Source organism: Bufo gargarizans, chromosome 7 (genome assembly GCF_014858855.1).
Source record: "Bufo gargarizans isolate SCDJY-AF-19 chromosome 7, ASM1485885v1, whole genome shotgun sequence".
NCBI lineage: Eukaryota > Metazoa > Chordata > Amphibia > Anura > Bufonidae > Bufo > Bufo gargarizans.
This window is the reverse complement of record NC_058086.1, coordinates 149,492,841-149,564,929: the sequence shown is the minus strand read 5'-3', so window position 1 is coordinate 149,564,929 and position 72,089 is coordinate 149,492,841. Positions and strand designations below refer to the sequence as shown.

Below are 72,089 nucleotides of genomic sequence, written 5' to 3'. Positions count from 1 at the left end.
CACAATATGGTGCAATTGAAAACGGATCCGCCTCCCATTGACTTTTAGTGTAAGTCAAAACGGATCTGTTTGCATTTTCATAATGCAAACGGATCCGTTCTGAACGGATACAAGCGTTTGCATTATCAGTGCGGATCCATCTGTGCAGATACCAGAGGCATCCGCACCTAACGCGAGTGTGAAAGTAGCCTAAAGGGGTTGTCTAGTATGTCAAAGATATGATTGCTTTCTTCCAGGAACAGTGTCACATTTGTCCATGAGGTTTGGCTAGTATGGCAGCTCAGTTCTATTGAACCGAATGGGGTTGAGCTGCAATACTACAAACAACCTATAAACAGGTGTGGCACCTATAAACAGGTGTGGCATTTTCTAACGATAATTAGTTTTCCCTTAGTCCTAACAGTAGCACAGCGGAATTTTTATGAGCCCAAGAACCGCTAACAAAGCTTTACACCCCTACAAAAGGAGAGGACACCCCCCGCCCACTGTGTCTATAGCAAGAATAACTTACTAGGGTGGGAAATTTGTGTGCTGCTGTTAGGACTAGGGGAAAACTAATTATCGTTAGAAATTAACGATTCCCTTACATCCTACCAGCAGCACAGATAGGGAGATAGCAAGAAGAACCCCTAGGGAGGGCCCTCATGCCTGGAAGAGCTAAGGATAGCCTGCCCAAAGGCCGAAAACTCCACTACCCTGGCGTCTAGTCTGTAGTGGGAGATGAAAGTGGATTCAGAGCTCCAGGAGGCAGCTTTACAAATCATCTCCAGAGGAAGGAGACTTCTTTCAGCAAAGGAAGTAGAGTCAGCCCTTGTGGAATGGGCCTTCAAAAACTCTGGAGGATCCAAAGCCTGAGAAACAAAAGATTCTCTGATGGCCTCCTTAATCCAGCGACTAATCGACGCTTTGGACGCCTTGTGGCCTTTAGACTTACTGGCAAACAGGATAAAGAGATTCTCATCTATCCTGTACTCCTTGGACCACATAGATCTGGAGGCATCTCGAGATATCCAACGGATGCTTGACAGGATCCCTGGACGAATTTTCATCAATACCCACTGTATCATGGAAAAGGGAGGGAAGATGTAAGCCAGCCTGAACCTCCACGGTATCGACAGAGCATCTATCGCCAGGGGGTTGTCCTCCCTGTAAAGGAAGCAGAACCTCTCCACCTTGGCATTGAACCTTGTTGCCATGAGATCTGCCTCTGGCAAACCCCACCTTAGGATTATCTGCCTGAATATCTCCGGATGTAGGGACCATTCAATTGTCGGCAGACTGTGACTCAGACGATCCGTGATTATATTGCAGGAACCACGGATGTGGATGGCAGACAGGTGGGAAAAGTTCAACTCTGCCCACCGAAGAATTACCCCGATCTCTGAATGGAGGGGTAGAGATCTTGTGCCTCCCTGCTTGTTGATGTACAGGACTGCAGTCATGTTGTCTGACTGTACTCTCACTGCCAAGCCCCGGATTCGGGGGGGCAAAGTAAAGGAGGGCTAGCTGGATGGCTCAAATCTTGCGGAGATTGGAGGAAAGTAGCCACTCCTGAGGAGACCAAGTCCCTTTGACAGGGGAACCGTCTAGGTGAGCGCCCCAGCCTACTTGGGACGCATCTGTAGTCAATATGACCCAGGATGTCTGGGTTATAGACTCCCCCCCCCCCCCCCCCGGGAGATGGAGCCACCATCTCAGGGAGGTTCGAGTCTGACAAGACATGGAACACAGGGAATTTAGCCCGGCGGAGCTGCCATCCCATTTGGCAAGGACCTCCGATTGTAGAGGGCGGAGGTGCCACAAAGCCCAAGGGACTGCCTCCGCAGCCGCTGACATGAGCCCCAACATCTTCATGAGAGTCCTGATGGAAACTTGACGAGGAACAGATAGGAACCTTGCCAGGTCCAGAATCCGAGTTCTTCTTTCTGGAGTCAACTGGAGGGACATCCCAACGGATTCTACTATGAAGCCTAGATAGGTTACTGAAGTCGACGGGCAGAAAAGAGATAGCCACATGAAGATGGTGGGTAAGAACTGGAACCGAGGAGGCTTTTAGGAGCCAATCGTCCAGGTAAGGAATAACGGTCAGCCCTTGAAGCCTCAAAGCTGCCACCACCGAAACCACCACTTTTGTAAAGGTGATAGGAGCAGAGGAAATCCCGAAGGGTAAGGCAACAAATTGAAGGTGCCTGAGGACCCCCAAGACCTGGACCGCGATCCTGAGATACCTCTGGGAGGCAGAATGGATGGGGATGTGAAGATACACATCCTTGAGGTCCAGGGTAGCCATCACGTCTCCGGGGTTGAGAATGTGGATCACTGACCTGATAGTTTCCATACAAAACTTTGCCTTCCTTATAAATCGATCGAAAAATCTCAAATCGATAATCATCCGGAGGTCTCCAGATTTCTTGGGAACTAGAAAAAACGGAGAATAGATCCCTAAACCCCGCTCTCCTGCCGGAACCTCCTTAAGAGCGCCCTTGAGGATATAGTCCTGGATATAGGCCTCCAGAATCGCCTGCCTGGCGGGCGGTAGGCGATCATTGACGACAAATCTGACCGGGGGAGGCGACTTGAGATTTATTAAGTAGCCCTCAGAAATTACCTTTAGGACCCAAGGGTCCGGAATCTCCTGAGCCCAGACATCCTTGAACTGGGCGAGACGCCCCCGACAGGCACGAGGGGACAAGGAATAGGAAAATCGTCCGGAAGGATGGCAGGAGTAGCGGGGGTTAACCAAGAGCCCCTGCGAGAGGCTTAGCCTCCTTAGCTCCTCTGCGAAGGCGCTTTGAAAATTTTCGCTGTGCCCCCCAGTCTCTACGCAATCTATTTTGTGCTTGTTGGCCGGATCTACCGCCACGCTCTTGTCTGCCCCGTCTGCTGTGTTGATGTCTTTTTGCAACATACTACCTCTGAACTCTCCACCCTTCGCTCAGTCCCACCCAGATTCAATTGCAGCAAGGAAGAGAGACTGGTCATCAAAACCCTTGAGACAGACAAGAATATTATAATAAAACCTTTGGACAAGGGAGGCAACGTTGTTGTTATGGATACATCATCATACAGAGAAATGTGTCTTGATATCTTAAGGGACCAAACTGGTTATGAGATTCTCCCCACTAATCCCACCAGTAGGTTACAGAGGATACTAAGACACATTTTAGAGCAAGCCAAAACCGCTAATCTGATTAGTAGTGATGAATTTGATTTTCTTTACCCACATCATCCAGTAACAGACACTTTTTACTGCTTGCTGAAGGTTCACAAGGGGACCTCCCCCACAAGGGACAACCGATCATTTCGGGGGTGGGCAGCCTGTCACAAAATTGTGGGATCTATGTAGACAAAGTGCTGTGCCCCTTTGTATTGGCATTGCCCTCCTATGTGAGAGACACAAGTGACCTGTTAGGTAAACTTGAAGACATCTGTGTAGAACCACATTGGTTCCTGGCCTCCATTGACCTGGAGGCTCTCTACTCCTCTATTCCACACAAGAGGGGTCTAGAGGCGACTAGTCACTTTCTTAAAACGAGGGGGCGACAATTTATGTTGCATAATGCCTTTATTTTTGAGCTTTTGGACTTCATCCTTTCAAGCAATTTTTTTCTTTTTGACAATCGGATTTACCACCAGCTCAGGGCCACTGCCATGGGCAGTTCTTGCGCGCCATCATATGCAAATTTGCTCCTCGGCTGGTGGGAAGAATCCGTTGTCTTTAATGAACCATTACGGTGGTTTGTGGACTACATTGCTCTCTGGTCCCGCTATATTGATGACATTTTTTGTTGTGGAGCGGGCCAGAGAGCAAATTTGACAGACTTGTCTCCGAGCTGAATGTTGACAATTTGAATCTGAGATTCACCTCAGTCATTGTTAAGGATCGTCTCCCATTTTTGGATGTTGTCATCTTTAGAGACGACAAGGGTGGTTTATGTACGTTTATCTACCGGAAACCTACTTCTACTAATTCCCTCCTTAGGTGGGACAGCTGTCACCCTGTCCCTCTTAGGAGAGGGATACCCACCGGTCAATATCTTAGACTGAAGCGAAATTGTTCAGAGGAAACTGACTTCAAGTGTCAGGCTAGGGAGTTGAGGAATAGGTTTCAGGAGAGGGGGTATCCCAATAAGACCCTTAGACTGGCCTATCAAAAAACACAAGCACGTACACGCACAGAACTGCTTCATCCCATGATCAGTGCAGTGCATGAATCACGGGACACTGTTTGGGTTATAGGCACATACGATGCAGCGGCATCCCAGGTCAGGAGGATCCTGGCACGCTACTGGGACACCCTATTGATGGACCCAGATTTGGCAGAGGTCCTCAATCCTTCCGTCTCAGTAACCTTTAGGAGGGGCCGCAACTTAAAGAATAGGCTGGTACATAGCCACTTTACCCCCCCAGAGAGATCCCGTCCATGGTTGGACGTGCCAGTGACAGGTTGTTATAGATGCGGCCATTGCAGCTTCTGTAGCTACCTATCACAAGGGAAAACTTTTAGGGGCGAACCTAATGGCACGATCTATCATGTACGGGATTTTATAAATTGCTGCACAACTGGCGTAGTCTACTTAATAACTTGCATCTGTGGACTGCGCTACATTGGAAAGACCTTCAGAGAACTGCGCAAGCGCATGGGCGAACACATAATGGCCGCATCTCATCAATTAGCTTCATGGCTATTGAACATGTCAACAAATCCCTACATGGTGGAAACTGGGACAGGCATATTCTTCAAAAAGAATGCTGGTGGACCTTTACTTTAAATACGATTACCCCCTATGGCCTCAATGAGCAATTGAATTTCGGTTGCTTCTTGGGATCATCATTGTTCTTGCCAGCCCTGTGGTACTTTATCCTGCCAATTAATACTTCCTTTTATTTTGGTCTGCTTGGAGGGACACTTTATATATATTTCTGTATCCCTCAGCACACATGGAGGAGGTCGTTTGAGAGTTATGGTTTTCTATGGCGGGTGAGAGGTTTTTCCTCCTCCTTTCCCCCTCCCCTATTTGTTTAAATTGATACCAGGTTTAAGCCCTTCCTGTGGTCATGTCTTTACCAGTATGACCCCTACTGGTCATACTGGTAAAGACATGACCACAGGAAGGGCTTAAACCTGGTATCAATTTAAACAGCCCGGAGAAGAGGGGAGGTAAGAAAGGGAAAAGCCCCGAAACCTAGTAAAGTGGGGCTAGAGAAAAAAAATACAAAAATATCCAAAGTAGGCGGAAAGAAACCGCCAAACACAAAAAGCACTCACACCAGAAAAACAGAGGGGAACGACCAGTCCACCTGTCCGGAGGGCAGAAAAGAACACAGTGGGCTGGGAGGTGTCTCCTCCTTTTGTGGGGGTGTAAAGCTTTGTTATTGGTTCTTGGGCTCATTAAAATTCTGCCGGTCCTACCAGTCCACGGGGGGGGGGTAGTTAACCCCATCAGTGCTGCTGGTAGGACTAAGGGAACCATGTTTTCTAAAGCTGGAGAACCCCCATGTAAAAAGGCTTTCCGGTACTTACATATTGATGACCTATCCTCAAGGTAGATCATCAATATCATATTGGTGGGGGCCAATATCTAGCACTATCCTCAATCACCTCTTCGGAGAAGTGCACAAAACAAACCAAAAGCAGAAGGCTTTCCTTCCACTGTGGAGTGACCATGATGGCATACAGCAGCTCACCTCCTATTCTGAGAGCTGAGCTGTAGTGTTGATCACGAATATTCGAATTGTGAATTTTTATCGCGAATATCGGCACTTCAAGAATTTGCGAATATTTTGAATATAGTGATATATATTTGCAATTTAGAATATTCGAGAATATTCGAGCTTCTAGCTTGTAGGCCAATGAGAAGGCTGCAATATGATTGCGAATTTTTATAATGCGAATTTTCATAATGCAAATTTTCGTAATGAGAATCAATGAGTTCAACTCAAAAACTAATATAGAGAAATTTTGCTAATATAGTGCTATAATCTTTGTCTAATATTTGTAATTTTTTCTCATCTGAGAAAATCATTTGTTCAAAAACTATAAAATAAAAAAGATTATAGCACTATATTAGCTAAATTGTAAGTTGTAATTTTTTTCCCATCTGAACTTCAGATGAGAAAAAAATTACAAATATTAGACAAAGAAGATTATAACACTATATTAGCTAAATTGCTCTATATTAGTTTTTTTCAAATATTCGCTATATTGCTATATATTCTTGTTTTAGAATATTGCAAATATTTTATTAAATATTTTTTTAAAAATCTGTACAGTTGTTCCACTTTCGCATACTCCTCCCCGTAAAGCGTCCCCGTCACCATGGGAACACCTGGGGGTTAGAATATACCATCGGATCTAAGTTGATCTCATTGATTCGCATTAGAAAAATTTGCATTACGAAAATTCGCAATCAACACTACTCCTAAAGTCAAAGATATTGCAGCCTTCTCATTGGCCCACAAGCTAGAAGCAGGGAGAGATCATGTGTACTGATTAAAAAAAAAAATCTCAAATATTCAAAATTATGAATATTTATCACTACATTATAAATATTCACGAATTCTCGAATATTTGCATATTACACGATCATTACCTTGCCGATTTTCCGAGTAAAAAATTTAGAACTTTTCGAATTAGCGAATATTCTACTAATATTCTACAAAATATTCGCGAAATATCGCGATTTTTAATATGACCCCTGCCGCTCATCACTATTGAGCTGTAGTACACCAGTACCAGAGCCTACAAGTGGATGATGCAATCTGCTTCCGGCTCCATCCACTGTATATTTTCTTGCCACAGGTGGCTTACCCTGACTAGCTAATTGGTAAGGGGGCTAGGTGTCAGCCCCTACCAATCTGATACTGATGACTAGTTATAAGTGAAGTTTACAAAACTTAGATTTGGCTGTTTCCCCAAATGTCACAAAAAATTCACCTTGTGACGAATGACTTCATCACGCAGCGCATTTCTTTGTAAGTAGCGGACGCAATGACGGGGAACAGCGATTGCACCACCCCCATCATTGAACCCCTTAGATTGCAGCATCTGGGATTAAAAATGAGGGCTTTCAGGGGTTAAACCATTAAAAAAAAGAATACCTTATCTATTTGAGCACTGAGAAGCCCCTGCGGCCATCTTGATTCAAGATCACACGCAAAATCTCACGTGGGGCATGATGACGTCATCATGCTGGCCAGCATCTCGTGACGCACACGAGATTTCAGTGCAGGATCTTCAAAAGCTCTTCGAGCAGAGTATGAATTTTTTTTTTTTGTACCACCATGTCAGGGAAAACTGATTCGTTACCACGAAGCATGAGGAAATTCAGCTTCGTGGTGGTCAAATTTTTCCTGAAATTCGGATCGAAGTCCACTTCAGATACATCAATTCGCTCAACCCTACTGATGACCTATCTAAAAGAACCAGATAACACCATTAACCTCTTGCTGACCTGTTCCATTATCAACTGGTGGTTGGCTGAGGGAGTCTGGATTAGCCAAAGGGGTGGAGCTTAACTATTTTGTACTAATACATGGTAGAGTAAGGAGGAAGAGGATGATATGGCTGATCTGGAACACATAGAGAAGATTTTTTTTATGTACAATATCTGAGTTTTAATTGTACTATTAGGTGAAATACAATCACTTTTTTTTGCATTTTTCTATGTTTAGAAATCCTGCTGCTTATCTGTTTATTTCAGGATGGTGCTCTGCCGGGTCTTGTATTGTCATTTGGAGTCTGATATTCTTTATATCTTTTAACAGTTTTCTTTCTGAACAAAAGAAGTGTTTATATGACAAATTTGCCACTTTTATATATTTACTCTCTGTTTTTTTTATCTATACGGCATGATAGCTTTTATAAAACGTACTATTATATTGCAGTTACTTAGTGTTACGGACATGAACAAGAAGGTGACGTCCATAATATATGAACCATATGGCTTCTGTTTTTCTAAGTGAACAATGTTATCTGATTTAGACATATCAGTACTAGTAGTAGACAATCAAATAAACATCCTAGCCCTGTCAATTCTAATTTTGCACAGTACGTCTATTTCCCACCATCTGATTTTTGGCAAAAAAATATATGCATATCCAGTACCAGATGTTTTCTTTAGAAAATGTTCTTTGATCATTGGTACAAGATGGAACAAAGGGTCACGAAAGAACACATCCAAATAAGGTACACAGGAAAATGGAGCAACTGTAAACTTGAGACTGGCAGTGTTCCCCGTGTGTCAGTGTGGTGCAGATGAAATGTATTGTAAAGACACTTCAATTACAACATCCAGAACTTTACATTTAACCCCTCTTTTGATGGTGGACAATGTAGGTTGTCAGTCTGCGGCAACATATTTTTGGTGTCACTACAGTTAGGTCCAGTTCACATTTCAGTTATTTGGTTAGTTATTTCCATCAGTTATTGCAAGCCAAAACCAGTAGTTAACAGAGCAGGTATAATGGAAAGTATTTTTGACTGGCACCTGGTTTTGGCTCACAATAACTGATGGAAATAACTGACCAAATAAATGAAGTGTGAACTAGAGATGGCCTTGCTGTTCGCCAGGCGGTCGTTTCACGGTGAACTTTGCACGTTCGCGATTGGCCGAACATGCGAACATATGGCGATGTCTGCCAGCGCCAAATACTTTGCATTACGCCGAACATTGACCCATGACACATCCATCAGGTGGGACAGGACAGCCAATTGAGATGTTTCAGCACATGGACACACCCCCACTATATAAAAGAACCCGATCTGGCAGTTATTTTACATTTTGTGTTTTGCCAGTGTAGGGAGAGGTTGCGGTGTGGGGCAGGGACAGGCTGTTAGGAACATCAAACGCTAGCTAATAGGGCCACAAAAGTCATTTTAAGAACTGGTATAAGTGTGCTATCGATAGGTGCGGACCACAAGTGCAGGATCTGCCCCCCCTGTATAGATGCACAACTGCATATAGGGTTAAGCACTTCCTGCTTTTTAATACAACACCAATCTGTAGTTTGTATATTGAATTTTTTGGAGGTGTAGAAACTCCTAGTCTGAATGTGCCTGTATTTCCATCCACAGGCATTATTCTGGTGCACATGTGAGGCCCGGGCTATATCAGCCAGTCTTGGGTGGGGCTCAGAGCTCTCTCCCTCCTCCCATTGTATGCATTGTCACATGCTGGAGGTTACTGGGAGACTGACTGTGAGTCGGACCTTGTGCTCCTGTAATTTGCTCACTGGCTCCTGGTATTGCCCATACGGCCCAGGTAGGTCTAGCGTTAGGTCCCGAGCTACTTGAGAAACCTTGCCGTGGTGCTCAGGCTCAGACATGTCCTCCAAGCAGGATCTGTTGGCTAATCTCTCAATTTTACACCAGTACGAGGGTTAGTAAGACCACAGAGTGCACCTGTCTTTGTTTTTGTTATATTATTTTTACTGTTTTATCACATCCACACATTTGCTATCCTGTGTAGGATGTCCATTGTGCATATATATATATATATATTGCATTTGTATTGTGCAGCAGTTGTGTGCGGTTCTGCTTCAATACCGCAGCTATATAGAAGGACAAACGCTATTGGAACAACTAATTGCAACAGTTGTGATATACCTATTGCCCCCAAAAAACTGATTAAGGGGTGTGATATACCTACTTCCACAAAATACTGATTGAGGGCTGCGATATACCTGTTGCCTCAAATAAACAGGGTGGTGTGATATAACTGTTGTGGCAAAAAAAATAATTGAGGGGTGTGATATACCTGCTTCCACAAAATACTGATTATGGGGTTCGATATACCTGCTTCCACCAAACATTGATTGAGGGCTGCGATATACCTGCTTCCACAAATACTGCTCTTCTCTAGGGACTTAGGCACAGGGTAATTTAGAAAATTACAGGCACAGGAAGAGGCAGACCATTCTGCAGGGGTGGTAGGGGTTGGGCAGGTGCACCAGGCAGGGGCCTAAGTGGGAAGTTGGAGAAGGCGCGTGCAATTACTTCAAAGGGCGCCCCAGAGTTGGTTGAGTTGCTTACTCAGCCTTCCGCTTCTGCACCCTCCTCATCCTCTGTATCTGCACCCTCCTCACTCTCTGCTGTGTGCACCCCCAAATACACCACCAACACCATAGCGTCTCCACTCGAGTCAGAGGAATTATTTTCCCATCCATTCACAGACCTTACCGAAGCACATCTTGACATCGGATGAGGAAGAGGAGATAGCAACGGCCGCCACCCAGCGGTCTGACAACAGTACCCAGATCAGCTCAAGGAGGAAGGTCCCCACTGTTGCTGCCTACTCCGAGATCTCACATGTCAGTGGTGGTGAAGGTGACGATGATGACGTGTCGATGGACGTCATGTGGGTACCCACAAGAGAGGAAGAGAAGGGGAGTTCAATGGGAGAGACAGAGCAGCAGAGAGGGAGGAGAAGCAGGCAGAGCTTGCAGGGCACAGAAGGCAAAAAGCAGACTGCAAATGTATCTGGAGCGAGCCATCCACCATGCACAGTCACTTCTGGCGCTCTCAGGACGCCGGCACATGGCTCCGCAGTGTGGGCTTTTTTTAACGAGTCAGCTGCTGACAATAGTGTTGCCATCTGCAGCCTGTGCTGTCAACGCATAAATCGCTGTAAGCCCAACACCCACCTAGGGACGACCGCCTTAAGAAGGCACCTGGCCTCCCATCACTGAGCCAAGTGGGAGCAACGCTGTCAGAACCCACAAAGCCACACTCCGGTGCTCCATGTCCTGCCTCTTCTCCTTCTCCTCCCATTTATTCTCCACTCCACCTTCCACCGTGCCGTAGTCGCGTTCATCTGGCAGAAGGAAGTCTTCCGTGGCCCAAATGTTTGAGCATAAAAAGTTGATGATGCCGGATAACCCTCTTGCCCAACGGCTGACCACTTGCTTGTCAGAACTGCTAGCCCGCCAACTACTGCCATATAAACTGGTGGACTCTGAGGCCTTTAGAAAATTTGTGGCCATTGGCACACTACAATGGAAGGTCCTCAGAAGGAAATATTTCTCCTTCTGAGGACCACTGGGTGAACCTCCTACTCCATCCTCCATCACCTCCTCGGCTGACTCCTCCTTTTCCACTGCTACTGCCTCTTCCGCTGCGCCCCCAGAACCTATTCGACGTCCAGGTGAGACATTGCCATGCTGTTCTGCGGCTGTTGGGCCTGGAAGCCAAGAGCCACACCAGTCCTGCACTGCTTTCAGCTCTGCGGTCACAGGTTGATCAGTGGCTAACCCCGCTCAATTTGACAGTTGGTAAAGTGATGTGCAACAACAGTGCAAATCTGCTGAGGGCGCGGAAACAGGGCAAAATGACACACGTGCCATGCATGGCACACATCCTGAACTTAGTCGTGCAGCGATTCGTTGCCAAATACCTCAGGGTCCAGGACGTCTTGCGGAACACCAGGAAAATCTCTGCCTATTTTAGAAGATCTTACACAGCCATGGCTCGCCTTGCTGACGTTCAGCGGCAACACCACTTGCCCGTCAGACGTCTGATTTGTGACTGCCCGACGCGCTGGAACTCCACCTTGTATGTGCTTGATTGGCTGCTCCAGCAGCAACGTGCCATTAACAACTACCTGTACGAACTCTGCAGCAGAACAGGTTCTGCAGAGCTTGGTTTCTTTTCATTGCGCCAGTGGCTGCTCATGCGCGACACATGCAGACTTCTGCGGCCATTTGATGAGATCACCAAACTGGTGAGTTGCAGCCATGGTGTCATCAGTGACATCATACCTTATGCCTTCTTTCTAGAGCGTGCATTGCGTTGTGTCATTGATCAAGCCATCGAGGAGCAGGAGCTGGAGATTAGGAAGTCGCAATGTTGAATGAATTCCCAGGGGGGGCTAATCCATCTGAGACAAGTCAGCAGGAGTCTGAAGAGGGGTCAGAGGAGGATGGTGGCTGGAGGGAGGAGGAGGAGGAACAAAAAGAGCAGGGTTTGAGGGGGACTTTTAACTTTTCGGGGATCCATGGTGTTGTCCGTGGCTGGGGGGAGGAGACCGAGGATGACATTCTCCTGGATGATGAGCAGGTCTCAGGGCGCTCCACTGCTTCCAATTAGAGCAAATGGGGGCCTTCATGCTCTAGTGTTTGAAGATGGACCCCCGTATAAAAAGCATAAAGGGCAAAGACCAGTACTGGGTGGAAACACACTTAGACCCCCGGCACAAACAGGAGGATATGTTACCAGCATCACAGAGGGATCGCAGAATTCAGCATTTGCAGGCCTTGCTGAGAGAGATGCTGCATTCTGCTGTTGCAGGCGCTGGCAGAGGAATTTCCACCCACGGCAAAACAGGTGCAGGTACCAATCCTACCGCGGCTGCAAGAAGAGGGTAGTTTGAAGATGTGTCGGTCACTTCGGATATGAGATCATTCTTGCAGCCAACCCATCGACAGCCGGCCTCCGGATCCAGCCTCAGGGAACTCCTAGACCAACAGGTGTCCAACTACATCGGGTTAACGGCTGATGTGGACGCTCTGAGAAGAAAGGAACCCCTGGACTACTGGGTGGGCAGGCTTTACCTGTGGCCAGAGCTGGCACAATTTGCCATCAAACTCTTGGCTTGCCCCTCGTCGAGTGTCCTGTCCAAAAGGACGTTCAGCGCAGCAGGGAGGATTGTGACCAATAAGCGCACTTGCCTAGCTCACCACAGTGTGGACTTCCTTACGTTTCTAAAAATGAATGAGGCATGGATCTCGGAGGAATTCAACACCTGTTAAAATTTTTAGTCAGTGACCGCCTAATGTACCTCCAGCCGCAAAATTACAAGTTATTTTCTGTCAGTTGAATGCCTAATTATTGGGGCCTGTACTCCAGTGGCCTACTGTAAAATTTTTATCCAGTGACTGCCTAATGTGCCTCGAGCCACATCATCACAAGTTCTTTTCTGTCAGGTGAATGTCAAATTTTTAAAGCCTTTACTCCCATGGCCTAAAATAAATTTTTTCTAGGCTCCAGCAGGGCACATTTTTGAGAGTTTCCCTTTAAGACACATAAAATTGGCCCCTGATTAAAATACATATTTTTTGTGGGAATTTTTGCCAATGATGCCAATGATCCCACTGTCCATATTGTGGGACTATTTATGCACTTCTAGTAAGTATTTGGTCGCTGCAAATATGACCTGAAGGATTTTCCGGTTTGCCTGCTATTAAAGTCAATGGGGCCCACTGCGTACGCCCAGTTCGCGAACATTTGATCGCGAACACGCATTTGCGAACCATCCCAGCCGATGTTCGTCCATCACTAGTGTGAACTCAGTCTAAGGCCTCATGCACACGAAAGTTGTTTGGGTCCGCACTTCCGTGTGCTGTCCGCATCCGTTGGTCCGTTCCATGGCCCCGCAAAAGAATAGAACATGTCCTATTCTTGTCCATTTTGTCTATTATGGGTGGCCTGTTCCAATCCACAAATTATGAAATGCACATTTACATTTACAGACTGCAAAACACGGCGTAGTCTAGGAGTGCTCTTGCTCTCAGGACCAACTATTGCTAACTAGGGTTGAGCGAATCCAAACTGTAAAGTTTGGGTTTGTACCGAACTTTAGGATTTTTGGACCCCGAATCCGAACTTTTCAGTAAAAGTTTGTTTTCTGTGTTCAGCGAGTTAATGGCACTATTTGAAAGGCTGCAGAGCAGCCAATCAACAAGCGTTTAACTTGTGTGCCCTTAGAAGCCATCACAGCCATGCCTACTAATAGCATGGCTGTTATTGGCCAGTGCAGCATGTGACCCAGCCTCTATATAAGCTAGAGTCACATACCGCTGCACTCTGCTCTGATTAGTTTAGGGATAGGACAACATGGATATGGACTCAAGCACAGAGGGTGAGAAACCATCGACTCCTATGTCTAATGTATGCAAGACTGCAGCCAAGGACAAAAAAGATAAAGTGAAGTCTCAAAGGAAGCAGCTGTTGCTGGGTGATTCAATCATAAGAAGTGTGGAGCTTAAAGAAAATGGTTTTGTGAGATGTCTCCCTGGGGCTACTGCTAGAAGAGATAGAAGACGTATTATTAATATTGTTAAGCAAGCAAAGCAGGAAGGGGACGTGGATGTTCTTGTCCATCTAGGGACAAATGACCTGGCTTGCAATGAAGTGTCAGAGGTGAAAAAATCTTTTATCACACTTGGTAATGACGTACAGGATTTTGCATCCACCATTTCATTTTCTGAAGTTCTGCCTGTGCATAATGTTCAGAATGATAGGCAGAGGCGCATAAAGGAGTTCAACATATGGCTTGGTAAATGGTGTCAAGAGCAAGGATTTGGCTTTGTTTCTCATGATAGCTCTACTTGGAATAGAAAGGAACTGTACAAAAAGATGGTTTGCATCTTTCTCTCAAAGGAACAAATGCACTTAGTGAACAACTCCAAGAATTTGCGAAAGAGTATTTAAACTAGGAAGGGGGGGGGGCAAAAGAGTGAAAATAAAAGAGTCCAATTGGCCCCCGAAACAATGCCAGAACAGGTCAGAAGCACAGAGGTTAAGAAATGATAAGCTCAGAGTCCTGTCTACAAATGCTCGCAGTTTAGGTAAAAAAATCTATGAACTTGGGTCAATAATGGCATCTGAGAATGTAGATTTAGTGGCTGTTACGGAGACATGGTTTAATGAAAGAAATGACTGGGACATAACCATACCAGGGTACTCTTTATACAGAAGAGACAGAGAAGGCAAGAAAGGAGGAGGAGTGGCCCTGTATGTGAAAGATAGCATTAAATCTAACCTAATACAAGTTGGTGAGGCCAACATAGAGTCAGTTTGGGTTACGTTGCAGTTTGCTAATCATGCAGTAACTCGTGTAGGTGTGATATATAGACCACCTGGTCAAGTTAAAGAACTAGATGATCTACTAGTTGAAGAAATATCTAAAATGACAATGAAAGGAGAAGTTATCATTATGGGAGATTTCAATCTTCCAGATATAAACTGGAAAACCAAAATAGCAAGTTCTACCAGGAGTACAGATATTCTAAATTCCCTACTGGGGTTATCCCTACAACAAATGGTTGAGGAGCCAACCCGGAGGGAGGCCATTTTGGATTTGGTATTCACAAATGGGGATTCGGTATATGATGTCATTGTAGGCGAAACCTTGGGATCTAGTGATCACCAGTCAGTGTGGTTTAATATAAGAACTGTGAAAGAGTCCCACCACACAAAAACAAAAGTTTTAGATTTTAGAAAAACAGACTTTTCAAAAATGAAATTAGTCATAAACGAGTCCTTATCAGACTGGAACGGATTACATGGAGTCCAGGAGAAATGGGACTACTTAAAAGGTGCATTATTGAAGGCAACAGAAAATTGCATTAGACTTGTCAGTAAAAGCAAAAAAAGGAAAAGACCACTGTGGTACTCAGCAGAAGTGGCCCAAATCATTAAAAATAAAAAGCTAGCATTTTGTAATTATAAAAAAAAACAGAGCATTGAAGATAAAGAAATCTACAAGATTAGGCAGAAAGAGGCCAAGCAAGTTATAAGAACTTCTAAAGCGCAGGCAGAAGAAAAACTAGCTCAGTCTATGAAAAAACAGGATAAGACATTCTTCAGATATATAAATGAAAAAAGGAAATTAAAACAAGGAATAACTAAATTAAAAACAAAGGACGGAAGGTATGTAGAAGAGAATAAAGGGCTAGCCGACTGCCTTAATGAATACTTCTGTTCAGTTTTTACAAAAGAAAAAGAAGAAGAAGGACCTCCACTAGAAAGGATGACTAATAAATCGTTTGATGCATGTGTCTTTACAGAGGAAGAGGTTCTAAGTTTGCTGTCTAAAGTGAAGACAAATAAGTCACAGGGGCCTGATGAGATACACCCAAAATTATTAAAAGAGCTTAGTGGTGAGCTGGCAAAACCGTTAACAGATTTATTTAACCAATCATTAGTAACAGGAGTCGTCCCGGAAGATTGGAAATTGGCAAATGTCGTGCCCATTCACAAGAAAGGTAGTAGGGAGGAATCGAGCAACTATAGACCAGTGAGTCTGACATCAATAGTAGGCAAATTAATGGAAACCCTATTAAAGGATACGATTGTGGAACATCTAAAATCCCATGGATTGCAAAATGAAAAACAACATGGGTTTACTTCAGGGAGATCATGTCAAACAAATCTCATCGATTTTTTTGACTGGGTGACTAAAATAATAGACGGTGGAGGTGCAGTAGACATCGCATATCTAGATTTTAGTAAGGCTTTTGACACTGTCCCACATAGAAGACTTATCAATAAACTGCAGTCATTGAGCATGGACTCCCATATTGTTGAGTGGATTAGGCAGTGGCTGAGTGACAGACAACAGAGGGTTGTAGTCAATGGAGAACATTCAAAACAAGGTCATGTTACCAGTGGGGTTCCACAGGGATCTGTACTGGGACCAATTTTGTTTAATATCTTCATAAGTGATATTGCAAAAGGCCTCGATGGTAAGGTTTGTCTTTTTGCTGATGACACAAAGATATGTAACAGGGTTGATGTTCCTGGAGGCAAACGCCAAATGGAAAAGGATTTAGGAAAACTAGAAGAATGGTCAGAACTCTGGCAACTGAAATTTATTGTGGATAAGTGCAAGATAATGCACCTGGGGCGTAAAAACCCAAGGGCAGAATATAGAATATTTGACACAGTCCTGACCTCAGTATCTGAGGAAAGGGATTTAGGAGTAATTATTTCAGAAGACTTAAAGGTGGGAAGACAATGTAATAGAGCAGCACGAAATGCCAGCAGAATGCTTGGATGTATAGGGAGAGGTATAAGCAGTAGAAAGAGTGAAGTGCTTATGCCGCTGTACAGAACACTGGTGAGACCTCACTTGGAGTATTGTGCGCAGTACTGGAGGCCATATCTCCAGAAGGATATAGATTACTCTAGAGAGAGTTCAGAGAAGAGCTACTAAACTAGTACATGGATTGCAGGATAAAACTAACCAGGAAAGGTTAAAGGACCTTAATATGTATAGCTTGGAAGAAAGAAGAGACAGAGGGGATATGATAGAAACTTTTAAATACATAAAGGGAATCAACTCGGTAAAGGAGGAGAGCATATTTAAAAGAAGAAAAACTACCACAAGAGGACACAGTTTTAAATTAGAGGGGCAAAGGTTTAAAAGTAATATAAGGAAGTATTACTTTACTGAGAGAGTAGTGGATGCATGGAATAGCCTTCCTGCAGAAGTGGTAGCTGCAAATACAGTGAAGGAGTTTAAGCATGCATGGGATAGGCATAAGGCTATCCTTCATATAAGATAGGGCCAGGGACTATTCATAGGATTCAGATATATTGGGCAGACTAGATGGGCCAAATGGTTCTTATCTGCCGACACATTCTATGTTTCTATGTTTCTATGATGCTGTGAGGGAGAGAATAGGAAATAATCTTTAATCAGAAGTGCTTGTTAACTACGCAATCTACATAGACTTTGTTTTGTGGGTGCAGTGCACAATATTTTTACCCTGCCCTGAGCCCAGTGACACAGAAAAATAACTTTAATCCGTCTGTTAGTTAGGCGGACGTTTTATGCAAGTTCAGTGCACCAGCACAGCATATGTGCGTTTGTGACAGTCAAATACAAGATTGAAATACTGCAATTATATTCTGGGTTTAAATAAATCACCCATTTTTTTTTGCAAGACCCTACATCTGGGGCATTTGCAGCATTTGTCAGTATGAAATACAAGCTTGAAATACTGCAATAATTTTCTGGGTTTAAATAAAACACCAATTTTTGGCAATATCCTACATCTGGGGCCTCTGCTGCATTTGTCAGTGTGAAATACAAGCTTGAAATACTGCAATTATATTCTGGGTTTAAAAAAACACCTGTCATGCTGGACAGGATACAAGATACAACAGAAATCCAAAAACAAGTGTCTAGGCCAGAAGCTGGGGCTAAAGGTCACCTCCTAACAAATCCCTACCAGCTCTCCCTAGACTTCTGTGCCCACGTTCAGACCCTAGAAGTGGGAATAAACGTGCCCCCGTGCCTAAGGCTGAAGATTCCCTAAAATCCCTAAGATGGCGACAGGGGGAAAGAGACAGCTTACTTCCTCAGACCTGGAGGAGGCAGGCGTCTCTCTAACAGCCTAGACAGAACACACAAAAGAAAACAAAACCAACTTATCTTGTCATAGAGCAGATACAGCAAATCCTTCTTCTCTTCTCTTCCCTTCCTTCCTTCCTTCCTTCCACTGAGCAAGATAGAAGCTAAAACCCGCACAGGACACTGGGAAGGGGCGTAATTTAAGCTCATACAAACGACCCCACCCAGTGCACCTGAAGGGATGCGGATTCAGCTCAACTCCAAAACAAACTACACACGTGCTGCTAATCTGGCGGACCTCCGCACATAACCTGAGCAGGGCATGACAACACCAATTTTTTGCAATACCCTACATCTGGGGCCTTTGCTGCATTTTTCAGTGTTAAATACAAGTTTGAAATACTGCAATAATATTCTGTTATTAAAAATACACCCATTTGGGGCAAAATACTAAATTTGCGGCCTTTGCTGCATCTGTCAGTGTGAAATACACGTGTTAGATACTGCTGTTATAGTCTTTTATTTTAAAATAACACCCATTTTTGGGCAAAATATTACATTTGCAGCATTTGCTGCATCTGTCAGTGTGAAATACAAGCTTGAAATACTGCAATAATATTCTAGGTTTAAAAAAACACCAATTTTTTGGCAATCTGGGGCCTTTGCAGCATTTGTCAGTGTGAAATAGAAGCTTGAAATACTGCAATAATATTCTTGGTTTAAAAAAAACACAAATTTTGGGCGAAATACTAAATTTGCGGCCTTTGCTGCATCTGTCAGTGTGAAATACACACGTTAGATAGATACTGCTGTTATATTCTGTTATTATAAAACACCCATTTTGGGCAAGATCCTAAATTTGCGGAGAATGAGGAGAGTGTCAAATATGGGATGTGGCCCAGGTTGTGGTGCTGCTGGTGGAGCTCCTGTTGCAGGGAGAGGACGTGTTCGATCTGTGCCAGCTACACGCACAAGTGAAACACCTTCCTCAGGTGCGAGTAGGCGACAGAACCTTCAGCGGTATTTGGTCGGGCCTAATGCGGCTCTACGAATGTTGAGGCCAGAACAAGTACAGGCGATAGTAGATTGGGTTGCTGACAGTGCCTCCAGTTCCTTTACATTGTCTCCAATCCAGTCTCTTGTTGAAAGATCAGAGTCGGCACCTGCAGCCGATGTCCATCAGTCTTTCACCTCACCCCTCTGCAAATCAGCCAAGCAGTCTGAGCCCCAAGTCATGCAGCAGTCTTTTCAGCTTTTTGATGACTCCCAGGATGAGTTTCAAGATGAGTACATGGGAGGACCACCGCAGCACGTCTCGGATTATGACGAAACCCAGGTGCCAACTGCTGTGACTTTCTGCAGTGTGCAGACTGACAAGGAGGGCAGGGGGGAAGACTGGGTGGAAGATGATGTGGAGGACGATGGGGAACTCGACCCCACATAGAAACAAGGTCATGCGAGTGACCTGTGTAGTTCGGAGGAAGAGACGGTGGTTGCACAGAGCCACCAGCACAACAGAAGAGGGAGCAGGGTGCAAAAGCGGAGTGGCCGTCCCCTAGACAGTACGCCTGCTACTGCCCAACGCAGCAATGGACCGAGCACACCAAAGCCAGCTCCAAAGAGTTCCCTGGTGTGGCAGTTCTTTAGACAATGTGCTAACGACAAGACGCTGTGCAATCGGAGCCTGAAGCGAGGCATAAACGTTCTCAACCTGAGCACAACCTACATGACCAGGCATCTAAGAACAAAACACGAGCTGCAGTGGAGTAGACACCTCAAAAAACAAGAAAGGTCTCTGGCTCCTCCTGCTTCATTTTCTGCTGCAGTCTCGGCCTCTTCATCCACCTCTGGAGTGACAGTGGCACATGCCACCTCGCAAACACCACCACCTGGGTCACCAAGCATCTCCACAATGTCCCACGGAGGCGTTCAGCTCTCCATCTCCCAAACAGTGGAGCGGAAGAGGAAGTACCCCCCCTACCCACCCGCGATCCCTGGCCCTGAATACCAGCATTTAATAATTACTGGCCTTTGAAATTCTGTCATTCCGTCTGGTGGAGACTGAGAATTTTAAAAGCCTTATGGTGATGGCTGTCCCACTGTATGTCGTGCCTAGCCACCAGTACTTTTCCAGTCGAGCCATCCCTTCCCTGCACAACCAAGTGGGGGACAAAATCAGGTGTGCACTGTACAACGCCATCTGTGGCAAGGTCCACCTAACTAAGGATACGTGGACCAGTAAGCACGGTCAGGGACGTTATATCTCCCTAACAGCACACTGGGTAAATGCAGTGGCGAATGGGCCAGAGGCGGATAGCAGTTTGGCACATGTCCTTCCACCACCGAGGATTGCAGGGCACTTCAGTTTGCCTCCTGTTGCTTCCTCCTCCTCTACCTCCTCCTCATCCAGTCAGCGTAACACCTTCACCACCAACTTCAGCACAGCCAGGTGTAAATGACAGCAGTTTTAAAACATATCTGTTTGGGGACAAACCCCACACCGCTCAGGAGCTCTGGACAGGCCTGGTAGTGTGCAATAATGGGCAAAATCTCGTAGCAGCTCTGGTAGTAGCCGGTTTGACGCACATCCCTTGCCTGGTGCATGTACTGAATTTGGTGGTGCAGAGGTTCCTTAAAAATTACCCTGATATGTCAGAGCTGCTGCAGAAAGTGCGGGCCGTCTGTGCGCAGTTTCGGCGTGCTCACCCTGCTGCTGCTCACCTGTCAGCGCTGCAGCGTAACTTCAGCCTTCCCGCTCACTGCCTCATATGCGACGTGCCCACAAGGTGGAACTCCACCTTGCACTTGCTGGACAGACTGTGCGAGGTAGTTTCAGCTGCAGCACGCACGGGTGAGTCGCTCAGCAGAACAGCACCACTTCACCACCAATGAGTGGGCCTCCATGCGAGACCTGTGGGCCTTGTTATGCTGTTTCGAGTACTCCACCATCATGGCCAGTGTCGATGACGCCGTTCTCAGCGTTACTATCCCACTTCTATGCCTCCTTGAAAAAACGCTTCGGGCGATGATGGAAGAGGATGTGGCACAGGAAGAGGAGGAGGAAGAGGGATCATTTCATAGGGTTTCAGGCCAGTCATTCACAAGTGGCTCCGAGGGTGGGTTCCTGCACTAACAGAGGCCAGGTACACAATTGTCCAGCCAGGGCACAGTTCTGGAGGATGACGAGGTGGAGGATGAGGAGGAGGAACAATGTTCATAGCAGGGTGGCACCCATACCAGCTCATGGCCATCACTGCTGCGTGGTTGGGGGGATACAGAGGACACAGACAATACACCTCCCACAGAGGACAGCAATTACATGCTGCAGTGTCTTCGCAACGACAGCCGAGTTGGCTACATTCTAACTTGTGCTGATTACTGGGTGGCCACGCTGCTGGATCCCCGTTACAAGGACAACGTACCATCCTTAATTCCATCACTGGAGCGTGATCGCAAGCTGCACGAGTACAAGCGCATGCTGGTAGACGCGCTGCTGGTGGCATTCCCGCCTGACAGCGGGGGCAGAGTGGAAGCACAAGGCAAAGGCAGAGGAGGAGGAAGAGGTTGCCAAAGCAAATGGGGCACCACCAGCATTTCAGCAACATGGTGGAGCAATATGTGTGCACACTCCTACATGTACTAAATGTTGGGTCTGCCCCCTTCAACTTCTGGGTCTCCAAATTGGGCACATGGCCTGAGCTTACCCTTTACGCCTTGGAGGTGCTGGCCTGCCCTGCAGCCGGTGTATTGTCTGAACGTGTGTTTAGCACGGCAGGGGGCGTTATCACAGACAAGCGCAGCCGCCTGTCCACAGCCAATGTGGACAAGCTCACGTTCATTAAAATGAACCAGGCATGGATCCCACAGGACTTGTCTGTACCTTGTGCAGAATAGACAGGGGCGGACTGACCGGTCGGGCACTTCGGACATGGTCCCTCCCCGCCCTCCAACCAATCAAAGGCAGCCAGCAGTCCAGCACTGACTCACAGCACAGGGGAGTCGTGCAGGGACTCAGAGAATCGTCCCTCAGAGAATCGTCCCTCAGAGAATCGTATCACCGTCTGAGTCCCTGCCAGGCTTCCTGCTCTGCGGCTCCCTGTCTCCCGACAAGTCCGCCCGGGGGGTGGTATAGTATTGCATGTAGCAGAGCTGTGTGTGTGTACAGGGTGCTTGCAGCAATGTAGCAGAGCTGTGTGTGTACAGGGTGCTTGTAGCAATGTAGCAGAGCTGTGTGTACAGGGTGCTTGCAGCAATGTAGCAGTGCTGTGTGTGTGTACAGGGTTCTTGTAGCAATGTAGCAGTGCTGTGTGTGTGTACAGGGTTCTTGTAGCAATGTAGCAGAGCTGTGTGTGTACAGGGTGCTTGCAGCAATGTAGCAGAGCTGTGTGTGTACAGGGTGCTTGCAGCAATGTAGCAGAGCTATGTGTGTACAGGGTGCTTGCAGCAATGTAGCAGAGCTGTGTGTGTACAGGGTGCTTGCAGCAATGTAGCAGAGCAGGAAGCCTGGCAGGGACTCGGTGACAGGATTATTTTAACTCAAAGAATCAAATGAGTCTCTGACTCATTTGATTTTTTTAACTAATAAACTCTTAGACCATTATCTAAATCCCTGCAATAACTATACAGTGCAATTACATCAGTCTGCTCCACTGCAGCAGAGCTGTGTTTGCCAGGAGCGAGTCCCTCCAGACCTCCGGTTCACTTGAGAGCCGACTCAGCAAGTGAACCGAAGATTCGATGAGCTGAGCATGCGCATTGATCTTCAGTTCACTTGCTTCTGCCGGCTCAGGAAGTGAACCGAAGATCCGATTCATGAAAAAGATCCGAACTTCCCATCTCTAAAACTCAGTAGCAGGCCGGGCGGCAGCGCAACTCACTGGCGTCACGCGCCTGCTCCTCCTACTTCATTCATAAAGTGGGAGGAGCAGGCGCGTGACGTCAGTGAGTTGCGCTGCCGCCCGGCCTGCTACTGAGTTTGTGAGTGCAGAGAGGGAGAGGATCGCAGGGGATTTCAAGTTGTTCACATAGGAATATTAGTATTACAGTGAGCGGGGCCCGGTGTAATAGACAGTGACTGCATCGGGCCCCGCTGCCATTACAACACCAGATGCCGATGTTCCATTAAGGCCTCATGCACACGACCGTTGTGTGCATCCGTGGCCGTTGTGCCGTTTTCAGTTTTTTTTCGCGGACCCATTGACTTTTTGCAGCCGAGACAGTGATCCGTGTATCCTGTCCGTCAAAAAAATATGACCTGTCCTATTTTTTTGACAGACAACGGTTCACGGACCCATTCAAGTCAATGGGTCCGTGAAAGAACACGGATGCACACAAGATTGGCATCCGTGTCCGTGATCCGTGGCCGTAGGTTACTTTCATACAGACGGATCCAAAGATCCGTCTGCATAAAAGCTTTTTCAGATCTAAGTTTTCACTTCGTGAAAACTCAGATCCGACAGTATATTCTAACACAGAGGCGTTCCCATGGTGATGGGGACGCTTCTAGTTAGAATACACTACAAACTGTGTACATGACTGCCCCCTGCTGCCTGGCAGCACCCGATCTCTTACAGGGGACCGTGATCCTACAATTAACCCCTTCAGGTGCGGCACCTGAAGGGGTTAATTGTAATATCATATCCCCCTGTAAGAGCTCAGGGCTGCCAGGCAGCAGGAGGCAGACCCCCCCCCCCTCCCCAGTTTGAATATCATTGTTGGCCAGTGCGGCCACCCCCCTCTATTGTAATAATAGGTTGGTGGCCAGTGTGCGGCCCCCCGGCCCCCCCTTCCTCCCTCTATTGTAATAAGTTTTTGGTGGCACAGTGTGCACCCCCCATCGCCCCCCCCCCTTCCTCCCTCTATTGTAATAAATTGTTGGTGGCACAGTGTGCGCCCCCCATCGGCCCCCCCTCCCTCTATAGCATTAACAACATTGGTGGCCAGTGTGCGGCCTCCCATCTCCCCCCCGATCATTGGTGGCAGCAGAGTTCCGATCGGAGTCCCGGTTTAATCGCTGTGGCTCCGATCGGTAACCATGGCAACCAGGACGCTACTGCAGTCCTGGTTGCCATGGTTACTTAGCAATAGTACAATAGTAGAAGATTCATAGTTACCTGCTGGCTGCTGCAATGTTCGTGTCCGGCCGGGAGCTCCACCTACTGGTAAGTGACAGGTCTGTGCAGCGCATTGCTAAATGAACTGTCACTTACCAGTAGGTGGAGCTCCTGGCCGGTCACGAACATCGCAGCAGCCAGCAGGTAAGTGTGAATCTTCTACTATCGTACTATTGCTAAGTAACCATGGCAACCAGGGCTGCAGTAGCTTCCTGGTTGCCATGGTTACCGATCGGAGCCCCAGCGATTAAACTGGGACTCTGATCGGAACTCCGCTGCTTCCAATGATCGGGGGGGTGAGATGGGAGGCCGCACACTGGCCACCAATGTTGTTAATGCTATAGAGGGAGGGGCAGCCGATGGGGGGCGCACACTGTGCCACCAACGATTTATTACAATAGAGGGAGGAAGGGGGGGTCGATGGGGGGCACACACTGTGCCACCAATGATTTATTACAATAGAGGGAGGAAGGGGGGGCGATGGGGGGCGCACACTGTGCCACCAACGATTTATTACAATAGAGGGAGGGAGGGGGGGGCCACACTGGCCACCAATGATATTCAAACTGGGGAGGGGGGGGGTCTGCCCCCTGCTGCCTGGCAGCCCTGATCTCTTACAGGGGGATATGATAGTACAATTAACCCCTTCAGGTGCGGCACCTGAGGAGTTAATTGTGCTGATCACGGCCCCCTGTAAGAGATCGGGTGCTGCCAGGCCGCAGGGGGCAGTCATGTACACAGTTTGTAGTATATTCTAACTAGAAGCGTCCCCATCACCATGGGAACGCCTCTGTGTTATAATATACTGTCGGAAATGAGTTTTCACGCTCTAACTCATATCCGACAGTATATTCTAACATAGAGGCTTCAAGTTAAAATATACCATCGGATTGGAGAAAACTCCGATCCGATGGTATAAAAGGGACTCCAGACTTTACATTGAAAGTCAATGGGGACAGATCCGTTTGAAATGGCACCATATTGTGTCAACGTCAAACGGTTCCGTCCCCATTGACTTGCATTGTAATTGTGGGCGCACGGGAATGAGTTGAGTCACTTTGGTGGGCAATCCCGTCCTGCAGCGCGTGATCCCGCAGGACCTGCCGCTGTAGTTCACGGGTCTCGCGGGATCACGCGCCACAGGATGGGATTGCGCACCGAAGTGACTGAACTCATGCCCACGTAGCCCACAAGTAGCGGATCGGTGGAACAAGTACAAGGTGGGTGGGGGGATGATCTGTGGGGTTGCCCAGACAGCTAGGCCCTTCACAGTAGTTATTAACCCCTTTCAGCAGTCCCACATTCACTGAAGGGGAGACTGCTGAAAGGGATTAATAACTACTGTGAAGGGCCCCCCCCCCCCTTTCACAGTAGTTATGCCCAGATATGTGCCCCCTTCACAGTAGTTATGCCCAGATATGTGCCCCCTTCACAGTAGTTATGCCCACACTGCTTCTAACAGAGGCTCACTAATGGACGCTGAGATTAGATCACCCCATACGAGAGCATTGAATCAATGCTTTCCTATGGGGAAAAATTTGACCCTGGAGGTCATCATGCAGGGTGTGAGGACGTCCAGCGTCAGATACCAGACCAAAGGTCTGTTTTAATCCAGGAAGCCCTCAGGTGGCTGCCACCCACTAGACGCTGACTTATTGCTGGAACGAAAACAATGCAGTTTCTCTAGAACATTGCAGCTCGATTTGCAAAAGGGACACTGTACCCAGACCACTTCAATGAGCTGAAGTGGTCTGGGTGCCTTTTGTGTCACTTTAACTTTGAAATCTTATTAAAGATTGTGTAGGGTGTTGGGCTGGAGGCGGGACAAGGGTGGGGCTTGCAGCAGAACATGGGTGGGGCCTGTAAGGGGGCCCTTGATTTATTTTGCCCGGGGGCCCTGAGGGTTTTCAGTCCGCCCCTGAGAATAGACATGTATACCGGCCTTACCCAGCTATTTGTAATACTACAGCGCAATTGCTCATTGTTGTATTTTTTTGATTTCCCACTCTTTTGGGGTGTACCCTAATTTAGAAAAAATAAAATAAATAAATAAAACTAAAAACCAGTGTTGGCTACCTCGTCCTTCTCCACCGCCGCTTCCACCTACACTGCTACATCCACCGCCTCCTCAACCCTCATACTCCATATGGACCTTCACCTCATACATTAACATTTTTATATTTTTTTGTACATATTTTATTTTATGTAATTTCACTAATTTGTATGTTACATTTTAAGGGTGAAATTCACATATTTTTGGCTGTGATATACCCCTGCTCTACCTAGTAGACAGGTAAATACATTTCACTAATTTGTCTGTTATATTGTCGGGTGAAATTCACCAATTTTTAGCTGTGATATACCCCTGCTCTACCTAGTGGACAAGGAAATACATTTCACTAATTCGTCTGTTACATTCTTGAGTGACATTTTACAATTTTTGCCATGAATAAACCCCTGCTCTGCATAGGTGACAGGGACTGAAACTTTTTAAAAATAGTCTGTTCCATTGGTGGGTGACATTAACCCATTTTTAGCCATGAAAAACCCCTGCTCTGCATAAGTGACTGGGAATTTAATCTCAAAAATTCATCTTTAATTGAAGCGCGTCCCCTCCTTTTTTATTCGATGCTTCAACTTTAACAACTTGTCCCACATTTCCGCTCGATCACATTGGAGCCATTGACCTCCCTTGGATGTGGTATTTCTTTCTCACGCTCCCCCTCCGGCATGGAACCCTGATTCACCGTTAACCGTGATCAACATGGTAGGCACAGAAAACAACTTTGAAAGTTGATAGAGAAGATATCCAAATGGATCGTGGACGTGTGATCAGGCAGAAGTTATCTAGAGTCAACAAAGTGGCAGTAGGGCCTCTTCTGTCTAACAATTCCAAATTCAAAATACCCCAGTGACATTCCCTATAATTTTTTATTAATCATTACAATAACAGAGCATCATAAGAGTCCTGTATTGTTATTTATCGTCACTACCTCCCCGAGTCGGCTTTGGCTTCAATAATTTCCGCTCGATCACATTCAATTTCATACATTGACCTCCCTTGGATGTGGTCTCGCTTTCTCACGCTCCCTCTCCGGCCTGGAACCCTGATTCCCCGCTAACCCTGATCAACATGGTAGGCGCAGAAAAGAACATCAAAAGTTGATAGAGCAGACATCCAATTGGATCGTGGACATCACGTTGACGTGCAACATGGTGGAGCAGTAAGTGTGCACACACCTACACGTACTGACTGATGGGTCTGCCCCCATCAACTTCTGGGTCTCCAAATTGGGCATATAGCCTGAGCTTTCCCTTTACGCCTTGGAGGTGCTGGCCTGCCCTGCAGCCAGTGTATTGTCTGAATGTTTGTTTAGCACAGCTGGAGGGGCTTATCACAGGTTATATTTCACAATGTTTTGGGGTGTACCCTAATTTAAACAAAAAATAAAATTAAAATTAAAACCAAAAACCATTGTTGGCTACCTGCTCCTCCACCGCTGCTTCCACCTCCACCTCCACATCCACTGCCTCCTTAACTTCCTACTCCATATGGGCCTCGTCCTCTTAGATCAAGATAAATATTTTTTATTTGTATGTATTTTATGTTATTTTAATTGATTTCCCTGCCCACATTTGATTGCAGAGCACTTGCCATGCTCTTAACCACATTTTGCTTCTACAGGGAGTGCAGAATTATTAGGCACGTTGTATTTTTGAGGATTAATTTTATTATTGAACAACAACCATGTTCTCAATGAACCCAAAAAACTCATTAATATCAAAGCTGAATATTTTTGGAAGTAGTTTTTAGTTTGTTTTTAGTTTTAGCTATTTTAGGGGGATATCTGTGTGTGCAGGTGACTATTACTGTGCATAATTATTAGGCAACTTAACAAAAAACAAATATATACCCATTTCAATTATTTATTTTTACCAGTGAAACCAATATAACATTTCAACATTCACAAATATACATTTCTGACATTCAAAAACAAAACAAAAACAAATCAGTGACCAATATAGCCACCTTTCTTTGCAAGGACACTCAAAAGCCTGCCATCCATGGATTCTGTCAGTGTTTTGATCTGTTCACCATCAACATTGCGTGCAGCAGCAACCACAGCCTCCCAGACACTGTTCAGAGAGGTGTACTGTTTTCCCTCCTTGTAAATCTCACATTTGATGATGGACCACAGGTTCTCAATGGGGTTCAGATTCAGGTGAACAAGGAGGCCATGTCATTAGATTTTCTTCTTTTATACCCTTTCTTGCCAGCCACGCTGTGGAGTACTTGGACGCGTGTGATGGAGCATTGTCCTGCATGAAAATCATGTTTTTCTTGAAGGATGCAGACTTCTTCCTGTACCACTGCTTGAAGAAGGTGTCTTCCAGAAACTGGCAGTAGGACTGGGAGTTGAGCTTGACTCCATCCTCAACCCAAAAAGGCCCCACAAGCTCATCTTTGATGATACCAGCCCAAACCAGTACTCCACCTCCACCTTGCTGGCGTCTGAGTCGGACTGGAGCTCTCTGCCCTTTACCAATCCAGCCACGGGCCCATCCATCTGGCCCATCAAGACTCACTCTCATTTCATCAGTCCATAAAACCTTAGAAAAATCAGTCTTGAGATATTTCTTGGCCCAGTCTTGACGTTTCAGCTTGTGTGTCTTGTTCAGTGGTGGTCGTCTTTCAGCCTTTCTTACCTTGGCCATGTCTCTGAGTATTGCACACCTTGTGCTTTTGGGCACTCCAGTGATGTTGCAGCTCTGAAATATGGCCAAACTGGTAGCAAGTGGCATCTTGGCAGCTGCACGCTTGACTTTTCTCAGTTCATGGGCAGTTATTTTGCGCCTTGGTTTTTCCACACGCTTATTGCGACCCTGTTGACTATTTTGAATGAAACGCTTGATTGTTCGATGATCACGCTTCAGAAGCTTTGCAATTTTAAGAGTGCTGCATCCCTCTGCAAGATATCTCACTATTTTTGACTTTTCTGAGCCTGTCAAGTCCTTCTTTTGACCCATTTTGACAAAGGAAAGGAAGTTGCCTAATAATTATGCACACCTGATATAGGGTGTTGATGTCATTAGACCACACCCCTTCTCATTACAGAGATGCACATCACCTAATATGCTTAATTGGTAGTAGGCTTTCGAGCCTATACAGCTTGGAGTAAGACAACATGCATAAAGAGGATGATGTGGTCAAAATGTTCATTTGCCTAATAATTCTGCACTCCCTGTATTTGCATCCCTCTAGCCCTTTCCATGACTTTTTTAGAGCCATTTTAGTGCTCCAAAGTTTGCTTCCCCATTGACTTCAATGGGGTTCAGGTTTTTTGTGAAGTTCGGCCAAACCCGTCGAACCCGAACATCCAGGTGTCCGCTCAACTCTATTGCTAACAGCTTTGTATTTTTTAGACTGCTGTATAGCTAGGATCAGAAGAAGCTCCAATTCTGGCTTTTAACCGTTTTCTGCAGTCCATGGCATAATCAAAATGGACTCCCCCCCTACAATTGGGTCACTAGGGAAAACCTTTTTTTTAAAGTTTAAAGTTTCAAAATAGAAACCTCATAAAAGGATTTTTAAAATAAATGCTATAAATAATGTCAAAATAAAACAAAATCTGACAATAAAGAAAATTCTCCATTAACTTAATATAAAACACGTTATTGTACACACACTAAAACACATGCTACACATATTATGTATTCACATGACGGTGCAAACCTGAAGAATTAATTCATCATGTTGCTTTGTGTGAAACATGAACAATGTAAAAACCAAAAAAATTTGCAAAAATCCCTTAATATAGATTGTACCATTTTATAAATATCCCCAAACAGCACTAAAAATATAAATTTTCCTACATACGAGGCCTTAGACAATCATGCCAATGAAAAAATAAAAAGTTATGGCTGCGGAAACGCAGAGGCAAAAATGAAAAGGTTCTTCCAGGACTTGTCATTTAAGGTCCATTCACACGTCGGTGTTTTGCGATTCTCAAATTGTGGATCCGTAAAACACAGATACCGGACATGTGCGGTCCGCATTTTGCAGACCTCACATGGCCAGCCCTATGATAGAAATGTCTATTCTATTCTGTCTATATTTTGCGGGGACGCGGAACGTAACTACGGTGTGCTGTCCGCATCTTTTGCGCCATTGAAATGAATGTGGACCAAGAACTACGGACGTGTGAATGGACCCCAACAGTAGAGATGAGCAAAGTATTGGAAAATTCGATTGGGCCGCTTTGCGAAATTTTCCCCCAAAATTTGCTTTGTGACTAATTACTTTCGTCACGAAGCACATTTCTTTGCAAGTAGTGGGTGCAATGATCGCGCCGCTCCCCGTCATTGTACCCCTCAGATGCTATATTCATACAGGATCATGGCATCTGATATACATAACATGGTGCAAATTAAAAAATAATAAAAAATACTTACCTGTTCTATTTGCTCATGACGGGCTGACCATTCGTCAAGGGTTAACAGCCAACCAAAACTCAATATTTATTACCCCGATTCTGCGGTTTACAGAAACACCCCATATGTGATTGTAAACTGTTGTAAAGGCACACGGCAGGGCGCAGAAGAAAAGGAGCGCCGTATGGTTTTTGGAGGGCAGATTTTGCTGAACTGGTTTTTAGATGCCATGTCCCTTTGAAGTCCCCCTGATGCCCACTTACAGTAGAAACTCCCAAAAACTGTCCCCATTTTGGAAACTAGGGGATAAGGTGCCAGGTTTATCGGTACTATTTGGGGTACATATGATTTGTAATTGCTTTATATTAAGTTTTTTGTGAGGCAAGGTAACCGACATCTTTTTATTTTTATAGACCAAGTAGTTACGGACGCAATGATATCAAATATGTGTACTGTCTTTGCTTGTTTGTTTCAGTTTTCCATAATAAAGCATTTTTGAAAAAAATGTTTGTTTTTGTGTCTCCATTTTCTAAACGCCATATTTTTTTTATTTTTCTGCCGATCGTCTTGTGCAGGGGCTCTTTTTTTTGCAGGAAGAGTTGACATTTTTATTGGTACCATTTTTGGGTACATATGATTTTTAAAAAATTCATTATTACAATTTATGGGGCAAGGTGACCATAACAATTTTTGGCACAGTTTTTATTTATTTAGTTTTACAGCGTTCACCTGAGGGATTAGGTCGTGTGACATTTTTATAGAGCAGATCGTTACTGAGGTGGCAATACCTAATATGTATACTTTTTCTTAATTATTTAAGTTTTACATAATAATAGCATTTTTTAAACCAAAGAAATGACTTTTTAGTGTTTCCATAGTTTGCGAGCCATAGCTTTTTTATCTTTTAGTTAGGGTCTCATTTTCTGCAAGATGAGGTGACAGTTTTATTGCTATTATTTTGAGAGGCATACGCCTTTTTGATCGATTGGTGTTGCACTTTATGTGATGTTAGATGACAAAAAATGGCTTTTTTGGCACTGTTTATTATAAAAAAAATTATGGTGTTCACCTGAGGGGTTAGGTCAAGTGATATTTTTATAGAGATGGTTGTTACATACATAGAAGAGGATTCTTTACGGTAAGAGCAGTGAGACTATGGAACTCTCTGCCTGAGGAGGTGGTGATGGGGAGTACAATAAAGGAATTCAAGAGGGGCCTGGATGTATTTCTGCAGTGTAATAATATTACAGGCTATAGCTACTAGAGAGGGGTCGTTGATCCAGGGAGTTAGTCCGATTGCCTGATTGGAGTCGGTAAGGAATTTTTTATTCCACTAAAGTGAGGAAAATTGGCTTCTACCTCGCAGGGTTTTGTTTTTTTTTGCCTTTCTTTGGATCAACTTGCAGGATGACAGGCCGAACTGGATGGACAAATGTATTTTTTCGGCCTTATGTACTATGTTACTATGTTACGGATGCGGTGATACCTACATTTTTTATTTATTTCACTTTAACACAATAATAGCAGTTTTGAAGAAAAAAAAACATATTTTTGTGTCTCCATTGTCTGAGAGTCATAGCTTTTTTATTTTTTAACAAATTGTCTTATAGAGCTGGTTGTTACGGACATGGTGATACCTAATATGTATACTTTTTTATTGACTTAACTTTAACACAATAATAGCATTTCTTTAACAAAAAAAATTATGTTTTACTCTCTCCATGTTCTGAGAGCTAAATTTTTTATTTATTTTTTTAAAGATTTTTGCGGGATGAGGTGACTTTTTTTGGTACCATTTTGTGGGACATACGCCTTTTTGATCACTTGGAGTTGCACTTTGTGATGTAAGGTGACAAAGATTGCTTTTTTTTATACATTTTTTTTTTTTGTGTGTTCATCGGACTGGGGTGGATCATGTAATATATTTTTATAGCCGGTCATTATGGACGCAGCAATACTAAATATGTCTATTTTATATATTTTTAACCTTTTTTTTTTTTTAATTACTTATTTTTTTATTTTACACTTTGCATCCCCCATAAGGTCATACAAGACCTCTGGGGGACATTTAACTTCACTTTTTTTTCCCACTATTGATTTCTCCTGTAACAGGGGCTGACAAAATAGCACCAGTTACAGGGGAAATATAACCCCCAGAGAGGCTGTACAGCATAACACAGCTGCTGTATAGCCTTAGTGCAGGGCTGATCAAGGTCTGCGGAAGACCAGACAGCTCCTACACTCTCCCGGCCGCATAGCGCTTCCTGATCTGTATACACAGCACTCATTGAGCGCTGTGTATACAGCGATCTAGAAGGCAGGGACACCTGGGAACTGTCCCTGTGCTGGCAGCAGGACAGTTCCCATTGTATTCTCCACAAATCATGGCTGTTCTTCTCCAAAGTCATGTTGAACAAGGTACGATTGAATTAACACCAGAAAATTGTACTTATTACAATAAAATAACCTCTGTAACTTACAATAAAATACGCCATACAATGCAGCCAGAACACAACATAAATTTTTCACACTGAAGAACCTATTGAACTGCACAACAGCCACTAAGGTCCTGCTCTAACAGCAGTGTAGTTCCTATTAAAACATAATTGCCACTAGGTGGCAGCATAATGCTGCAAAATAAATATTGTTAACCCTAGCTTCATATCACCGTTTAGTTTTCTGTTCTTCCAATCCGTCAGAAGAACAGAAAAGTGAACAAAAAAATGGATCCTGTATTTTAAGCATCCGCTTTAGCCATTTTCATCTGAGATTCGTTATATTAGAAGGAAAAAAGTCATGCAGGATTTTTTTTTCCCATCTAAAAAAAATCTCAGGTGGAAATGGCTAAAATTAATGCAGAATGCGTATAAATAAGCATAACGGATGCTTTAAATAGTTTTTCTTGTGTTTTGATACTGGAATTTGAAAAGAAAAAGAAGAAAAATAATATTCTGCAACAGTTTTACAGGTTTCGTTTTTACGGTGTTCACTATGCAGTAAAACTGACTTGTGCTCTTCATTCTTCAGGTCAGTACGATTACAGCGATACCACAAATGTCGTTTTTCTTGCATTTTAAACACTGGAAAAAAAAAATCGGAAAAAATTTATTTTTTCTTTTCATTGCCATATCCTGACCTTCATAACTTTTTTATAGTTATGTCTATGGAGATGTGTGAGGGCTTTTTTTTTTTTTTTTGTAGGACGATCAGTAGTTTTGATAATATCTTACTGGTTTGTGTATGGCTTTTTGATGACTTTTTATAAAAAAAAAACTTTGGGAAGGTAAAGTGATAAAAAAAAGTTAAATTGGCCTTTTTTTTTTGTTTTTTTTGTTACACCATTCACCATATGGGATGCATTTTTTAAATGTTTTAATAGTATGGGCGTTTTCACACACAGCGATGCCCATGATGTTGGTTTCTTTTATTGTGTAAGTATTTTTATTTTATTTATTTTGCACTTTTTAAAACTTGGAATTTTCTTTTCTAATAGCTATATTCCAATTCAGTGCTGCCACCTGCTTGCCTGAATTGTAATATACTAGTAATGAGTCTGGAAGCCTACTCAGACTCAGGCTTAGGCTCGTTGCTTTTAAGGAAAGCCTTACCCGATCTCCACCAGGGAGGAGGCATTCTGACCCACGAAGCACGTGCTTCTGTGTTTCCAGCTTCGCAGATGCCATGGTCACATTTGACCACAGCATCTGAGAGGTTAAATATCTGTGATCGTCATTACCACCCGTCACGGACATCAGCTGCAGGTGTCACCCCCTAGCTACGGTATTTGCTCCGCTCCAGAGTGGGTGCCAACTTTAAAGACCCAACATCCGCTGTACATGTATGGCTGATGTCATTAAGGGGTTAAAATACAGGATCCATTTCTTTTTTGCGTTACGTATAGTGCCAGAATCTGTTCAGGGGGAAAGCTGATGTTTTTTTCCATCCGGATGTAATTAGTCTTGATGCGTTTTTCATGTGTGTGAAGAAAAACTGAAGAATACTTAACACCTCCTAAAAACCATCAATAAAAGACTGCATTGCATCCCGATGCCTTCCGTTTTTATGCCAGCCCCATTCATTTCCATTGGGCTATGGCTGTTTGAAAAATGCACAGTATAGAACAGAGGTCAGCAACCTCCGTAACTCCAGCTGTTGTGAAACTACAACTCCCAGCATGCTCCATTCACTTCTATGGGAGTTGTGAGAACAGCCAAACAAGTGTGCATGCTGAGAGTTGTAGTTTCACCACAGTTAGAGTGCCGAAGGTTGCCGATTCCCGGTATAGAACATGCTAAGATTTTTCCTGATCAGAAGAATCGTTTGTGTGCCCCCAGATGAAGGAGTTTCTGAAACGCGTGTTGGGGTGTGCGGTTCTCCTGAGGTGACCTTTCTACTAATGGTCGGTGGCTGGTAGATGTAAAGGAACCCCAGAAGTTAGAGGGACATCACCTTTAGTGAGGACCACCATATCCCACACACCGACTAGCAGAGGAACATCTATCCCCCTGCAGCTTGGCACTCCAACACCAGTGGTGTCAGCATATTGGCTCTCATTGTATCTAATAGAGCCCCCTTCAATTTATTTGACTACATGGTCTTTTTTGTCACCTGTGGTCGCATATGGTATATGCTGCTTTTTTTCTGTGTACCAACTTCCCCTGAGGAGTCGACACGACAGAAACGTGTTTTTTTGGGAGGTCTGAAGAAATTGCATTTTAATAGTGCTAGTGATCAGGTCCATAACTAGGGACAGGTATCCAGACGGGGTCGCCCTTACTAGGGCGAACTCTGTGTAGATAGGCAGTATGGGAGCAGTCCCCTTCCACCTTATGTAAGGGTGACACAGGGTACAACATCACAACTCCTTCTGACAACCTGCCAATACGAGACACCGTCCGGTCCAGGCAAGCAAAGCCAGACTGATCCTAGCCACCTGGTTGGTGGGGTAAGACTGCTTGCGTCCACACAGGCGCAGCAGGTCCATTTATTTACCTTTGCTCTACCAGCGGTGGGGTACCTAATCGGACCCCTTATATGTATATGTATGTATGTCATGTTGATGCATCCCTTGGTGTATTTTAATGTATATTCTATAAAAGTTATATTTTAATAAGGATATTTCCCCCCGCCTTCTTGTGGTGGGCCTTTACGCACATTGAATCTTGAAATATCAGTGAGGCTTGGTCAACTACTAGCCCCATTCAACTATTGCTTTCTACTAATGGGTATGTGATGGATCAATATATTATATATATATATATATATATATATATACATACACACACACAGTACAGACCAAAAGTTTAGACACACCTTCTCATTCAAAGAGTTTTCTTTATTTTCATGACTATGAAAATTGTAGATTCACACTGAAGGCATCAAAACTATGAATTAACACATGTGGAATTATATACATAACAAAAAAGTGTGAAACAACTGAAAATATGTCATATTCCAGGTTCTTCAAAGTAGCCACCTTTTGCTTTGATTACTGCTTTGCACACTCTTGGCATTCTCTTGATGAGCTTCAAGAGGTAGTCACCTGAAATGGTTTTCACTTCACAGGTGTGCCCTGTCAGGTTTAATAAGTGGGATTTCTTCCCTTATAAATGGGGTTGGGACCATCAGTTGCATTGTGGAGAAGTCAGGTGGATACAAAGCTGATAGTCCTACTGAATAGACTGTTAGAATTTGTATTATGGCAAGAAAAAAGCAGCTAAGTAAAGAAAACGAGTGGCCATCATTACTTTAAGAAATGAAGGTCAGTCAGTCCGAAAATTGGGAAAACTTTGAAAGTGTCCCCAAGTGCAGTCACAAAAACCATCAAGCACTACAAAGAAACTGTCTTACATGCGGACCGCCCCAGGAAAGGAAGACCAAGAGTCACCTCTGCTGCGGAGGATAAGTTCATCCGAGTCACCAGCCTCAGAAATCGCAGGTTAACAGCAGCTCAGATTAGAGACCAGGTCAATGCCACAGAGTTCTAGCAGCAGACACATCTCTAGAACAACTGTTAAGAGGAGACTGTGAATCAGGCCTTCATGGTAGAATATCTGCTAGGAAACCACTGCTAAGGACAGGCAACATGCAGAAGAGACTTGTTTGGGCTAAAGAACACAAGGAATAGACATTAGACCAGTGGAAATCTGTGCTTTGGTCTGATGAGTCCAAATTTGAGATCATTGCTTCCAACCACCGTGTCTTTGTGCGACGCAGAAAAGGTGAACGGATGGACTCTACATGCCTGGTTCCCACCATGAAGCATGGAGGAGGAGGTGTGATAGTGCTTTGCTGGTGACACTGTTGGGGATTTATTCAAAATTGAAGGCATACTGAACCAGCATGGCTACCACAGCATCTTACAGCGGCATGCTATTCTATCCGGTTTGCGTTTAGTTGGACCATCATTTATTTTTCAACAGGACAATGACCCCAAACACACCTCCAGGCTGTGTAAGGGCTATTTGACCATGAAGGAGAGTGATGGGGTGCTGCGCCAGATGACCTGGCCTCCACAGTCACCGGACCGGAACCCAATGGAGATGGTTTGGGGTGAGCTGGACCGCAGAGTGAAGGCAAAAGGGCCAACAAGTGCTAAGCATCTCTGGGAACTCCTTCAAGACTGTTGGAAGACCATTTCAGGTGACTACCTCTTGAAGCTCATCAAGAGAATGCCAAGAGTGTGCAAAGCAGTAATCAAAGCAAAAAAAATGGTCTTCTGGGGTGCTGGACACTAAAACTGTAATGTATTGCACATAAATCATTAAACAATTAAAACAGACAACCAGAGGGTGACCGCCTCCTTTCTCACGCCAACGATTACTGACAGTGAAAAGTGCAAAGGTCAGTGTAGAAAAAAGAAAAAAAAAATCTGAATAAAATAAATGAATATAAAAGGATACATAAAGAAACTAATATAAGTGCCATGTTATGACAATTGTGATAAAGAAAAATAGTTGTGAATATTACCAGAAACCACACAAATAAAGAAAAAGTTCCAACCAATTAATACATAGATAAATATGTGAATAATATCTATAATAAATATTTAGCATACATTATTAAACAGTCAAATTAAAAAGTTCTGGCCCGAGGCTACTTTCACACGAGCGTTTCTATTTTCTGGTATAGGATCTCAATACCGGAGAAAAACGCTTCCGTTTTGTCCGCATTCATTGTCACTAGGGACAAAACTTAACTGAACGGAATGCTCCACAAAGCATTCCGTTCCGTTTGGCTGCGTTTCCATACTGCAGAGCTAACCGCAGCAAGCTGCTGTTTTCTTTCAGTCATGGGATACGGAGCAAAATGGATCAGTATTGACCCACAATGCAAGTCAATCGGGACGGATCCGTTTTCTCTGACAATAGAAAACGGATCTATGCCGCATTGACTTTCAATGGAGTTCATGACGGATTCATCTTGCGTATGTTAAAGATAATACAACTGTATCCGTTCATAACGGATGCAGACGGTTGTATTATCAGTAATGGAAGCGTTTACTCCCTACTTCCTGCAGCTCTCCTCAGATTGGCATTTATTGAAACTTTCAGGTTAGCTTGTAATAAGACTTTATACATATTAGCCAAAGGGGCATGTCCAGGACTGGAAAGCTGATGTGCACGGTGGAGATAGGGCCCACCAGTCAGTGCACGGATGCCCAGGGCGACAAGTAGACACAGGTAGGTGCTCCTCAAAAAGTTATTTATTTTCTAACTGGAACTAATGAGTCCTTACATTGTGGAGGCATTTTTTGTACAGGAGGAGGAGAGTATGGCACCTCCAGGACTGGCATTCTCACCACTCCCTGGTTCTCTTCTCCAGGTGCCAGGCCAGCTTCAGGACAGTGTGCAGTATGACATGCAGCAGCAAGAGTGCAGCAGATCCAGAGCAGAAGAGAAGTATTTTATTATTTTTTAATTTTGCTCTTGCTTGATGTCTACAGATCGGGGAAGGTTGGGTAGAGGCTATAGAGGGAGAATGGGTTAATTTGGGGTTTGATCTGGGGTCTCTACAAATTTGGTTGCCGATTTGAAATTGTATAAATTTGGGTGGTTATTTGAGATCTGTACAAATTTGGATGTTGATTTGGAGGTCTGTATTAACTTTGGAGTATAGGGGTCGGTGTTTAATTTTTGGTGTCTCTGCCAATCTGTGTTCATTTGTTCAGCCATGCATAATTTATTTATTTTAAATCGGATTAGAATGTGATACCTTTATGATCTCCCGCTGCTCTCCTTCCATGTACCATCAAGTCCCTCTCAACTTGGACATGTGACCATTATGGCCAGTGATTGGGTAGACCGCATCTGGTAATCAGTAAGGAATCACTAATATTTTATAACATTCTAGGCAGTTTAAAAATAAAAATTGCACAACTACTCAACCACAAATTTCTGACGTGGGGTTTGAAACTTTGCATCTGGTTTGGGGTTTGAGGCCTAGTTCTGCATCTACATTCCTGGGCAGTATAGTATTTGTGGGAAGTGGGTAGCACTTAGTACAGTAACGTGAGCACATGGGGCATCAGGCACAGTATCAGGGCTCGTGCAAACATTGCGGCCCGCAAACAGCAGGTCCATCATATGCGGGCACGATCCGTGTGCTCACTGCATCACGGATACAAACCCATTCACAACCCTGGGCAAAGATGTCCTCACAGCAAATGCTGCAGTCTTCAGAAGAACTCATAGCGGTCTGGACCAAATGGAGATGAAAAGGAAAGTGAACAACTCAAGTCAGAAGAGACATCCCCTTTGAGTTACTGGATTTGAGTTTGTCCGTGACAGCTTCTTTTAAATATATGTCTACATCTTTATCAGAGGGTAAGCCGATTTGCCTACTCTGGGTAGGTCATCAAGATACTCGATTCTGGCCCTGCTAATGCCCTCACTTACATGTAACCTTTTAATCAGCACAATCAACACTAAAAGGCAATATTCATGGTTTAATGGGGTTGATCCTGCTGACACATGCTCTTTAAGCTGTCTATACATTTTAGAAAGCTCTCAGTGAACAATTGTTTCTCCTGTCCCCTCCATTCTCAGCATGACCATGTGCACAGATGTTTTGATTGAATAGAGGGTTATACTGCTGCCCTGACTGACGTTCTTCACATTAAACCTTTTGTCAATCATGTTGATATCCAACGGACCTAGCCTTTTCTCCCCTACCATCTGTGTTGGGGGGTCCCTATAAACTTTAGATCAGTGATGGCTAACTTCCAGCACTCGAGCTGTGGTGAAACTAAGACAGAGTTGTAGTTTTACCACAGCTGGAGTGCCAGAGGTGAGCCATCACAGCTTTAGATGATCAGCCCATCTCACTAATAGTAAGGTGTTCAGCCAACATAAATTTAACAGATATGGCCAGCTTTAGTATGGGAGTAAACTTCAGCTCATCGGAGCCAATACATTCTAAGGCTACTTTTTACACCGGTGTTTCGGCTTTCCATTTGAGAGATCCGTTCAGGGCTCTCGCAAGCGGTCCAAAATGGATCAGGTTTGCCCTAATGCATTCTGAATGGAAAGGTATCCGCTCAGAATGCATCAGTTTGCCTCTGTTCCGCAAGTGTGAAAGTAGCCCAATAGTGTATGGCGCTCCTGCTCTGTACAGTATTAAAACAAAGGTTTATGTGAACCGACTTTGGATGAAGCATCCGAAGTCAATTCGCTCAGCCCTACAAATAATCACCCAAAAGGTTTGTCTTCACGCTGCTGTTAGGATGCAGTTCAGGACAGACCTCTTCAAGCCTGTGTCCCGAGCTGTATGCTACTCTATTCAAGTGGCGCTATGATGAGGTCAATGGCCTGAGGCCTATCAGAGGGAATGGCAGGGCAACCTCACTCCTGTGCCCTGCCGCAACATTTAACCACCACTATCCTGACGACTGATCCAGTTGATTAGCCAGAAGTTAGTGCTTTCACAAGTGTCTGCCCGGTCCCCCCCCGTCCGTCCCCCCCCTTGAGGTGGTGCCCCGTGCAGTCACACCCCTGATCTGACATACTGTCTTTGGATGTCAAATTTTATTCTCTTGATTGGTCATCAACATCTAAGGGTACCTTCACACTAGAGTTATTATTTTCCGGCATAGAGTTCCGTCAAAAGGGCTCCATGCCTGAAAAGAACTGATCAGGCAAATCTCAATGCATTCTGAATGGGTAGAAGTCAGTTCAGTTTGCATCAGTATGCCTTCTGCTCAGTCACTGTCAGGCATTAATTCCCATTGACTTGCATTAGTGCTGGATCCGCCATTGCAAAATAACTGAAGGACGGTTCCGTCCTTCCGGTCTGCGCATGCGGAAAACTGAAGACGGATCCGTCCATCTACACGACAAGTGGAGAGACAGATATGTTCTTGCAATGCTTTGTAGACTGATCCGCACCCAGATCCATCTACAAATGCTGTCAGTTGTCACACTGATCAGCGGATCCGGCAGGCAGCTCCGACGACCGAACTACCTGCCGGATCACACCAACGCTAGTGTAAAAGTACCCCAATTAGTAGTGTTCCAACACCAAGGACCCCTGCGATCAGCTTTTTTCTTAGATGGCCCAGCACTCCTGTGAGCACCGCAGCCTTCTTGCTTCCGAGGCTAGGCCAGTGACGTCACAGCTCAGCCCCATTCTAGTGAACGCCTGGCCTTCTCAAACAGCTGATCGGTGGTGCTCCGACACCTGGGACTTTGCGGACCAGATGCCGATGATCATCAGTTACAAATAGTTGGATAAGCACTTTAAGTATGACATAAAAGACAGCGACAAAATAAACTCTGCAATTTGAAACTTTAATATTTCAAAGTACATTTTTGTAGATTACAATTGCAACTCAGCATTGTACTGCATCAATTCTCATACTAATACAGGATTTACACTGGGAGCAGCATCATGGCTCTATTACATCCCCATAGAAAACATTTGCTGCTAATAAGTCCACAGGCTTCCTGTGCAGTACCACTTAGTACACAGTACTGAGTATGTATTACATATGCATCACAAGTTCACCCTGGCCGTGATGAAATGTTCAAAAAACAAAAAAACTAAAACTAACTACAGGCATAGGCCCAACATGGTAGCACTAGGCACATAGTGCACAATACCCCTCACGCATAGTGAAGGGAGAAAGGGATGCAACTGAGCTCCTACAAGCTCTGCCTAGGATGCCACCAGATGTAAGGCAGCTGTCCTACAAGTCCGTGCTTGACCCTTTAAGATCAGAGTCATGGCTGAAGGCCTATTTAAATAAGCCAGCACCTTATATGCAGGGAGATGTACGGTCTTTGGCTTCATCTGTGCAATGTGCCCTATGTTGCTCGACTCTTCTTGGCTAGTTTAGAAGTTTGCTTACTACTCAAAAAGGAAAATGAGTCAAAGTACATGGATAATCCAAACCAAAGAAGATGATATAGCACAGTTCTGAATATATCTTGGACTGCTGTCTGTATATTATTCCGGATGTGACGTTTAGGCTAGCAAAACCTTTTCCAAGGTATGACTGACAAAGGCTTTGGTAGCTCAAGTGTTGCATCTGGAATAAAATACCAGTTCTACGCATCTATTGGAGTCCTGGCCTCCATCTTCTTTGGTTTGGATTATGTTACTGTGGGGATTTTGGACACATCCCCATCAAGGCATGCACCGGTATTACTTGGAGTGGTCCGAGCTATTAGATTGTATCATACACATGATAACAAAAAAACAGCCCTGTACCTCACATGAAACCAGAGACCTCCCCATTTATCTAATTGTGTTATCTACACTTGAAGATTTAACCTAAGGGCATGCAACCACCTCAGCGATCCAGGTTTGAAACCTGTAGGATAGGACAGTTTTTGTTTTTTTGCATTGGTTACACGCTAGGACCATTGGGGCTATGGACAACTCCTTTAACTACTCTTTTCAAAATGCAAACGAAATCAAGTTATGGATTGATGGATTTTTTTTATATGCATTTTTTTGTATTACAGGAAAATTTTTATTTTATTTTTATCAGAGACTGCTTTAATTCTGTGAATAGGCAAGTAAAGCACCCTTTATTTCTCTGGCTTTGACACTGGTGGTAAAGCGAACCCATCAGTAGGTTCAGGGCCATTAATCTACAGGCATGTAATTACACATGGACAATGCATTTCATTTCTACATAGGGAGGTACAGGACTGTCTTCAATCATTAATAACAGAATATTGCAGTCAAAAGTACCAATAGCCCCATGAATACATGTAAGAGAGAGAAGTGTGAGGTTTGTTCTACATATCGAGTTCTCATTGGTTTTATAACTCTATCCCATTGATTTAAGATGGCGGACCTAGCTTTAACCCACTTCCCAGGTCCAGATAGCCGATACTGATATGGTGTGCAAGGCCCAAAATAAACATTCCAGGCAAGCGTGGGATCAGTTAGGAAAAGACTCAACAGGTTTGGCTTCACCCCTAACAATTCTGCCAGTTCATCCATATATTCCATGTAGTCGACTTGTATAGTGTGCCGCTGACTGCAAACGTAGCTGAGGATGAGAAAATAGACATTAAAATCATATACGTATTCCAGATATTCATGTTATACATTACATAAATATACTAAAGATGTCAATATAAGGAATAATAATGCTGTGTGACCCTGAGAGTCATGGAATCTACTGTAATACACCGACAGCATTATGTCAGTGTAATTCAGTAGATTCCAGGACACTCAGGGTCACACAGCATTATAAGTCATAATGTTGTGTGGTTCTGTCAGTAGCAGTCACAACAGGACCTCACACTGACACACGCAGCAAGTTTCTTGTATTGAGCTCACTCGTGTGTCTGGCCTAAAACAAGCTGATCACAAAGGGTCCTCCTGCTGGGGCCAAAAGTGACCGGCTGTAACCTGTGGAAAATCTGTCCGTAAGCGTTCAGTTTCCCTGCAGCACCACAAAAGGGCACACTCCGCATTACATACCCCCATGCACACCAAATGTTATTGTAGGTCATTAGTGCACAGGTAGTGTAAGGAGCAGAGCCCACTCAATAAGCAAACAGGTGTCAGCTGTGTAACACAGCTGACACCTGTCTGCAATGGCTGGGATGAGAGATAACTCTGATCCCAGTCACTTAACACCTCAGATGTCGCAGTCAGTAGTGACTGACTTCTGAGCAGTTATACAGAGAGTGTACTTCCTGTCCCATAATTAACCCCCTCTCCCCCAGAATGCATTTGTAGGCTGCTGATTGATTGCCATGGCAGTTAGGGGCCTTGTGCAGGCTCCCAGGTCTGCCAAGTTACAACTCAGCCGACAAGATGTAGCAGAAGGTTGGTTAAAAAAAAAAAAAAAAAAAAAAAAAAACCACACACCAGAAGTATTGCAGTGTGCAGGCAACCGCATGTTCAAGAAAATAAAAACAGGTTCATAAAGTCTTTAATAATGCAAACCTTAAAAAAAAAAAAAAAAAAAAGTCAACCTTTGATATGATGGAGCATCTTTTCAACGCGCTGTGCCAGGCTGAGGCCAGTCAGCAAGCTGAGAGCTCCCGCCTCACCCAGGTTTAGGCCTACCTACACTCTGACCCCATGGATTTCTGCCCAGCCTCCAGTGTCATCTCAGAGAGGGTTTTCAATGCCACAGGCGGTATAGTGACACAAATGGACCAAGTTGCTCTCCTCCAGTGTCCAAAACATCAGTTATTAAAATGAACTAATGGATTGGGGAGGATTGTCACTCTCTGCCGACTGAGGCCGATGAATAAATCTGGCCTTGCTGACGGTGCTCCATCTTGCTACTGTTAGGGATGAGCGAATAGACTTGATGAAACATCCGAAGTCGATTCGCATAAAACTTTGTTTCAATACACACACACACACACCTGGCCCTACAAAAGAGACCTCCCTCTACTGAAAATTTTAAGATGTTGGCAAAATAGAGTAAGACAAAACTTTTTTCTTCTTTTTAAAAAGGTTTATAAATTTTGTAAGTATAGTAAACCTGCAAAATACTATGCCAGACAAAACGTGAAGAAACAAAGTGGAGTTGTGTTTCTATTCCATCTGACAATTTCATTTATTTTTTTACCATTTTGCAATACACTATACTAAACATTAAATGGTCCCATTGAATAGAAGGCTTCCAGAAGTGAAACTCACACCAATCAGACATTTATCGTATATACCGATCAAGTGTCCTATATGGCTCATTGCAGCCCCTGGGAGTGGCACTGTCAGACAATGTGGCACTTTTGAGAAAAAAAATAATAATTGCCATAGAGCAGGGCATGGTCTTTTCTGGTCTAATAGGTTTCATAAAACCTGCAGTTTTCTGGATCCCACTCAGGGATCCCCTGCAGAAAGCTCCACTGTAAATGCAGATAAATTCACTGATTAAAGAATGTTAATTACCGTTTCGCCATCTCTTCTCTCTTTTTTCTGATATCTTCTTTCATGTCACTAGCAGATGGCAGCAATTTTTCTCCTGAAGAATAAGGTACAACATTTAAATGCATTAACATGACCTGTTAATATGTACATCACATTTCTATTTCCTATAGACGTCTTGTTTTAAATGAAAAGTTAGGGTGTCCTTGATATGATGAGTGTTGTACGGGTGCAAGGCTGGAGCTGTAGGTCCTGTGGCTAGCGAATAGTGCTGGAGTCAGTAACCCGGCCAGTTGTTGAAAATAAACAGGTCTCTTTACTAAAGTGCAGAATGGGAGGTGTAGTACATGAGCCAACGGGATCAAAACACTGTTCTAAACAATTCACAATGCATATTTTCACCCAGACAGATCTGTATGGATATGAGCAAGGATGGGAGTTTTAGAACTCCCATCTTCCCAAGGAGTCTCTCTATGCAGAATCTAAGGCTGGAAATAAGGTGCTTGCAAATTTGCCTGTAATTCCCACGTGAGGTATAAGAATTTACTAGGATTAAGATATGGCAGGCCAGGTCTGTGTCAGTGTGGAAGCCTGTATTAGCAATGTTCACTGCAATAAAGTCTCTGCCTTAAACAGCAAATAACTTACTGACTGACTCCACTGCTCAACCTTGCAGTTTTTGACATTGCATTAAGAAGGGGGGGGGGACGACAAAGGAGTGGCCACATGTACTTCCTCTTACAGTAGGTTCACACCTCCATTTAACTGATCCAACCGCCTACCAGAGTTCACCAGATCCGGCTCAGATTATAAGGGGATCCAGCCAGTTTCCAGCATGAATGCAGCTGTTTGTCTAGCTGTAACCCAGCACTCATGGGGTCCAGGCTTGAGGGCTAGAACCTGGTGAACTTCAGCAGGACATTTTCTGCTTGAACGGTCTGTCGGATAAATTAAACCAAGGTGTGAACCTATTCCAACTTCCTCAGCCAACACTAGAATCACACCTCACCAGGCAAGTTGTAGGGAGTTTTATGGATGATGTGTGGATATGAAATCTAAAATTTGATTAACTGAACTCAGTTTCCTTACCGGCAAAGATTTTTGTGGCAAGTCGGCATTGTAGTTCTGAAATGGGCATAATTGCCCCAAGCGGTTGTATCAAGCCAATGACGGCGAGGGTTTGCTTCTCGAGCTCTGGTAGGAAGGCGTATTTGTATAACGAGACCTTGTTGTTCTGAACTTTAAGCTCCTCACAAAAAGGAAAGCTGAAGCTGTAACCCGTGGCAAATATAACAGCATCAATATTTTCTTCCACCGTCTCATCATCAAAAATGGCATCATTCTCCTTAAACTTTACCACGTTGGACTTCACGAGTACAGTGCCAGCAATAATTCGGTTTGGTAGGTCATCATTCACCATAGGATGTTGGCTAAAAATACTGGTAAGGATCAAAATATTAATGCACATGGAAAAGTATACAAAGAACAAAATAAAAATTAAAAAAACTACAACATACTGTATTAAGTGCGACCACTACTAAGCAGTTTATAGAAATTTTAGCACAAACCTACGTTTGAGCATAATAGAGGTAGATTTGGTTTTCTGTCTAGTAAACCGTTCCAAGTTTGTCATATGTATTAAAGGGGTATTCTGGTTACATCGTGTGGATAGGTGATATCCATTAGATCGTGGGGTCCTACCATGGGGACCGCCACCAATCACAAGAACAGGGGCCCTGTTCCCCCTGCAGCTTCCTGAAGTTAATGGAGTGGCCGATTGCGCATGTGTGCAGCCGCTCCATTTATTTCTATGGGAGTTCTGGAGACAGCCAAGCGGTGTAGTAAGGCATCTCCAGATCTCCCATAAAAATGAATGGAGCAATGTGCATGCTCAACTGGCCGCTCCATTTATTTCTATGGGAGTTCTGGAGACAGCCAAGCGGTGTAGTAAGGCATCTCCAGATCTCCCATAAAAATTAATGGAGCAATGTGCATGCTCAACTGGCCGCTCAGTTCATTTCAGGGGTACGGAGCCCACGTTCTTATGACTCCTTGTCATAAATTAAGCACATCCTCTGAGCACATAGCTGGCATAGATTTCATGGCAGAAATGCTCCATCCCCACCATGTACCCTTTTCGGAAAAAGTAGCGTGGGCAGTGTTGAAACACCACTTGCTGTATGTAATGGTATTTTAAAAAGTCAGTTACGCCAGAAAACTGACATGAGGAGGGGGGATGATAAATTCCTCCATATGTGCTCTGCTGTATGGTTTCACCATAGATTATACGTACTGGTCATCTTTTGGAAGGCCACACCCTAGAGACTACTTTTTAGTACAAATTTTGGGTGGCTGTGAGTTTTTACTGTATAACAATAACAAAGTTTGCTAGATTCTTCAAAAATATTTAGGATGGGGTCTAGAAAACATGACCACCCCATCCTCTGTGCTACCTACCAGCATTATCAAGTCTATTACTGCCTGTGCATGCCAGCTACTGCAATATACAGTATATCTTCTAAAACCAATACTCTGAGTAGCGCCTCACTGCTACAAAAGATGGCAAAATATGCAGCATCATGACTGAATTGAGATGTATGCAATCACAAAAGTGTTGATCAGTAGAATCCACCTTCACCATACTGAACACATGCCAATATAGTAGCCCGTGCTTTCATTTTCAGGACTTAATCCATGCCCGCTCTGGCAGCCTGTTTTACAAAGCAGGGAAATCCATCAAGCCACCAGAGACCCAGTGCAGGAGGTCATAATGACGTATTTTGTCCTTTTTTATATTTTGGTTTGTGAAGACTACGGGGGGCACTACGGAGGAAGTTTTGGATGCATTATTTACTGGGGAGCACCAAGTAAAGAGGCACTATGGGGGGCATATTTAAAATGGACCACTACTGGGGAGGGCACTATGTTTAAAGAGGCCACAACTGGGAGAGCTTATGGAATTATGTAAAGAGGGGTATTATATGTAAAAGGCACTATTGGGCGGCATTATATGTGTAGAGAGCATTACTGGGGGAGGGCATTATATCTACTGGTGCCTAAACAGGGAGGATTACCAAGTATGGGAATGAAAGGATGCATTAATAATAAATGGGTGTGTTTAATTATGCAGAAAGACATTGCCAAGAGACAGAGTGATCTATGCAGGAAAGAGAATGACTAGTCAGAGGCAAAATCTGTAAGTCACCGAGTGGGAGCCTAAAAAGCATCATTACTGTGTTTTGTTATACATGTGAATTGTTTTGCATTAAACCTGTCCCTGGTACACAAAACAAAAACACTGATATAACCCCTTTTTTTTGGGGGGGGGGGCAATCAAGTTTTGAGTTGTGCGACAATCCTGACCACACACATAGCGATTTGTGTAGTTTCAGGGCTGCTTATTAGTTATATATGACAGTGTTGAGTGAATTGAGTGGATGCATGGAATAGCCTTCCTGCAGAAGTGGTAGCTGCAAAAACAGTGAAGTTTAAGCATGCATGGGATAGGCATAAGGCCATCCTTCATATAAGATAGGGCCAGGGGCTTTTCATAGTATTCAGTATATTGGGCAGACTAGATGGGCCAAATGGTTCTTTTCTGCTGACACATTCTATGTATCGAAGCATCCAAAGCATAATTGGATCTGAATCAGATTTTTTTTCAAAAAATGGCACTGAAATGCAATATGACCCATAATGCCATGCAGCCAGCCAATCCACAGATAGCCCTATAAAACCTTCATCCCACATGGTCTCTGCCATTTCACTGAGCAGAGCTTAGGGAAAGACGCTAGGGACATTGTTTCAGGAAGCTTTTAAATTGTAAAACATTGGATAGGGACAGTGCAGGGAGAGTTTTGACACTGTAGGGAGAGCATAGAGAGACTGCAGGGACAGTTGACACTGTAGGGAGAGCATAGAGAGACTGCAGGGACAGTGCAGGTTGAGTGTAATCGCTGTGTGCATTTTGTTGAACTGCGGCCATAAATAAGTTAATCTGTTAGTTTATATATAGAATTGCTGTGCCTCAGTATTAAAGGGTGGTCTAACATATCTCAGCGTTTACATTGTTCAACTGTTGTGACAGTAATGTAACAGATTAACTATGACTTAGGCCTCATGCACACGACAGTTTATTTTCACGGTCCGCAAAAACGGGGTCCGTAGGTCCGTGATCCGTGACAGTTTTTTCGTCCGTGGGTCTTCCTTGATTTTTGGAGGATCCACGGACATGAAAAAAAAGTCGTTTTGGTGTCCGCCTGGCCGTGCGGAGCCAAACGGATCCGTCCTGAATTACAATGCAAGTCAATGGGGACGGATCCGTTTGACGTTGACACAATATGGTGCCATTTCAAACGGATCCGTCCCCATTGACTTTCAATGTAAAGTCTGGAGTTCTTTTATACCATCGGATTGGAGTTTTCTCCAATCCGATGGTATATTTTAACTTGAAGCGTCCCCATCACCATGGGAACGCCTCTATGTTAGAATATACTGTCAGATATGAGCTACATCGTGAAACTCAGATCCGACAGTATATTCTAACACAGAGGCGTTCCCATGGTGATGGGGACGCTGCAGGTTAGAATATACTACAAACTGTGTACATGACTGCCCCCTGCTGCCTGGCAGCACCCGATCTCTTACAGGGGGCCATGATCAGCACAATTAACTCCTTAGGTGTCGCACCTGTGTGCAGCACAGTGTGCGCCCCCCATTGCCCCCCCCTCCCTCCCTCTATTGTAATAAATCGTTGGTGGCACAGTGTGCGCCCCCCATCGGCCCCCCTCCCTCTATAGCAGTAACAACATTAGTGGCCAGTGTGCGGCCTCCCATCTCCCCCCCCCCGATCATTGGTGGCAGCGTAGTTCCGATCGGAGTCCCAGTTTAATCGCTGGGGCTCCAATCGGTAACCATGGCAACCAGGAAGCTACTGCAGCCCTGGTTGCCATGGTTACTTAGCAATAGTACAATAGTAGAAGATTCATACTTACCTGCTTGCTGCTGCGATGTCTGTGACCGGCCAGGAGCTCCTACTGGTAAGTGACAGTTCATTTAGCAATGCGCCGCACAGACCTGTCACTTACCAGTAGGTGGAGCTCCCGGCCGGACACGAACATTGCAGCAGCAAGCAGGTAACTATGAATCTTCTACTATTGTACTATTGCTAAGTAACCATGGCAACCAGGACTGCAGTAGCGTCCTGGTTGCCATGGTTACCGATCGGAGCCCCAGCGATTAAACTGGGACTCCGATCGGAACTCCGCTGCCACCAATGATCGGGGGGGGAATGGGAGGCCGCACACTGGCCACCAATGTTGTTACTGCTATAGAGGGAGGGGGGGCACACACTGTGCCACCAACAATTTATTACAATAGAGGGAGGAAGGGGGGGGCCGATGGGGGGCGCACACTGTGCCACCAACGATTTATTACAATAGAGGGAGGAAGGGGGGGCCCGAAGGGGGGGCGCACACTGGCCACCAAGCTATTATTACAATAGAGGGAGGGGGCCGCACTGGCCACCAATGATATTCAAACTGGGGAGGGGGGGGGGGTCTGCCCCCTGCTGCCTGGCAGCCCTGATCTCTTACAGGGGGGCCGTGATCAGCACAATTAACCCCTTCAGGTGCCGCACCTGAAGGGGTTAATTGTGCTGATCACGGCCCCCTGTAAGAGATCGGGTGCTGCCAGGCAGCAGGGGGCAGTCTTGTACACAGTTTGTAGTGTATTCTAACTAGAAGCGTCCCCATCACCATGGGAACGCCTCTGTGTTAGAATATACTGTCGGATATGAGTTTTCACGAAGTGAAAACTTAGATCTGAAAAAGCTTTTATGCAGACGGATCTTCGGATCCATCTGTATGAAAGCAACCTACGGCCACGGGTCACGGACACGGATGCCAATCTTGTGTGCATCCGTGTTCTTTCACGGACCCATTGACTTGAATAGGTCCGTGAACCGTTGTCCGTCAAAAAAATAGGACAGGACAGGTCATATTTTTTTGACGGACAGGATACACGGATCACGGCCTCGGCTGCAAAACGGTGCATTTTCCGATTTTTCCACGGACCCATTGAAAGTCAATGGGTCCGCGAAAAAAAAACGGCACAACGGCCACGGATGCACACAACGGTCGTGTGCATGAGGCCTAATAGTTACTGTATACTGTGGCAAACAGTTGCCTGGGCCCTCAAAAGGAATGGACAGTGGCAAAAACGTTGCTGTAGTCGGCACAAGTAGCAGCAGAAGGGGGGGGAAGGGGGCGTTAGCAGCTGTTGCACCGTCCTCTAGTGGTCATGTTTTGACCAACAATCCAACTATACTGGAATGGTTGACTTGCTCTTCATCATCTCAAGGGACAACAGATACACACAACCAGGAGTCTGTGGGTTCCTCTGACACCACACTTAATTAGCATGGCCCAGGAACTGCCTATGTGCCCTCACCTGTCCTGAACCTGCCTTTGATGCCCTTTCTGCTAGACCAGTAATGATAGCTGCCAGCTCTACTCCACTTTTCAGCAAGCATGAGCTTTGAGGACAGTCAGCAGTTATAGGCCAGCACAGACTTGGAGGTCTGCCGCGGACACCTCGAGGCGTGCAACTACCAATTAGGTCAGTCAGGTGGAAGCAAATTGTTGCGAGAGGTCAGACATGTGCAAGAGACAAGCAACGACCAAACAGATGTAGACAAGTTAGCCGATCGCACGGGGAAGCCGGGTGAAGAGGTGGCATAGTCAAAAGGGGCAAGGGTGGGAGTGTGCCAGTAGAGTGGAAACATACCCATGAGACAGCAGGGTGGAAGCAGTGGGAGATCTGCAGCCAAACGTGGGAGGGGTACACAGTCAGGTACTCAGGAGACTATCTGTAAGGAATACATAGCAGTGCACGGGTTCATAAAAGCAGCGGCAGGTAGATATCACGCATTGGTGGAGGGAAAAATAAATAAATAGCAACACTTGCCAGTGTGAGAATTTGTCACCAAGTCACTGGGTGACATTAACGTGGCGCTATGCAGGATGTGGGCAGAAGTTGAGGTGCAGCCAGGGTGCTAATGTTGGCACAACAGCCCCACGTCAACACATGGAGCATCACCATAAACTGGCGTGGGAAAAACCATACCACTCATTTAGTGTTACAGCCTTAGGGCTTGTTCACGCGACCGTGTGAAGCCAGTGCTGTGGACCGCAAATTGCTTGAATGGGTCCGCCATCCAGCCGTTCTGCAAAAGGAGAGCAAATTCTATCTTTTTGCGGTGCGGAGGCACGGAATGGAACCCCAGAAAGCACTCCGTAGTGTTACGTTCCGCACCTCCGGATTTGCGGACCCATTGAAGTGAATGGGTACACAATCCACTTCTGCGCCATGGATGAGCGCACGCATACTGTTGTCTTGCAATCACCTTGGTGATCGATTGCTGACGAAACAAGTGACTAGGAGGAGCATCAGGAGCAATAGACTACATTGAAGTCAATGGTAAGGAACACTGGCTTCCTTCTGCTAATGTTGTTGTCGAGCCCTGATTGCTGGAGAGGGGGTACTGGCTAGTGGGAGATGCAGCAGTTGCTGCATAAGGGCTCATTCACACGAACATGTGTTGCCCGTTGCCGTATTGCAGACGGCAAAATCTATCACCAAGGTGATTGCAAGACAACAGTATGCGTGCGCTCATCCATGGCGCAGAAGTGGATTGTGTACCTGGTACTACAGGCTACTACTACTACTACTACTACTACTACTACTCTTTCCATGTAGTTGACTGTGCACAGCTCGGAGAAGGGATTGCTTATGCCCATCCAAGGTGAAGAGTCCCGAGCAGACATCACTTTTCCAAAAAAGCTGTTCCAGTCCTGCACACTTACATTGAGCAGAAGCTGGGCCAGACCTTGGGACTCTGTCTGGTAGAGTTCACGTCAGCGCTGACGTTTGGAATTGTAACTACGGTCAAGGACAGTATGTCGTTCACAGCCCACTGGGTGAATGACGTTCTGGACCAGGCACACCAGCAACTTGGCCAGGTGGTGGCAATGCCGCCTCTGTGTTGTAATGCTGGGATTTCTACACCAATGTCCCTTTCTGGCTCCTCATCCTCCCCTCCAGGCACAGTTCACAGTGGTTCTCCAGCATATCACCTATGCAAAGCTAGGCGCAGTCACACAGTGCTGCATCTGGTCAGCCTTGCAAAATCCCCCACAAAAAATACCAACAAATACAGAATAACAAAGCTTTATTTACTATAGAATATCATAAAAGGAATCAATCCCCTGAGGAAGCTGAATATTTAAACATATGTCGGGGTGGAGGCACACTGGCCTGTATCTGGCTATTATGTTGGGCTGTACCTTGTCATGTTATATGTATAACCACTATTGGTTTTTATGTTGTGTTGCTTTCATTTTCTACTGTCTTGGGATTTATAGCCTTCATTTTTTGCTAGCACTATGCACATTCAATTTAAGTTTATGTACCCAGAAAATTTGACAATCGATTTGATCTCCCTTTTAAGATTAATCAGGTCCGTTTGTTATATAAAAACTATTTAGTACATGACCACTGTACCCTCTTATGTGCATGCCGCTGTTATGATTGATTTTATAGGATATTCTATAGTAAATTAATAAAGCTTTGTTATGCTGCATTTGTTGGTATTTTTTGTGGGGGATTTTGTATTTAGGTTGATTAGAGAGAAAATATCTATCTATCATTTATTTTTTTAAAGAGATCTGGTCAGCCCTGGTGAACAGAGCCACACCAAGGAGGACCTGTTCCGAGTTATCAATAAAGAAATCAACCACTGGCAGTCTACTCACCAACTGGAGATGGCAACAATGGCTACTGATAATGGGAAGAACATTTTGTCTGCACCGAGTCAAAGAGCTGACCCTTGCGCCCTGCATAGAGTACATCTTCAGTCCCATTATCACCCGGTTCCTCAAGTCTTCCACTGAACTGCAAAAGTTGTTAAAAATGTCCAGCAAACTGCGCATGCACTTCTCCCAAAAAGTTGAGACTAACTAAAAAAGATGAATCAGGCGTGACTCAACCCTGATTTCCAGATGCCAGTGCCCGATTCAACAAAATAAATCATTCTGCCACTAATGATCATACGATAGTGTGCTGCCTCAGAGTATTCTGCAAAATGTGCCGTTACTGCTTGCCATGTGCTGCTGCTGCCACCTGCCATTCCTACGATGGGGCTTCTTGGCCTACTAACATGTACATTTTTTTTTTACAAGGATATGGATGCCACTTGGCCTTGCTATCACACTGCTGTTTTTGGGGGTCTGCTACTACTGTGATCTGCCACCATCTTGTGCTGTATGTCACTGCTGCTGGCCCCCTCCACACTGTCATGTGGCCACTATTGTCCCTGTAACTGCCACTGCATGTTTTTTTTTTTTTTTTTTGCTTTACGCTGTACTTTTTGTTTAACAGAAGCGATTAGCTATGAATCTTGGTGCACTGCACAGTGATGGCGATAAATTACACCTCCGTGCAGTTTAAGTTCCAAGCCTTTAAATAGATTGGGCCACCAAGTGGCAAGAATATGATTAGGCAGAGTGGCCTGGGTATACCCGAGTTATCGCGATTCATGACAAATATAGTCACGAATCAAATTTCTTGTTGAAGAAGTTCAGTGAAATCTGCTGAATCAAGTTTTTCAAAACATTGCTCATCTCTATATGACTTGTAAATTGACATGACCTTCAATCTGTACCATGCCGTGCTCAGCTGCATTCTGTAGATATGGGCGAGGTTTCTATAGTTACCAGATGAAAATCATTTACAGCTGGACTATTGTATTTTATGAATCATTTACAGGTGACCCTTCACCACAAAATGCAATATAATCTGCAGGCAGCATGCTATAGAGCAGAGTGATGTATTATTTTGTGGGAAATACTAATTAATTCACCAATACGTGTAACTGTATACATTTAAAAGGAGGTATGGGAATGAGATATTGATGGCTTCTCCTCAGGATAGTTCATCAATATCAGACTGGGGAGGGTCCAACTCCAGACACCCATTAGAAGAGGACCAGTTACCCTGTAAGGTTAGAGTCACAACTCGGGTGTGAATTCCACCAGACAATTCTCTGCCAGACCACATTACTCTGGATAGATCATCAGCATCTGATGATCAGGGGTCCGACAACCAGGACCCCGACGATCAGCGGCGCTCCAGGAGCACCACGGCCTTCTCTCAGTTTCCCTTAGGCCCAGTGACGTCACGACTAGTATCACTGGCCTGGGCGGGGCTAAGCTCTGTTCACTTGAATGGATCTTAGGCGCGCCCAGGCCATTGATGCTAGTCGTGACGTCACTGGGCCTGCAGTAAACAGCGAGACTGCCGCGGCGCTACTGCCAGCGCAGCTGCCTTCTCAAACAGCTGATCAGCAGGAGTCCCGAGTGTCGGACCCAGTCGATCAGATGCGGATGATTTATCCAGAGGATAGATCAGTTTAAAAGAACTGCAGAACCCCTTTAATGGAGCTAGCGGACATTGTCTGCATCCAGCAGTGCCAGATACAGTGAATACTCTGCTGGAACAACCTTCCAGAATTCACACAGCAGGTGTGAAACTAGCCTAAGAGCTGCCTCCTTCTCACAGCTGACCAACCATCAGAGCACTGCAGCCTCTACCAGCTGCTGATTGGTAGGGGTCAGACTCCTGGCACCCTGCCAGTCAGATACAGTATTAATAACACAATTACTTTTTTTCCCCCCATAGACGCAGTAATAGTGGCCTATTTTCACAGACGGTCTAGAAGATTGGCAACCCAAGACAGCATCCTCTGTGTAAGGGTCCATTCACACGTCCGTAACGCGTTTTCCCGCAAAACAGAGACATTGCAATGTGCGTTCCGCAAGAATAGCACATGTTCTATTTTTTTTTTGGGGGGGGGGGGGGGGAAATGCGGACCTGGAAGTGCGGGTCCGCATGTCTGGAGCCGGGCAACGCGTCGTGCGGCCCTATAGAAATTAACGGGTCCGCAATTCCATTCCACAAAATGCGGAACGAAATTGCGGACGTGTGAATGGGACCTATATCGGTATACAGAGATAGCTGTCCGTTACTGATAAGACAACCCAAGGGTACAACTTCAGTAATAAAAAAGCAGAGATAAGCATTCTGTATATTACAAGTTTTGGTGAATATTCCTACAAAACAAAATCAGTTTTCTCAGCTCCTTCTGCTCTGCAACCTGTAGATTGCACTGGATTTAAATGGTGACCAACTCTCTTGAAGAACCCAGGACTAGCAAGAAGTTAGATCATGTTCATGAGCAGGGGCGCAAGTTAAAACTTTGGTATGGCAGGGGTGCAGTTTCAATTTTTGCCTCAGGCAGCACAAAGGCTATGTGCCTCCATGGCCACAAAGCACAAGCTGAACCCTTGCACTAGGGCCCATGAGTGTCTTTAGCTAAATGCCTGTTCATGAGCTTATTTAGGAATCGATAAGAGTTGCTGATGATATAGATCCCTAGAGCAATGTTCGTTATATAAATGATACTTTTATATAGAAAACAATTGATGCATGCTCTATTTTACTTCATACCAAGGGTCAGCAACATCTGGAACAAGAGCAGTGGCTATGATGGGGGAACTGTCCCTGCTCCACTGCACACTCCTCACGAATACCCCAAACTCAAAACTACAAGCCCAATATTATAATATTCCTAGATAGCCTTTATTAACCAAGTAGCACAATTTGTGTCATTTGCATCAGTAGTGCAAATGACACATCCTGCTCCAAGAATAGTGTATACTGCAAAGTACAAAAATATACACTGTATTTTTGTATATTATTATTATATTTGCAGGTGGTAATTATAGGCCATATCTTAGCCACCAATAGATGGGGTCGTTGTCAGTGAATGGAGCATGCTGGGAGTTAGTTTCAGAACAGCTGGAGTGCCGGAGGTTGCTGACCCCCAATTTAAAGTCAGCCTAAGTCTATTCCAGTTAATTACAGCTAGTACAACCTAGCCTAGGACTAGAGAAAAGAAGCACAAAATGTGAAGCGGACAGGCGAGCCATTCCTGGACCTGGTACCACCCAGGATAGAGCCAAAACATTCCAGAAAGCAAACCAGTTGCTAAAAAGGTGTAGAGAAAGACCTCTAGAGGCGAGCAGTCTGACAAAGGGCTTATTTGACTCTACGGCACTGGTGTTCAGGAGAAGCCTCTGGTGACTGACCACACGCCACACAGATTGGCCCACCTGTTTACACCTCCACATCCTAAGGTGGAAACGTGGATAAGCAACTTGTCAAACAATATAGCACAAGTGTTTGCCTGCTGTGGAGGGGAACACAGTTATTGTTTGAGACGAGATATTGCCTAAACTACAGTATTATACCCTACATCTGAAAGCTAACGTACAAGGCAGTTACCAAAGACTGTGTCAACTACTCAAAAGTGACACCTTTTTGGTTTATTTTTTTTCCCTCACAGCTCCACAAATAAACACCTGAGGATATTGTATTTCTGTGAGACATCGTCCAGTCCATTAAGAGCTGTCCTGAACGGTTTGCATTTAAATTCTTCACAACTGCTGCACAAATTTCTCCTCATCAGTGCTTCCTGCACTACAAGGTGCTGACGTCCAACCCAATATTGAGGGCACCTCAACCACCATCAGGCAGGAGAATCCCAAGAACCGGAGTGTATGCTGAAGCGAAGAACCAGTGCACCCTTCCTACCACTGTACTCTGGCCTAGGGAGCTTCAGAACCAGGAGTACAACTTCTGCAGCCATGCAGCCACCCTCACATGTGCCCCTGCAACCCAGTCACTGCAGCAGTAATCAAGCAGGAGGTTCCATCTGCTCTAGCTGGGATTTTATTAGCTACTGTCATCATGAAACAAAAAAAACAAAAAAAAAAAGATGCAAAGCTTACCGATGTTGTGGTTTTAGGCCAAAATTTGCATGGTCAAACCGTTTATTTAACTTGGACTCAGCAATGGTATTGATAAGGGAACTGGGTATGACATTCTTCATCGTATTGTAAAAACGTGTAAGGAACAACATGTCCGCGGGATAACCATAATCCGACACCCTGTTCAAAATCCATGATCCTCTCCTGGTACTAAGAAACACCTACAAGCAAGAAGAAAACCTAAAAATATTGCTGCATCTTTGAAAGGTGTCCTCGAGTTCCTTGTATCTGAAGCTTGATAACTATATTATGTAAAACAGTTGTATGCTCCTGGGTCACTATAGGGGGCCTTCATTATCACTGACCATTACAGAGGGCCTTATCACTACTTGTGGCTCTATAGGGGCCTTTTACAGGGATGTTAATACTATTGGGGAATCTGCCAGCAGATTTGTACCTATGACACTGGCTGACCTGTTACATGTGGGCTTGGCTGAAGGCATCTGTTTTGGTCCCATGTTCATATGTCCCCCGTATTGCAGAGAAAAAATAAAAATAAGTTTTATATATGCAAATGAGCCTCTAGGTATAATGGCAACACCCCCATTGCTCCTAGAGGCTCTGCTATCTCTACAACTGCCGCATCCTCTGCACTTTGACGGGGACAGGAGAGATGACCTTTTCACTGCCTGGCCATATTAAAGCGAGAAGGTGCGGCGGTTGCAGAAATTAGAGCCTCTAGGTATAACTTCAACACCCCCGTTGATATTAGACACTTATTTGTACAACTTAAATCAATGTTTTTCTCAGCAATGCGGGCACATACGAACATGGGACCAACACAGATGCCGAGCCCACGTGTAACAGGTCAGCCAGTGTCATAGGTAAAAATCTGCTGGCAGATTCCCTCAAATAATCTAGGGTCAAAGCTCCAGTGTGCCGAGTTCAGTCCAACAACCCCTCCCCCCAGCCCTAGTGCTAAAGATATACTGTATTTCCATGGATATTACATGCAGTGTTACCGAGTATACAGCACTGTCTATTACATCCAGTGTCATCTCTCCCGATTATGCATGCTCTTTCCTAATCTTCTCCATCTGGTCCAGACTGCCATAACAACTACTTTCAGCCACGTCCCATCTCTGCAGAGTTTGTCATCTTGGGTTACTCAATTTTCCGTTATCTCCCTCTGGATGCCCCAAGTACTATACTGCAGAAATAATAGCACCATACAGATAGCAGATTTTTTTTGGGGGGGGAGGGGAGAAAACCAACATTGGTAATACAAGTAGCAGATGTGGGTGGAAACTCTGCAGCCTATTACAGTGGCAGCAGACTGGATGAGATTTTGGCTGTGTGGTTTTTAAACCCACAGCGTGTCAAAACTTGCTATGGATTTTCACAGTAGATTTTACCCTTTGCGATGCATAGTGTGAAATCCATGGCAAATTGGCACCAAAATTGATGCCTCAAATTCTACAAGCTTTTTTTTCCCATCCAATTTCTACCTCATGTGGAGGAATCCTATGGTGTGAGTGACAATTATACTGTGGTCTAAATTGTATAATTATTGACTGTAAATTCTTCGTCTTGTAGTGCAGTTTACCATTTAGGACTACTTGTGACCAACCTGTGAAGCCGTCCGGCTCAGTTCCACAGCAATGTCTCCACCAGAGTTTCCAATCCCAATGACGATGACCCTTTTGCCTTGAAATTCTTCTGGGTTTTTATAATCTCGACTGTGAAGGTACCGTCCTTTAAACTTCTCAATACCTGTTGTAGATGAGATTTCAGTCACATTTCCTGCCTTACAAGTGAAATGTGGAGATTATGACAGATCTAGTGATGCCCCAGGACATATATTGTGGGAAACCTGATTTCCAATTCTAGAGGGCTTTGGTTGCTACAGTATATAAAAAGGATTCACACACACACACACACACTAAAAAGTGGCTCCATGTTGTAGACAGATCCAGAGCAACACAAGTAGGTATGGTCAGCAATACCTCAGCGCAAAATACAATCCCAGAATAACCAAATACCACAATACACTGCCCCAAAAGTTGTCCCTCTGTGGTTGCCATCAATAGGTGCCATTTTCTGTTCTCCTCCAGTTGTCTCTTAATATATGAAGCAGGGGGCTTAGGAGGAGAGATGCGGTCCACAGCAGTTGTATTCAGGAAGGCATGTGCCGTTACTGGCCGAGTACCCGAGTAGCTGATTCTCACAGCATTAATTACCGTTAAGAGCTCATTGTGTACCCAGTCAGTGGCAGAGAGGAGGACTTGGGTGACCACCTGGACATCGGCCCACTGGAAAGTTTCCTTGTAGGATCTATGGCATGGCAGCCTGATTAGTAAAGGGTCTAGTACAACTGCATACATAGATTTCTCATACTAAGGGCTCATGCACACGACCGTATGCCCTCCGAGACATACGGTCCATGAGCACAGCATCATAGGTTACTATGATGCTGTGCGCATCAGGACGCCCGCGGGGCTATTGTCCCCGCACTCAAAAGATCATATAGTAACCCATGATGCTGTGTGCTCCCGATGTATGCCCCTCTGGGACATATGGCCCGCTCATGGACCGTATGTCTGAGGGCATACGGTCGTGTGCATGAGCCCTAATACTATAAGCAGAATCTTTATTTCTCTGCTGGCAACTGACCATCAGATACTTTTGGCTGCCCGACAACCACTTCCAGTAGTGTATGGGTAGAAATTGAAGATATATCCACAGAAGTGGTCATATGAAATGCTATGTGCTACAAGATTATATGGAAGCTCTGTGGTACACCAATGCTTGGTTAGATGAATCTTCTCAAACAAACAAACATTTTAAGCCCTAATGGTACACACATCCAATGTATTATAGAGCAGGAGAAGCTAAGCAGAAATATACTGTAGTTTAGTGGAGAAATATTTTGTATAACCTGTATTTCATTAATTTAAAGGGGTATTCCCTTTAAAAATGAATGAAACACGTTATCCACAGGAGGAGGAAGTCCCTGTTTTCGAAATCATTGGTGGTCCTACAGCTGGACATCATGACAATAATGGAGTCACCTGGAAATGTTTTCAGAGGGAGATGCGCTTCTGTGTGATGACCGCTACAGACAAATACAGCATCAAAAATGGCTGTCTCCTGTTTACCGTCCTTTTCAGTGATGACCTCCCATTGTCCACTTGTAGCAAAGTCTGGCTGCTTCTTAACACTACACACCGTGGTCTGAAATAAGGTCAGAAACGTGCACCATTAACCACAAAGGTCTTTTGCATTGCATTAAATAAATTCAATTACAATCAGAAAGAAATATATATATATATATATATATATATATATATATATATATATATATATATATATATATATATATATATATACAGACGTGGACAAAATTGTTGGTACCCTTTGGTCAATGAAAGAAAAAGTCACAATGGTCACAGAAATAACTTTAATCTGACAAAAGTAATAATAAATTAAAATTCTATAAATGTTAACCAATGAAAGTCAGACATTGTTTTTCAACCATGCTTCAACAGAATTATGTAAAAAAATAAACTCATGAAACAGGCATGGACAAAAATGATGGTACCCCTAGAAAACACAGAACATAATGTGACCAAAGGGACATGTTAATTCAAGGTGTGTCCACTAATTAGCATCACAGGTGTCTACAACCTTGTAATCAGCCATTGGGCCTATATATATGGCTCCAGGTAATCACTGTGTTGTTTGGTGATATGGTGTGTACCACACTCGACATGGACCAGAGGAAGCAAAGGAAAGAGCTGTCTCAAGAGATCAGAAAGAAAATTATAGACAAGCATGTTAAAGGTAAAGGCTATAAGACCATCTCCAAGCAACTAGATGTTCCTGTGAGTACAGTTGCACATATTATTCATAAGTTTAAGATCCATGGGACTGTAGCCAACCTCCCTGGACGTGGCCGCAGGAGGAAAATTGATGACAAATCTAAGAGACGGATAATCCGAATGGTAACAAAAGAGCCTAGAAAGACTTCTAAAGAGATTCAAGGTGAACTTCATGCTCAAGGAACATCAGTGTCAGATCGCACCATCCGTCGTTGTTTGAGCCAAAGTGGACTACATGGGAGACGACCAAGGAGGACACCATTGTTGAAAACGAATCATAAAAAAGCAAGACTGGAATATGCCAAACTACATGTTGACAAGCCACAAAGCTTCTGGGAGAATGTCCTGTGGACAGATGAGACAAAAATCGAAGTTTTTGCCAAGGCACATCAGCTGTATGTTCACAGACGAAAAAATGAAGCATATCAAGAAAAGAACACTGTCCCTACTGTGAAACATGGAGGAGGCTCTGTTATGTTCTGGGGCTGCTTTGCTGCGTCTGGCACAGGGTGTCTTGAATCTGTGCAGGGTACAATGAAATCTCAAGACTATCAAGGAATTCTAGAGAGAAATGTACTAGCCAGTGTCAGAAAGCTTGGTCTCAGTCGCAGGTCATGGGTCTTGCAACAGGACAATGACCCAAAACACACCGCTAAAAACACCCAAGAATGGCTAAGAGGAAAAAATTGGACTATTCTAAAGTGGCCTTCTATGAGCCCTGACCTCAATCCTATTGAGCATCTTTGGAAGGAGCTGAAACATGCAGTCTGGAAAAGGCACCCTTCAAACCGGACACAACTGGAGCAGTTTGCTCATGAGGAGTGGGCCAAAATACCTGCTGAGAGGTGCAGATGTCTCATTGACAGTTACAGGAAGCGTTTGATTGCAGTGATTGCCTCAAAAGGTTGCGCAACAAAATATTAAGTTAGGGGTACCATCATTTTTGTCCATGCCTGTTTCATGAGTTTATTTTTTTACATAATTCTGTTGAAGCATGGTTGAAAAACAATGTCTGACTTTCATTGGTTAACATTTATAGAATTTTAATTTATTATTACTTTTGTCAGATTAAAGTTATTTCTGTGACCATTGTGACTTTTTCTTTCATTGACCAAAGGGTACCAACAATTTTGTCCACGTCTGTATATATATATATATATATATATATATATATATATATATATATATATATATATATATATATATATATATATATATATATATATATATTAGCATTCGGCGCAGGCGCTCTGAGATAAGGAGGCTCGCCTCCTCAGCACTCCCTCAGTGCGCCTGCGCCGATGACGTCTTCTTTCGGTGACGTCATCGGCGCAGGCGCACTGAGGAGGCGAGCCTCCTTCTCTCAGAGCGTCTGCACCGAATCAACACAGGCGCGCGATTTTTGAAATGCTGACAGGGCCGGCCGGAAGAGGAAATCGCGGCTGGCCCTGTCAATCAACACAAGGAGGGGGCGGTTTTCTGCAGCTGCTACCAGCAAGTAGACGCCCTACTTGCTGGTAGACAGGTAATTAGCATATCATAAAAGTAAGTTTTTGACTAAATCTACTGAACGAAAATTATTAATAACATAATGTATGGCAATATGGCAGGATAGGGATTATAAGTAGACAAAAAAATAAATAAAGCGTTTAGTGGGGTGACAGAAGCCCTTTAACCCATAGGACATAGCCATATTTTTACCGTCCTGATCCTGACATGGCCAAAATGAGAAAATCTCACGTTTAATTTTAATAACTTCGGAATGCATTTAGTTATCCGACTAATTCTAAGAGTGTAAGAAGAAAGAAAAAAAACACACACACACACACACACACACACACACACACTTTACAGAAAATGTATACCCTTTTCAAATTTACATTTCTCTGCTTTTAAGATGAATAGTGATACCTATAAAATTAAGGCCTCTTTCACACTACCTTTTTTTTTTTCAATGGGTCGGCAAAAAAACAAACAAAAAAACAAAAACAAACAAACAAACAAACATACGGAAATGCATCCTTATGTCTTCCATATCCGTTCCGTTTGTTGCGGAACCATCTATTGAAAGTTATGCCCAGCCCAATTTGTTCTATGTAATTACTGTATATGCCATACGGAAAAACGGAACGGAAACAAAACGGATATGTGAAAAACGGACTGCAAAACACTGAAATAGGCCTCTTTCACACTACCGTATGGCTAACAGTCACCATAAGATGTAGGCATTTCAAAAAGGTAATTTATAAAAAAAAAAAAATAGGGACGTCAGAAAGCTTAGAATTTTAGAAGCAATAAAATAAAAATATATAATAATTCAAGAAACATTTTTTAAAAGGAGCAATTCAGTTATGAAGTCACTTTGTGGTGTACATTACAGAAAGAAAAATGTTTTTTTTATTTATATTTTTTAGAAACGACGCACCTAAAGTTTTTTTAAACTGATTTTACAAACTGTTAACCCTTTAGGAGTCTCAGAAGAATTAGAGCTAAATTGAGGTGAATTTTAGAAAACTTCTAATTTCAATCTTTTTTTCCTGTCACATAGCAAGGGTTAACAGCAAAACAAACCAATACTTATTAGGGTCCATTCACACATCCGTAGTGCATTGCTGATCCGCAATACACCCGGCTGGCACCCCCCATAGAACTGCCCATTCTTGTCCACAATTGCAGACAAGAATAGGACATGTTCTATTTTTTTCCGGAGCTGTGGACTGGAAGATTGGGGCCGCGCTCTGGAAATGCGGAGGGCACATAGTGTCCATTCCTGCCTCATTGAGAATGAATAGGCCAGCATCCTTTCCGGATATTGCAGAACGGATGCAGACCCATTCCACGGACGTGGGCCCTTATGGTAACTCTACAGTTTACAAGAACACCCCATATGTGGTTGTACACTGATGTATGGGCACACTGTGGGGCTCAGAAGGCAAGGAGCGCCATATGGTTTTTGGAGGGCAGATTTTTACTAGAATGGATTTCAGGCAACATGTTGCATTTGACAAGACTCTAAGGTAACCTTACAGTGGAACCCCCCCCCCCCAAAACTGGTGTTTTTGGAGTGTAGCGAGCCCCACCAGGAGTTTTATAGAATACTTGGCTGTAAAATTCCAAAAAGTATATATTTTTTTTTTTTAAAGAAAATGTTGCTTTAGACTCATTTTTCCCTTTCACAAGGGGTAACAAGAAAAAAAAAAAGTGCGCCCCATTTTTCACGAATATGGCAACACCCCATATGCGCTACAATTCTGCTGTATGGACATAGCAGAAGGGAAGCAGCACCATATGGCTTTTCAAGAGGGTGTATTGCTGGAATGGTTTTGTGCTGTCATGTCACATTTGAAGACAATCCAAGGTACCCCTACAGTGGAAATCCCCAAAAAGTAACCACATTTTAGAAACTTCAGTCCCCAATGAACTTTAAGGGGTGTATCGAGCACTTTGACCCAATAGGTGCTTCATAGAATTAGGATACAGTTGGCTTAGAAATTTGCAGTTAGAATGGTGGCATGCAGAGGGACTCTTTTCGTTCCATCTGCTGCTGTAGTGCTGCTATTGGCTGGAGCCAAACACTAGTCTTTCCTGCCTGACCTCAGCCCCACCAATCATCCCCTCCTGAGCTCATCTGCAGCTCCCTCGCTGGCTTACTGTGCGGGAGCTGCGATTTGGCTGGTCAGTGCAGACTGACCAATCACAGCAATTGGGGCTTCGGGGGGGGGGGGGGGGGGGAATGGTAAAACCCTCCCTGGGCCCTTAGGCAAAATGTCTGTCTGCTGAACAGAGCAGCCATCTTACCCTGGTCACCATGCGATTAGGCAGTGGTTGGGTTTCAGTTGCAGCGTACATTTACGTCCAGTGTCGGGAAGTCACTTCCCACTGTACATGTATCTTTGTCAGGACCTAGCATGGTTTCCAAATAACCAGGTCAAAGCATAGTGACCTGTTGGTGCCACACAGTACTCTGAACCCTGAGATAAATAGTACTCATGTTTGGGACACCTGCAGCCTCTGTGCAAACGGTGATGTCCATGGTGACAACAGTGACAATACCCAATGCAAACTCTTCATGTAACACATGTTATATTTACTGTGGATTTGTGGCAGCATTCTCAGTGGAGAAACTTGTGGCCTTACCCCAAGAGTTTTTTTTTTCCCCTCAAGCAACCATCTGGTTCAATAAAAATTATATATATTTATTTCGTAAACAGAAGACTTACATGGCGACTTTTTATTTTTTCTGTCATCCAAGATGTCCACATGCTTCTCAGACCACACTGCTTTGGTAGTCCAATCCACTTCATACTTGCCCAGCTCTGCTCTTAGATTATATGAGCACTGCTGATATAAGGAGTTCTGGCCAATCTGAGGGCAGCAGGAGTTGTCTTGGGCTATTAAATCCTTCAGGCTGTCTCAGAAGCAGTGCGGTCAACTTGAATGGCAGAAAAGGAGCCTGGGGAATTGATGGATCTTCAAAAAATGGTCACCATGTAAGTGTGTTCCAAACCCAGTTTTTTCCTTGAAGGGTTGCGTTGAAGGTTTTCAGAGATGCAAGAATCTTTATAATATGCCAAAACTATAGATATATTAGTTGAACCCATCACCCCAGCTTACCTTAAAGCGGATATATTGAGTTAGCTGGAAGTGTTCAGCGTAGAGTCTGAAATACCTCAAAATCTTAGAATTATGCATAAAATTTGGGAACTCATCTGGTATAGGGAAATCACTGTAAGACATCATCTCCTTGGAAGTGTTAATGATAACAGATCTGTAAATGCTGGCTCTGCTCGACTCAGGTTTTTCCTAAAATTTAAAAAATTAAGATATAAATATTCTGCAGGGAAAGAATGGTAGAAGGGGTTGTCTCACTTTGGCAAATAGCATTTATTATGTAGAGGAAGTTAATACAAGCCATTTACTAATGTATTGAGATTGTCCATGTTGCCTCCTTTGCTGACTGGCTTCCTATTTCCATCAAATTCTACACTGATAGTTTCCATGGTTACAGCCACCCTGCAATCAGTGGTGGTCGTGCCTGCACACTAAAGGAAAATGTGCTGGCCTCTGTTGACCAGGACTGTGGGACCACACACAGGATGGACTGCAGGGTGGTCAAAAATAAGCAGTGTACAATGGGATAGGAAAATGAATCCAGCCAGCAAAAGAAGCAATATGGATAATTACATTAGTAAATGGCCTGTATTAACTTTGTCTACATAATAAAATACCATTTGCTGAAGTGAGACAACCCCTGGGCAGGGGGGGGGGGGCCACACACACAACTCAATAAAATTGACTAACCTCAAATCTCCATAGTCCACCAATGTCATCTGTTCTCTCAAAACACGTGGGTTCCAGACCCTCCTCCAAGCAACATTTTATAGCTACCAGACCGCTGGCTCCAGCTCCTATCACAGCAACCTTCTTCTTCATGGTGGTGGCCTACAAAAACTAAAGCACACAAAGATAAAGAATGGTTAAACTGCTGCCAACGTTCTCTAGATTTAGATGCTCCAGTTTAGCAGTGTTGTGAAGGAGAGTCAACAATACAGATATACAAAACCATTACTATGCCATGAATAGAGCATATTAAATATTATTGAAATGTACATGCAATAAATATATTGTTCAGGGTTTAAGTACATTACAGTCTTCCCCCTAGTAATGCGGACAAAAATAGGACATGTTCTATATTTTTGCGGGTGCCACAGAACGGACATAAGGATGCGGACAGCACTCAGTGTTTGAACTGAACAGGTCTGCATCTGACCCACAAAAAATATAATATTGTGGTACATCCAATAGCAACAAATTGAAAGTGCAGTTTCTGGTGCCAGTTAAGGGGGTATGGAGTCAGGCGGGAGGACTGCAAATGGGAACTTGCAGGTACAGGTGTCCACTGTAAGCAGGAAAAGCCCACTCCTACAAAAAGGAGGGGAGAAAACAGGGTTGTTAACCCTGTTCCTGCCAACCACATCTTTTTGGCTTTTACTAAATGGCAAGGTGAGGTTTAACACTGACAAGTGTAAGGTTATGCACCTAGGAAGGAATAATGCAAGTCACCCGTAAATGGTAAAACAGACCTAGAAAAGGACCTAGGAATTTGTGGACAGAAAACTAAGCTGTAGAAACCAGTGTCAGGCAGCTGCTACCAAGGCCAATACGATAATGGGTGGCATCAAAAGGGGCATAGATGCCCGCAATGAGAACATAGTACTGCCACTTTACAAATCACTAGTCAGTCCACACATGGAGTACTGTGTACAGTTCTGGGCTCCTGTGAACAAGGCAGACATAGAGCTATAAGAGGGTTCAGAGGAGGGCAACTAAAGTAATAACTGGAATAGGGCAACTACAGTACCCTGAAATATTATCAACATTAGTGTTATTCACTTTAGAAAAAAAGAAGACTGAGGGGAGATCTAATTACTATGTATAAATATATCAGGGGTCAGTACAGAGATCTCTCCCATCATCTATTTATCCCCAGGACTGTGACGAGGGGACATCCTCTGCGTCTGGAGGAAAGAAGGTTTGTACACAAACATAGAAGAGGATTCTTTACGGTAAGAGCAGTGAGACTATGGAACTCTCTGCCTGAGGAGGTGGTGATGGTGAGTTCACTAAAAGAGTTCAAGAGCGGCCTGAGTGTATTTCTGGAGCGTAATAATATTACAGGCTATAGCTTCTAGAGAGGAGTCGTTGATCCAGGGAGTTATCAGATTGCCTTATTGCAGTCGGGAAGGAATTTGTTTCCCCTTAAGTGGGGTAAATTGGCTTCTACCTCAGTTTTTTTTATATTTTTTTGCCTTCCTCTGGATCAACTTGCATGATAACAGGCCAAACTGGATGGACAAATGTATTTTTTTGACCTTATAAACTATGGTATGTTACTTATGGCCAAATACGTAGAAGAATTTGAAGATACCTCAGGTAAGGGGTAATGGATGCATTTTACTGGGTGAATCAGGGCTGTCAAGCTAACTGACCATTCATACCCCAGGTATCATGTTCAACTTTGGCAATCAAAGTATTGAACACAGTCTTAGGCCTCATGCACACAGCCATGCCGTTTTTTGCTGTACGCAAAAAAAAAAAAAAAAAAAAAGATGCCGCCGGCAATATAAATGCCTATTCTTGTCCGCAAAGCACAGACAAATAGGAAAGGTTATATTTTTCTTAGCGGGGCCGCGGAACGGATGCGGACAGCACACGGAGTGCTGTCCGCATCTTTTCGCGGTCCCACTGAAGTGAATGGGTCCTCCTCCGGCGGCTTAAATGCAGACCCAATCAACGGTCGTGTGCATGAGGCCTTACAGGTATATTAGACAGGCAGATTCTCTGCCCGATGACCGCTAAACGTGCATTCCCATGAACACGTTAGTCATCTGCCAGTCCAATACGATCTGGATTTGCCAGTGGCAGATCGTGCCGTGTAATCACGATCTGCCACCGGCACACCGCTGCCCTGCATGGGGACGAGTGACGGCATAGCGATCACTCCTGCCCATGCTCTGGAGAACATCGCTGTGTCCTCTGCTAACTATATGAGGACTGCCAACTATATGAGGACTGCCAGGAGAGAACACTTTCCTCCCGACAATCGCTTGCAGCATTGGGGTGTCTAATTCAGCCCTTAAGGGCTGATTCACATAACCTATCGGATTGGGATCTATTGTGTATTCACATGATACGAGTACAGTACAATAGACACAGTCTGATAGAATAGTATCAAAACACTGATGCAGTAATTTTGGGTCAGGGCAGCCATGGTTGATCCAGGAGATGTGGCCAACACATGGATCGTGTTTTCCAGACCAAACACTGAATGTCGTGTGAATCAGCCCTGAAAAACTCTTTCCTGTGCACCAAGAGATCCTTCAACCAACAAGTGCAGGATTTCAATTTGCAATGAAAAATCTGTGCAACATTTTAGGCTTTTTTGTGCATGGCCCAAAATGTAGAACTACCACCAAATTTGCTGCAACAACCTGATGAATTTTGACCCTTTACAGTATGTAAAACATATCACTCTACACAAATAAAAGACACCCCCAAACAGTTCAATATGCAGTCAAATTCAGATCTGCTACGTTTCTTATGTAGAGCTAAACATTAATACTAAAGATGAGCGAATGTAATAAATTGAAATTTATTCACACGTCGTTTGTTGGTTAAAGGTGAATTGTGTTATGGATTCCGTTACCACGAACCATAACGCAATTCTACGATGGAATGCCTTTTTTATAGAGGCATTTCGTTATTCATTCCGTCAAAATAGAAGTCTATGGGCTGCAAAACTGATCCGTCCAGTTTCCGTTATGCAGAGGAGTCCTCTCCTGCATAACGGATCTGGGACGGATCCGTTTTGCAGCCCATAGACTTCTATTATGATGGAATGAATAGCGAAATGCCTCTATAAAAGGCATTCCGTTATGCATTCCATCGTAGAATTGCGTTATGGTCCGTGGTAACGGAATCCATAACGCAATTCACCTTTAACCAACAAAGTGTGAACGAATTTCATAAGCGGAAATTCACTCATCTCTAATTAATACCATAAAATATATGTTCCTGCACAAAAATTGACAGTTTCTGTACCAAATACGACAGGGATTCATTGCTGTACTGCTGTTACTTGCCTGGTTTCAGTAGAAGAACAGCAGGCGCTTCCTGCTTCTGTACACTGAGGCGTTGACTTATTTAACCCTATATTATCCGAGCTGCACACAATTCTCAGATAAAGTGTGCACTCAGCTTTCAGCCTTCAAACTGTTAATAGTGACGAGCTGAAAGGGAGTGTTTAACCCTAAGCAAGCCAACCATAAGCAAGCACTCCAGAGGGAATCTCCTCCCTCCCCCTTCTAAGGAAGGGCTGCAAAATAACCTTTCACATACAGAACAGAAAACAACCTAATAAACTGAAGAATTTACTGTAGAACAAACCAGCCCCATTCACGTGTTGCCAACCTAATTTACACATTTGGTATTGTATTATCATAGTGACCGGTAGAGCAACGCTATTGATACTGCACAATGAGCTAATATAATATAAAAAAAAGATTATTTTTTTCGCTCTGATAGGCAGGTTAGCGGATGCAGTATAGAGGCAACAACAAAGTCTTCGAATTAAAAACTGTTCAGTGTTTATTAAATGACAAAACAAAAAGTCAGCTTCCAGGAAAACAGTCACCTTGTGATTGTGGTGTTCGTTCACACCATGCGGCAAAGAAGTCCTGGGACAAAGCAGAATCCACCTGCTTTAACACCAACAAGGTAGCAGGCCTTAATCCAGGTCCCAACACAGAGACTGTCAGGAGTAATCCACACACAGCTGGCTGTTTTTTTTTTTTTTTTAATAGACCAGTCAAGACCTGGCCTGGAACGTGGCGAGTAGTCACTCACCCATTACTTTGCCTACTCCCAGTCCCAGATCAGCTATACTAAAATAGCCGCTGACACCTGAAAATACCGGCTCTTACTTCACCGAGGGACAGGAACCTCGGTGACACATACGGTACCTTCCGTCAACGACAGATCCTTGCGCTAGCTATAGATTATATATAATATCTCTCTCTCTCTCTCTCCCCCCCCACATACACACTTAACATTTTTCCCCCATTCCCAACAGCTAAAAATTATTAAAAGTTGAGATATTTTTAATACGTCTGTCACCGGTAAAATAAAAAGATATGGTTCCTGTAATGCTACATCCTTAAGGCTTAAAAATTAACAGCCAATATTTTCATATAAATTTAAGGTGGGCCCTCAGGGTCAGTCCTACTGTTTAGTTCCCCATTCCGACATGGTGGACAGGGGTTGAAAAGTTGCAATAGCGACAGGTATACTGCAGGTCCATGCTTAGAGCGTGCTGCTAGCAATCACCAGATAGAATAGCGCAGTATTGTGCTAATGAGAACATTTTTTCCCATGTGTGGATCTACCCAGCAGCAAATCCACCGCCATATATCCCTGAGCCATACCTTACTTACCTCTTTCGTTGCTATTTTCTACCTGTAATAAATACAACGATCTTTGTCTTTATATAACAATTATCTGCTGTCTAAAGTCTAAAGCAAATCAGTGACAGAGATTACTGGCCTGTTTATCTCAGACAGGATATAATGTCATATTTTCTTTTTTTTAACAATTGGGTTCAAGCAAGTAAACTCCAATAACCCTACATGTTGTGGCATATGGAGGACAGGACTTTGGCGTCATAAGTCACTGGGAGAAAGATCAGGACTTTGCAGATGTGGTGAGGCTTGTAAGAGCTAAAAGGGGTTCTCCGGGAATAAATAAATTAAATAAAAAGGCTGCCATCCCATTAGTAAACACAGAACCTGCCCTAAT

General features: G+C 44.2%; 1 protein-coding gene across 1 annotated transcript; it reads right to left on the bottom strand.

Annotated features, from left to right (window-relative positions):
* Positions 1-41,393: 41,393 nt before the first annotated feature.
* LOC122943302 (flavin-containing monooxygenase 5-like) lies at positions 41,394-70,500 on the bottom strand. The gene is made up of 9 exons (XM_044300932.1): positions 70,379-70,500; positions 67,038-67,187; positions 66,351-66,539; positions 60,927-61,089; positions 59,486-59,628; positions 57,877-58,076; positions 46,058-46,407; positions 44,993-45,065; positions 41,394-43,124 (listed from the first exon to the last, which is right to left on the bottom strand). Exons 2-9 carry the CDS (start codon positions 67,167-67,169, stop codon positions 42,791-42,793), a joined length of 1,584 nt encoding a protein of 527 aa, XP_044156867.1. The 5' UTR covers positions 67,170-67,187; positions 70,379-70,500; the 3' UTR covers positions 41,394-42,790.
* Between the last annotated feature and the right edge of the window lie 1,589 nt (positions 70,501-72,089).

What these genes read in the sequence shown, in the direction of transcription:
- LOC122943302 (XM_044300932.1), bottom strand. Translation starts at nt 67,169, where the DNA reads ATGAAGAAGAAGGTTGCTGTGATAGGAGCTGGAGCCAGCGGTCTGGTA. An exon ending in CTCAATATATCCGCTTTAAG is followed by an intron (nt 61,090 to 66,350) that starts GTAAGCTGGGGT and finishes ACCTTATTTCAG; the next exon opens with ACCACGGTGTGTAGTGTTAA. An exon ending in CCCTCTGAAAACATTTCCAG is followed by an intron (nt 59,629 to 60,926) that starts GTGACTCCATTA and finishes CATCTACAACAG; the next exon opens with GTATTGAGAAGTTTAAAGGA.